At 41.9% G+C, this 72,089-nt stretch overlaps 2 protein-coding genes across 2 annotated transcripts; one reads left to right on the top strand and one right to left on the bottom strand.

The window, feature by feature from the left end:
- Positions 1-39,319: 39,319 nt before the first annotated feature.
- LOC133803135 (FCS-Like Zinc finger 10-like) lies at positions 39,320-42,156 on the top strand. The gene is made up of 3 exons (XM_062241093.1): positions 39,320-39,581; positions 40,319-41,477; positions 41,575-42,156. Exons 2-3 carry the CDS (start codon positions 40,381-40,383, stop codon positions 41,675-41,677), a joined length of 1,200 nt encoding a protein of 399 aa, XP_062097077.1. The 5' UTR covers positions 39,320-39,581; positions 40,319-40,380; the 3' UTR covers positions 41,678-42,156.
- Positions 42,140-44,931, bottom strand: LOC133803134 (pentatricopeptide repeat-containing protein At3g62890-like). The gene has a single exon (XM_062241092.1). It carries the CDS (start codon positions 44,792-44,794, stop codon positions 42,239-42,241), a length of 2,556 nt encoding a protein of 851 aa, XP_062097076.1. The 5' UTR covers positions 44,795-44,931; the 3' UTR covers positions 42,140-42,238.
- Between the last annotated feature and the right edge of the window lie 27,158 nt (positions 44,932-72,089).

The raw sequence follows: 72,089 nt of genomic DNA, 5'->3' as shown, positions 1-72,089 counted from the left end.
AGGTCCCGTGGGCCCCCCCAACAGAAATAACCTTGAAGACTAGCCCCTGGCCCTTCGCGGTGTGGGGGATCGATCTGGTAGGATCGCTTCCAACCGGGAAAGGAGGAGTGAAGTACGCCATTGTGGTCGTGGACTACTACACCAAGTGGGTTGAGGCGGAGCCCATGAACACGATCACTTCGAAGAAGGCCTTGGATTTCGTCGTCAACAACATAGTGTGTCGTATGGCCTCCCCTACAAAATTGTATCTGACAACGGGAAGCAGTTCGACAGCACCCACTTCACGGACTTTTGCGAGAGACATGGCATCATCAAGAGCTTCTCCGCGGTCGCCCGACCCCAAGCAAACGGGCAGGCAGAAGCCGTGAACAAAATCCTGAAAGGGACGCTGAAGAAAAGCTCCAAGCCTGCAATAGCAAATGGCCCGAAGAGCTACCCCGCGTGCTGTTGGCTTACCAGACGACCGAGAGGACATCGACCGGCCACACTCCTTACTCCATGGTCTATGGATACGAAGCCGTCATCCCCATCAAAACGACCATCCCATCTCACCAGAGAGACACGTATGATCCGGCCCAGAACCATGCCTTACTCCAGGAATCACTAGATCTCATCGAGGAGATCTGGGAAGAGTCACAGGTGCAACTGAAGATGTACCAAGGCAAGATCGCACGGCATTTCAACTCGAAAGTAAAAACATGAAAGTTCGAAACCGGCGACCTAGTCTTGCGAAGAGTCTTCCCTGCTACTCAAGATCCGGGAGTGGGGGTTCTGGGCCCGAATTAGGAAGGGTCGTACAAGATCCAACATGAAGTGTGCCCCGGGACATACCGCTTAAAGCGGCTCGATGGCTCGGAAGTCCCGCGAGCTTGGAATGTGGAACATCTCCGTAAATACTATCAGTAGTCAGGAGAGCATGTTCCAATTTTGCATTTTCGTTGTAAATAATGTACGCCTCAAGGCGACCCCCTTGAATAATAAAAATGGCATGTACAAAACGTCATAAAGAAATGTTATCACACAATGAAAATCTTTCTCAAGTGACCCCAAACCAGTCTCCGCTCACTTGCGGGGGGTATCCTGGGTATGAGCAAATACCCGGCGGGGCGCAAGCTCAGGCTAGTCCTGGCCTGGACCAATGATGTCCGGGGGATACAAACCCCGTGGGACCGAGCCTAAGGCTGGTCCCACCTCGGACGAGCAATGTCCGAGGGTATAAATCAAAGTGGACCCAGCCTAAGGCTGGTCCCACCCCGGACGAGCGATGTCCGGGGGTATAAAGTAAAGAGGACCGAGCCTAAGGCTAATCCCACCCCGGACGAGCGATGTCCGGGGGTATAAATTAAAAGGACCGAGTCTAATGTCGGTCCCACTCCGGAGGAACGATGTCCGGGGGGGTATAAATTAAGAGGACCGAGCCCAAGGCTGGTTCCACCCTGGACGAACGATGTCCGGGGGTATAAAGTAAAGAGGACCGAGCCTAAGGTCGGTCCCACCCCGGACGAGCGATGTCCGGGGGTATAAATTAAAAGGACCAAGCCTAAGGCTGGTCCCGCCCCGGACGAACGATGTCTGGGGGTATAAAGTAAAGAGGATCGAGCCTAAGGCCGGTCCCACCCCAGACGAGCGATGTCCAGGGGTATAAATTAAAAGGACTGAGCCTAAGGCCGGTCCCACCCCGGACGAGCGATGTCCGGGGGTATAAACTAAAAGGACCAAGCCCAAGGCTGGTCCCACTCCGGACGAGCGATGCCCGGGAGAGAGAAGCATCCGGTATGCCCCAGGGCAAAGCCGTAGCTTGCAACTGGTAAAGGGAGAACAAGGTTCCGCAATAAACTATTTAAGCCACGTTGGCCCGGGCCGTTGGAGCCGGGATTGGAAACTAGGCAGTTAGGTTTGAAAACTCGACAAGCTAGTCAGCTGGTCTAGTCCAGGCCATTGGAACCGGGACCAAACCCTCATAATCAATCAGGCACGGTAATAAAATGAAATTTCTACTCAAGGAATAACAAAAAATATATATACCGGAGAAAGCAATACAAAGTGTTTTGGACGCGTACGCGTCCGAAAAAGTTGTTACAAAATTACAAAAAAGAAAGAAAAGAGGCAAGGTGAGGATCTGAGCCTAGGCTTCATCCCCCAGGAGCTCCGCGTCTTCCTTCTCCTTGGCCTCGAATTCGGCCTTCTTCGATTCTGGGTCGGGGAAAGACCAGGAGATTCATGCTCTTGTCCTTGCGCCAAGCCATGTAAATGGCCTCCTCGAAGGTGACTTCCAGTATGCCGTCTGCCTCCTCCTTCTCGCGGCGGGCCTCCTCGTGAGCCATCTTCTCCTCGCGGAGAGAGCTGTCCAGTTCGCGGACCCGAGCCGTCAAGGTCTGGATCTCCTCCTTGTCCCAGGCAGACTGAGCCGCAGCCGCCTCCAGAAGGGTTGCCCTCTCATTGGCCTCATTTCCCTTCTGGGAAAAAGCCTCTTCCAGCCCAGCCTTGACGCGGTCGAACTCCTCACGGTCCGCCCGAGCCTGGGCCGTCTCCCTGGCAAGGGCCTCCTTGGAGGCCTCCCTCTGGTTCACAGCTGCCTCCAGCTCCAGCTTAACTGTCTCCATCTTCATGGCCAACTCGGCCACCAGATCAGCACTCCGATGGGACAGCAGATCAACCTGGAACAAAGCAAAGTTAGGAGGAATCCTTATAAACAAATAAGAAGAGGGAAAGAAAAGACACGAAATGAACTTACCGCGGTGGCCTGATGGCGGAGTGCCTGGGAGATAAACAGCACGTCTGGATTGGCTATTGTGGCGTACCGTTTGAGTTGGAGGTTGGACATGGTGTTCCCCACCTGGTCCAACAGGTCCGCCGCCAAGGGGGTCGTGTCCTACCCAATCTTAGGGTGGAAGCCTGTCTCGGCAGCTGGCCGATCCATGATTGGCTGAGGGGTGCTGAATGCCGCCAGACACTCTGCGAACTCGACCTGACAACGGATCGTCAGGGCCTTGTATGTTTCGTCTCTCCAGCCCTGACCATTCTCCCAGGTCCGGGCAATCAGCCGGGGCTGCTCATCCCGCACCACGGCTTCCCTCTCCTCGAGTAGTGCCGGACGTATGGGGAAGACCGGTAGTGCAGGAATCTCTTTCGCGGCGAGCCGACTCTCACCGTGCGACTCGTCGACTGAGCCAGCCCGCCTCGTCTGAGGCCTCTTCTTTCCGGTGTTGGCCTCCTCAGCGCCAGTATCCGGGCCCCTTTTCCCAGAACTTCGGCTGACCGCGGTACCCATCTCCAAGTCAATGACCGGGTGTTGGGCAGAGTATGGGACCTCAGCCGAGTCCACGGCCTAGATGGGGACCACGGCAAGAGCTCCCACACCAGGTCGAAGTTCCGCCCCTGGCGCCTCTTTGCTGAGGTTCGGGTCCGGGCCAGCTGCTTCGTTTGTCTTTCTGGCAGCCTTCCTGGCCGCCCGGTCCTTGAGGAGTTGCCTCAGCTGGCTCGCGGGGGTAGACATGCCGGAGTCACCTGAAAAAGCACAGAAAAAAGAGTTAGTACGGTAAACCAAAAGGATCAACATCAAAACTAATAGTGGCCTGGGACGAACCCTCATCTATGCCCCGGGCGCGACTCAACTCATCTAAAGCGAAGGAGTGGACTCGGTCCCCCATATCGTCCGGGTTCAAGAAATTCTCGTACTGAAGGAACCCGAACGTTCCCGTATTGAAGGAACCTCTGAGCCTACGGGGACGGGAGATGAAGGTCTCATCTCCCCGTCAGCCCCGAACGCGGGACCTCGGAGTGCTAGCCTATCCCTAGCTAAGTCCCCGACTTGGGGAGCATAAGTTAAGATTAAAGGGGAGTTATCTCGCCCCGATACGCTAGCCCCGAGGGTCCCCGTGTTCGGTAAGGCATCCTCAAAGAGCTCTTCCAGCTCCTCCGAAGTGGCCGCCTCCGTCTGGGCCAGGTTCTCTTTTCATTTGGTCGCGTTAGCTCGCGCCGCCTTCTCTTCTTCTGCAATGTGGTCCAGGGCCAGTTGTTCCCGGATGGCGACGTTCTTCTCGCACTGGATTCCCCGAAGGTTGGGGACAATAGTCTGGTGGGCCGCGAGCATCCCGACCAGTCGGAGGTTGTCTGTGTTGATGTAGCCTCCTACGTCCAGGTCCTCCACGCTCAGCCCGGAGTAGAACCTCCTCCGTTCCAGGATGAACTGGGTGAGGGGAGTTTGAGCGAAGGGTCCTGCCACCCGGAATGACATGGTGAGAAACGAAGAAAAAGAAAGAAAAAAATAAATAAAAAGATCGAGGAAGTACTTACCCACTCGCTTGAAGTCCAGCAACAGCGTGGGGTTCTTCTCCACGAGGAACCCGGACGTCATGAACCAGTAATGACAGACGTCCGAGGGATGCTTCCAAGAGCTGGTGGGAGCGGGGTAGCTACCTTGCGGCTTCAGTCTGTAGAAGCCATCCAAGGTCTTGTCCTTGGCGTTGACCTGCGGCTCCATCTTGTAGAAATACAAGATTTCCGAAGGAGTCGGCTCCGCGATCTCCTTCGCGATGCAGAATATTCACCATCCCACGAGCAGCCGGTATGCTTGTGGCAGGAGCTGGAACGGTACGATCCCCACGTAAGTCAGGAACCGCACGAAGTAATCATGAAGCGGGAGTGTGGCTCCTGCACTGATATGGCCGGCGCTCCAGGCCCCGAACCCCTCTACAGACATGTGCGCTCGTTCCTCGATCCTGGCCAAGCGGCTGTGGAAGAGTCCGGGGGTGGACTCTATGCCCAGGCACTTCTCAAGGATGTACATCATCTGGTAGTTCCGGAACAGGTTGGTGAGTACATCCATCTCCCATCGGTTTCCCTTAGGGGTCTGGGACCCGGAGAGGAAGACGGGGGCCCTGTTGACTTCTTCCTCTAAGTGAAGGGTGACGGCCGTTGCCATAGTTGATGATCTGGGAACAAAGAAAAGAAGCCAAGCAGTCAGTACCTAAACCCAAGAAAGTCGGTTAAGGTATGGGGGGTCTCCTAAGGACTGCTTGGAGTCCCCTCCGGATCGGGTCCGGGATCACCAGGGAACCACGAGACCGAGATCAGGAACGGAAAAAGGGCTACTAAGTAAGGCTCCGCCATCTGTCCAGGAAGCATCCGGACCCGGAGCAACCCGAACCAGGCGGCCTTCCTAACAATTCCTAAGTGTAATAAGATTCTAGCAGCCTAAGCATACGAATTAAAAGAACAACCTAAGTTTGTACATTCATCAAGAAAGTCAGAAGGACTCACTGTGAGTTGTTGGCCGTAGAGGATGATGGTTGTCCGACGGCAAGAACGGTAGAACTTTGTTCTTGAACTGGTGAAGCCGGTTTAGCAACTCGTCGATAGGACAGACCCAGGACATGCTCTCAGGCGGATGGGCAGACGCTGGACTGTTGGAAACAGTCGACGGCATAGTGTAAGCAAGCGATGGAGGATGTCGTCGGTGATATCGGACATGCAAAGCTTATCAGTTCTTGAAATGGCTCGAGAGTGTAAAAATGTCAAATGAATGTCTGAGGAGTATTTATAAAGGCCCGAATCCTGGCCTTTGATCCAACGGATAGAAATCTCCCCATCGAATGATCCAAGATTGTGCAGGGGCATTTATGAGCAATCTAAAGCTGGATCCTCGCCATCTCAGATCTAACGTCCTAGGAGAGGCGAATGTCAAAGGTTGCCCCATCCGACGGTCCATATCAGCACAGGAGCATTAATGATGGACCCCTGTGCGGATGGGACACTTTGGAGTCTGTGCTGGCGCACTAGCCTAGGCCTAGCGACCCTTGAGGTGGCTAGGTGACCTTTCGAGGTCGAGATCCATCCATGCAGCAATCGACTGGCGACACGTGTACCCCTGCCGCTAAGCGGGACTTAGGTAAACGTACCCGGACACTGGTAAATGGTCCGAGCCCAGTATGCGGCCAACATCACTGCCCTTTGTCACGGACCCACGATTCTAAGCAGGAACTGGGAAGGCAACCGTGGAGCATCCGGGAACAAGGCAAGCCTCCACCTCGCAGACCCAGGCGAAGGCTTGGGGGGTAAATGTTATCCCTATTTCTTGCCGTGGGCCCGGGAACGATGGTCCAGGGCCATGGTCTGGGCGTTTGGATATGGGCCCGGCCCAGGCCCGCTTGGTACGGGAGAAACCAAGGGCTACGAACCAAGTGTGATTCCGGACCCGGATGGTGTCCGGGAAGGTGATCCAGGACAGTCGCCCAAGAGATGTATGGCCAGCTGGGATTACGGTCGGAGTGTATGCAAAGATGATCCCAGAGCCTGGTAACGGTCCGGGCCCCTGGTAAACGAAGAGGGACAAAGGTAAACGAACCCGGATCAATTCCTCCTGGTTGGAAAGGAAAAGCATCCGTGACCCTGAAGCCACCCCACGACGCGTAGGGGTTGTCCCCACTTTTCACCTGCGGAAAAGGCCACCTCGGGATTGCATGCCGTTGTTTCAGACCTGCGCTGCCAAGTACACTACTGGTTTTATCCCCTGAATCTACCTCGTAACTCAGAGTGCCCAGACCAAAAGCACCATTTTGTCGGGCAAAATATAGTTCTTGGGCCGCCCCTTTGGGCCTTAATTATTCTTGGGCCTATGTATTTTTATCTTTTGTATTGGGCTTCCGCCAGAGAAGCCGAGAGTATCCACATCTTTGATGGGTCCGGGTCATACCCGGCCCAGACCCGGTGTTCCTCTGAGCCTATAAATACAGGCGATAGAGCACTGGGAAAAGACCTCTCTTCGGCTTGTATACAGTTACTCTGTCAAAACATAGAGAGAAACTCCATTGTAAAAGACTTTCCAAGCTCTAATACAACTGACTCGTGGACTAAGGCTCATTAACGCCCCAACCACATAAAAATCCTGTGTCAATCTTCTAAATTCTATATCATTAGTCTTAGCTAATATTCATTAGTGTAGTTTCCAAAAATCTCGGTAAACAAGATCGAAGAGATAATGTCTTCAGCAAAAATCCCAACACTCCCACCAATAGCACTAGAGTTGATAACAATGATGGCAACTAAAGAATCACTCTCAATAATTAATAAGTAAAGCCTTAATGTCAAAGTTAATTTCACTCCTTCTCTCAATGACAATAGTTCAGCATGTAAAGCTCATTTAGCCGTCCCCAAATTGGTAGCATAGAAAATCACTACTTGGCCATGAGAGCCGCGAATAACAGCCAGTGACACTAGAAGCTTGAATAAAGGCAGCATCTGTGTTGAGCTTCAAGCAACCCGTTCTCGACGGGTTCCATCGATTATCAATAGCAGAAGACAGACCATGAGGAACGGGAACAACCTTGAAAGATTGATAGCTAAATAAATTCCTGCTGGCGGAGGCAAGGATATCATCAGGTAAGACAACGAGATTTTAAAAAATGAACCTATTCCAAACCCCCCCAAATACCCCACAAGATGCAAAAGAAAGTCTCCATCTCGTCAACATTGAAAGCTTCAATTACAAATAAACATAGCCCCCTGATCGATACATCTTTGGAGGCATTTAACTTGGACCAAAGAGAACACTCCACCCACACATTCTCAACAAAGGCACAAGATCATAAGGAATGGAAAGAGGATTCATCTTCTGGCCCACACAAAAGGCGCTCAAAGAACAAGGGATGTGTCTTCTCCTCAAATTTACACGAGTGGGAAGCACTTCATGAAACACACGCCACATGTAAATCTCCACCTTACTAGGAATATTCAATTTCCATAAGCTATACCACCAGAGGACAGACCTACATGAAGTGATTATATCAATTGACAAATAGAGATAACTTTGTAAATATAATTCTATAATTAGTAAGAGTGCAATTCCATATTTATAGTGGAGTAATAATGAAATTAAGGAATATGATTATTTAATTAAAGAGTTTAATTAATAATTTAGTTTATTAGAGCTTAGTATTATGGGTCCATACTCGATGGTCCACAAGTCACCTTTATACCACACTATCAAGGGTGTGGATATAATTGACAAATTAAAATGAGAAAAAGACTTAATTGTCATAGAATTAGTTTTCCAGGGCTAAGTAATAATTATGTGCGAATTAATTAAATAAACTAATATGTTTTATTAGAATATATATTAGTTGTATTAATTAACTTTGGGTTAACTAATAATGTGATAGAAATATTAACTTATTATATGATGATAAATTGTTTAAATTATAAGATTAAGTTAATTTTGAATTAACTGATAATCATGCATTTGTGAAATATTATATTATTTTAATGCATAAATATATTGTCTTATTAATTGAACAAATGAATGAGATAAAACTGGGGAGGCACATGTGTGTCACACGCCTAACACTATGCTTGCACAGTGACTGGCGTGTGACACATGTTATAACTCAGTTTGTTCAATTCAAATTTTAATTGTTAAGAATTTGAATTGTTTATTTATTATAAAATTATTTTAATTTGATTAAAATATTTATTAAATAATTTGAATTTTAAAAATCTAAACCCATTTTTGACCGAGTCTAAGTTTGTTATATTAGTTTTAGGTTTATAAAGTTTAAATTATAGAAGAAAAAAAAAGTGTTAGGGTTTGTGCCCTAAAAGCTTATGAAAAGGTATTTTTTATTTAAATAAAAGTACATTTTATTATATTTGAATATTATAATTATTGTTTGAATAATTTATATAAATATCATAAAATTCCATAAACATTTATGAGAGTATGATCTTGTACGAGTACCAGATAATTCAAATCATATATAATGAATAAAATAGTCAGCAACATATTAAAGTATAAAATCTTTAATGAATTGTTGCTAGTACGGTCTACTAAGCATATGGGATGCAAGTAATCTAGATTCGGATTACTGATGTGGATAGACATCTTGGTAAATGTACTTTATATATAATAGTGATTATATATGACATGACCTATGTGAATTAATTTCTTTATAAATTTATCGTATTCCATAAAGATTTAATTTATATCTTAATAGATGATCATTTGTAGATTAGTCTAAATCCTGAGTTATCATGAACTCATGTTCATATTTATTGGATATTATGATTTATTCGTTAAGGTCTCTTAATATAATGAGGTTATTGAGTTTTGTTTTGGAGATTCAATATCATGAATGGCTAGGAACATGATTTTACAATAATGGAATCCATGCTTTCCTAACAGATCGAATATTGATTTCCTTAAGGGTTAATTTTGGGACTGAATAATTATTGAGCTCAAATCTATAATATGATTATAGATTAATTATTCATTGGTGAATTAATGGCACGTAAGGAACAAGAAGTAATTAGAAGGGTAAAATGGTAATTCTTGACAAACTCTAATTAGCAAACCAAAAAATGGAAGACAAACTACATTTATTGATTATATCAATGGACTACAAGAGAAAACTCTGTAAATATAATTCTATAATTACTTAGAGTGCAATTTCATATTTATAGTGGAGTAATAATGGAAATAAGATTATTGAATTAAAGAGTTTAATTAATAAGGATTGCATTGACTACTCGGACCTCAACAAGGCCTGTCCTAAGGATTGCTTTCCTTTACCACGGATTGACCAGCTCGTGGACGCCACGGCAGGGCATGGACTAATGTCATTCATGGATGACTATTCTGGATATAACTAGATTGTCATGCATGCCCCTGACCAGGAACATACGAGCTTCATAACAGATAAAGGGTTATATTGTTATAACGTTATGCCATTCGGGCTCAAAAATGCTGGGGCCACTTACCAGCGGCTTGTGAACATGATGTTCTCTGAGAAAATAGGGAACAACATTGAAGTTTATGTTGATGATATGTTAGTCAAATCTCAATTTAACAATAACCATGTTGATGACCTCAAAGAATGCTTTGCCGTGCTCCGGAAATATAACATGAAGCTTAACCCTCAGAAGTGCTCTTTCGGAGTATCTTCAGGAAAATTCCTGGGTTTTATTGTAGATGCTCGAGGAATAGAAGCTAATCCAGACAAGATCCAGGCCCTGATCGATATGCCTTCACCTCGAAAACACAAAGATGTCCAGAGTCTGATGGGCAGGATGGCGGCACTAAGTAGGTTTATATCAAAATCTACAGACCGTTGTCTTCCGTTTTTCAACCTGTTGAGGGGAGGAAAGAAATTTGAATGGACAGAGGAATGCAATTGGCTTTTCAGGAACTCAAGAAACGCCTCGCAGAACCCCCTATCTTGTCAAAACCTATTACGGGAGAAGTTCTGTACTTGTACCTTGCTACGACCGAGCACGCCATAAGAGCAGTACTCGTACGAGAGGAAGAAAAAGTGCAAAGGCTCGTGTATTACGTCAGTAAAAGGCTACTAGGGGCAGAATCAAGATATCCCTTGATGGAGAAGCTAGCTCTCAACCTAATTCACTTATCTCGAAAACTTCGACCCTATTTTCAAGTGCACCCCATCCATGTACTAACTGATCAACCACTAAGACAAGTCTTGTCCAAGCCAGAAGCTTCAGGTCCACTGCTTAAATGGGCCGTTGAACTCGGGCAATTCGAGATCACTTATCACCCAAGGATGACCATAAGGGGACAAGCCTTGGCAGACCTCATAGTGGAGTGTACTGGCATGACCAACGATGAAGTTATAACCCCGGCCCACGAGCTGTGGAAAATTTACGTTGATGGGTCATCTAATGAAAACGGATCGGGGGCAGGAGTAATTTTGATCACTCTTGCAGGAAGCAGATTTCACTCCGCCTTGAGATTTGACTTCAGCGCGCCAAATAATGAGGCCAAGTACGAGGCTTTACTGGCAAGACTTCGTATAGCCAAGAAGCTCAAAGCTAAAGCAATACGTTGCTACAGCGACTCCCAGCTAGTGGTTAACCAAATTTTGGGAGAGTGCCAGGCTCGTGGTACGAGAATGGCAGCATACTTAGAAAAGGCAAAATCAGCATTAGAACATTTCAAGTTCTATGCGATAGAACAGATCCCCCGAGAACAGAACTCGAATGCGGACGCCTTAGCCAGGCTCGCTACCTCTACCGAGAATGACGAACTGAATTTCGTGCCAATTGAACATCTCTCTGCACCTAGTATTGACGAGCCAGAGTAGGAGGACATGTGTATGATCAATTCCGAGCCTACCTGGATGACTCTGATAGTTGAATATCTCGAGACTGGCATCCTTCCGGAAGAACGGACCAAGGCTCAAAAGTTGATGTATCAAATCCCTCGTTATACCATTATAGATGGAAGGCTGTATAGAAGAGGATATTCCATGCCACTACTCCGGTGTGCGACTCCTCCCGAAGCTAAAAAAATCTTAGAATAAATTCACGAAGGGATCTGTGGAGACCATACTGGGGGGCTTAGCCTGTCCAAGAAAATCATACGCCAATGATACTTCTAGCCTACCATCAAATCAGACTCGTTTGACTACGTAAAAGGGTGTGATAAGTGCCAACGATTCGCCACAATTCCTCGAGCTCCACCATCCGAGCTAACTATGATGACCTTCCCATGGCCATTTGCGGTATGGGGAATTGACCTCATAGGCTCCCTTCCAACTGGCAAGGGCGGAGTAAAGTACGCGGTAGTCGTCGTAGATTACTTCACAAAGTGGACAGAAGCTGAACCTTTGGTGACAATAACCTCCAAAAAAGTCCTTGACTTTGTGGTGAAAAACATCATATGTCGATATGGGATGCCGAGGAAGATTGTGTCTGATAACGGAACCCAGTTCGACAGCTGTACGCCCTAATTTTCCAACAGGCTATTAGCGAGCTGAGATGCGCCCTAAATCATATTAGCCACGTGGATCCCTCATGACCGGAGCTGCTGTCGTCAGGTCCTACCTCGTTAGCTCGGGTATCCAAAAGGTTCACCAAGACTACTCAAGGACCGAGTCAGGTCTGTGAAGGCCACAGGACGAGGGAAGCATCCAGCTCGTGGTACGAGCTAGAGTTGGAGGCTGTGACCTTTTATAAAGTCAACCACGCAAGGTAAACGTGCATATATCAGACATCACATGTATAATATATCCCTGACTTCTCGGACACGCAGCATGAACGTGCGTATTCAGGCGCCCACGACTGGGTTGGGCCGTGCGGCCCATTATCCCCCTTACCGATTGATTAGACTACACTTCATGTGTCAGGTTTTAGGAATTAATCATGAATGTCACAGTAGTGACATGATAGGTAAGAAGGTCATGGGATGACCTTCTTACCAACTCCCAGGTGCCCTCTCCTATAAATATGGAGACCCTGGGAGTTGCAAAGGGTTGGATTCTATTGTGTAAGGACATACCCTGTAAAAGAATACCAGACATATAGCAATAATATTGACTGGTGGAGTAGAAGGATTTTAACCTTTGAACCACCTAAAAAAACGTATTTCGTGTCACCAGTTCATAAGAAGATCATTCATCTATTTCGGTTCATGAAAAAGCACTAATCCTTTCCTCTTATTTTCTTAATTACCTGTTGGCGAAGAACCGCATCAACAGTTTGGTGCTTTCATTGAGAGCTAGTTAGATTGGTGCTATCACAAACATCCAACTATGGTGACCACTCGATCAAGACACGGTAACGAGGCGGAACAACATGATGGGCAGGAGGCTCATCCTGCCGCCATCTCTGGTGAACAAATGCCTGAGGTCCAGTAGCGGCCGGGCAAACAGCCGGTGGGCCAAGATGACACTGGAAGTTCGGCGCCCCGGCCACCTAATCCAAACCCAGATTTTTACACTGCGGTAGAAATGGAAAACGCTCAGCAGAAGAGCCAACTAGCGAAAGCTAGTCAGCAGATTAAGGAGGTGTTGGCCTGACTACCCCCTCTTACAACCGACGCTAACATCGGAAAGAGGCAAGGCGAGACTCATAAGTCCCGCCGGGGTAATTGGTCCAGGCCTAGCCGCTCAGACAGACCGTCGGCATCCAACTCTGTTCCCTCATCGCACCGTCGAGAGGCAAACTTCGAAGGAATGCCTAGAGCCGAGCAACAGTATAGTCGCTCGGTCTGAACTTCAACTCCCAATTCACAGCCCGCCTCGAGCACGCCCAGGAGGGCTCGAAGGAATTCCAGAAGGAGATCCGGGGAGGGCTCACAGCATCAGCCCATCCCCACCTGCCGTCCTGCGCCTCATCCAGATCGCCAGGCGCGGGACCCGCAGGTTGGCAAGGCTGAAAGGCCCCCACCTAACTTGATCCGCCTTGACGGAACCAGGATTGCATCTCCGATCAAGCATCCTCTGTCGCCCATATGATATCTGTCTCCTCCTCGGCCCATCTGAGATATTCTAGCTTACAGAAGCAGCAGGAGAAACCCACCATCCTCAGGACCTTCCCAACGTAGCAGGGCACCCAGAGGGAGCCCGGATCCTCACCCCCAGAGGCGGACTTCGAGCTTTTCTAACGAGAGCTACTGGACCGGCAGTCGCCGGAGCGACCTTTCTGGCGGAGACCTGCGTCAACGCTTGAGCTCAGCGCAAAGTCCTCAAGCCACCCAGAGGGGCAACCTTCGAGATCGCCTTAACTCTCATAGAGGGGAACCAGTAGGAGGTGGCAGCCATGCTCGCTCAGGGGGAGACCTGTCCAAGGTGCGTAACGGCGGGAACGCCCCAAATAACCTATCTCAAGATAGGAGGGGCAATAACCCACCAAACGTATATAATGGATCCGGAGCTGCCGAGCAGCCCCGGAATAACCAAGGAAATCATGACAAAACCCTTGAGCGCCTGGCTCAGATGGAGGAGCTAATGAGGAATCTCCTATCAGAGAAAGAGAAAGACGAGTATGATTTGGGGGACGAGCTTGAACTCTTCGCCCCCAGCATAGCAGCAACGGCTTACCCACCCGGTTTCCGTAGGCCGCACCTGTCCAAATTCAACGAAGATGGAGACCCGTCGGATCTTCTGGGGATGTTCAACACCCTAATGATGGCCCACAACATTGGCCCTGAGCTGAGGTGTCTGATATTTCCCTCTACACTGACTGGAACAACCAGGCAGTGGTTCAAACAAAGCAAAAAACAATCAATCAGCTCCTGGAAAACTTTCTCTGCTGACTTCAAAAGGGCATTCCGAGCCTCCCAGGCTGCCCGCATCAAGGCCGACTCTCTGGCTAACGTGAGGCAGCAGCCCAACGAGCCTTTGAAGGCTTACCTGAGCAGGTTCGCGAACGTCGTTGCTCAGGCCAGAGACGCAGATGACAGCTCCCAGCTCATGGCTTTGAGGACTGGAATCCTCGTCGGAGGGGGACTCTGGAGCGAAATACAAAGGAAAGGAGTCAGCTCAGTAAATGAATTCCTGAATAGGGCCCAAGGATGGATCAACTTGGAGGAAGCCCAAGCCTCAGCTGCATGAACCAGCCAGGTCCCTGAGCAGCCCGCTGGAGTGGGAACGGAGGTCGTGACTGCGACCCAGAACGTTACACAGAATAACCAGTTCGGCGGAGGCAAAAGAAAGGGGAACGGTGAGGGCAGCCAGCACGGCCCAAAGAAGAATAAGTCTGTAGACAAATTCAAACTGGTCTACGCGAATTATACAGAGCTCACCCATTCTAGGGAGAACATCTTCCTAGCGAACTCTGCTCGCCTCCCTTGGAAGAAGCCGGAGCCGTTAAAGCACCAAAAGGGGAAGAGAGACACCTCCAAGTTTTGTCGTTTCCACAACGACGTTGGCCATAATACCGATCATTGTAGGCATTTGAAGGATGAGATCGAAACTCTCATCAGAGCCGGCCCCTTAGCTCAGTACGCGCGGAATAGGGTTCCAGCAAGCCGACCTGCTCCGGAAGCCCCGGCCAGTCAGCCCGGGTCTCGGGTGGATCAAGACGTCCCCCCTCCAGTGGTAGGAGGGAAGATATCCACAATCTCGGGAGGTCTGCATTTAGCTGGCGCGAGCAGGGGTGCCCAAAAGAGGTACGTAAACGAACTCAAGGCGCATAACGGGGTAGAGTTCGTCCCAGAGCAGCGTCTGCCAAAACAACAGCGATTGGAGAAGCAACCAATCATTTTCACAGAAGAAGATGCTGGCCATGTCCAGTTCCCTCATAACGACCCTCTGGTCGTAGCAATGCAGCTCGCTAATTGGAGGGTTAGGAGGGTGTTAATCGATAATGGGAGCTCGGTAAACCTTCTATTCCGGTCCACACTGGAGAAGATGGGTTTGACTGTCGCCGAGCTGAAGGCGGCCTCCATGATGTTGTATGGTTTTTCGGGAGAAGGATCAGCGGCTATAGGGACTATCGAGCTGGTGATCACCTTAGGAGAAGGGCCTCAGACAGTCTCCAAACTCCTTGAGTTCGTGGTCATCGACTGCCCCGCTGCATACAATGCTATTTTGGGCCGACCCACACTCATAGCTTTTGAGGCCATCACCTCTGTTCGCCACCTCGCGCTGAAATTCCCTTCTTCCACGGGGATATGCATGGTCTGTGGTGATCAGCTCGCTGCCAGAGAATGCTACAACATTTCCATGAAGGGAAAATCGAAACCTGGGCAGCTAGCAATGTCCATCCAAAGTGGAGGAGAGGAATCTCAGGAGCCTTCAGCTAACCCTGAGATTGAAAAACCTCAGAGCGCCGAAGGGGAAAATATTGTCTTCAGTGAGGATATTGACCCCCGAATAAGCGAGGATAAGTCCGAGCTCCAGGCTATTGAAGAGCTCGAGGAAGTAAGCATCGATCCACAAAACCCTTCACGGATGGTCAAGCTCGGGAAAAGCCTCTATAACAAGAGGAAAGCGGAGCTGATTAAGTTTCTATAGGATAACCTGGATGTGTTTGCGTGGTCACATGAGGACATGGTGGGAATCAGTCCAAATGTCATCATGCACACCCTTCATTTGGACAAGAGCGTTCCTGCGAAGTCCCAGAAGCAGAGATGCCTGGGAACAACCCGAGCTGAGGCCTTAGAGGAAGAAGTAGCCCGGCTCAAGAAATGCGGCTTTATCCGTGAAGCCAAGTTTCCGATTTGGGTCGCCAACCCCATACTGGTCCCGAAGCCCAACGGGAAGTGGCGGACCTGCATCGACTTCTCCGACCTGAATAAAGCCTACCCCAGAGATTGTTTTCCCTTGCCAAGGATTGACCAATTGGTGGATGCTACAGCGGGACACGAGCTCATGTCGTTTATGGACGCGTACTCAGGCTACAATCAGATCGCCATGAATCCAGCAGACCAGGAGCACACCAGCTTCATGACCCCGACTAATGTCTATTGTTACAAGGTCATGCCATTCGGGCTAAAGAACGTCGGTGCTACGTACCAGAGGTTAGTAAATAGAATGTTCGCCAACCAGATCGGGAAGAACATGGAAGTGTACGTTGATGACATCCTGGTTAAGTCAAAGACTGCCGATAACCATGTTTCCGACCTAGAGGAGTGCTTCAAGATACTACGGGAGTATGGCATGAGGATTAATCCACAGAAGTGCACTTTTGGAGTCGCATCTGGAAAATTCCTGGGTTTCATCGTCAATACCCGAGGAATCGAGGCAAACCTAGACAAGATCAGGTCATTTCTCGAGCCTCCCTCACCTAGGTCGCGCAAAGATGTCCAGGGCCTGACAGGAAGGGTGGTAGCCCTAAATCGGTTTATTTCAAAATCCACCGACAAGTGTCTGCCATTCTACAACCTGCTCCGAGGAAATAAGAAATTCGAATGGACAGAAGAGTGCGAGAGTCCTTTCCTCGCCCTGAAGGCACATCTGGCCGAGCCACCCGTATTATCCAAACCAAAGGCAGGAGAGCCCCTTTTTCTCTACCTAGCTGTCACAAAGGATGCAGCTAGTGCCGTATTGGTCCGAGAAGAAGACCGGGTTCAGAAACCCGTCTATTACATCAGTAAAAGACTTCTCGGGGCTGAATCCCGATACCCATTGATGGAAAAATTGGCGCTCTGCCTTATCACGGCCTCCCGAAAGCTCAGGCCGTACTTCCAGTCCCACTCAATACACGTCATAACCGATCAACCTTTAAGGCAGGTTTTGCAAAAACCTGAAGCATCGGGACGCCTATTAAAGTGGGCTATCGAACTCAGTCAGTTCGAGATTTTGTACACCCCACGAACTGCTATAAAAAGTCAGGCCCTGGCCGATTTTGTAGCAGAGTGCACAGGATTCCAGGAGGATCCTGTAGAAGACTCACCCTAGCTCACCTCGGCCCAGGCGTCATGGAAGATCTTCGTAGATGGCTCATCCAATGAGAACGGCTCCGGGGCTGGAATCATTTTGATATCCCCTGAGGGACATAGATTCCACTCGGTGCTGAGATTCGGATTCAAGGCCTCCAACAACGAGGCCGAATACGAAGCTTTGCTGGCTGGGCTGAGAATAGCCCAAGAGCTAAAGGCGAGCTCCATTCAGTGCTTTAGTGACTCCCAGCTCGTGGTAAACCAGGTGCTGGGCGAATATCAAGCACGAGGACCCAAGATGGCTGCCTACCTGGCAAAGGTAAAAGTCGAGTTGTCCGCGTTTGGGCGAGGCTCAATAGAGCAAGTACCTCGGGAGTAGAACGCCAACGCAGACGCTCTTGCCAAGCTCGCCACCTCTGGGGAGACGGAGGCTTTGGGGTTAGTGCCGGTAGAATTCTTGGAGAAACCAAGTATAGAAGAAGTTAGGGCGGAGGTCGAGATGATCGACGCCAGGCCGACCTGGATGACCCCCATTCTTGAATATCTCGCCGAGGGATAGCTACCTGAAGGGCGTAATGATGCGCGGCGGGTACTGTACCAAGCCCCAAGGTATACGGTGGTAGACGGGGTACTATACTGGCGTGGGCACTCCCTACCTCTCCTACGATGTGTTCTTCCAAGCGAAGCAAAGGCCATCCTGTACGAAGTGCATGAGGGCTTTTGCGGGGATCACACTGGGGGGCAAAGCTTGGCCCTAAAGGTCTTAAGGCAAGGGTATTACTGGCCCACTTTGTCCAAGGACTCGATCTCATATGTCAAGAAATGTGACAAGTGCTAGCGGTTTGCCACAGTTGCCCGAGCTCCCCCAGTCGAGCTAAAGATGATCTCTTCCCCATGGCCATTTGCGGTATGGGGAATCGACTTGGTTGGCGCCCTCCCTACTGGAAAGGGCGGGGTCCGATACGCTGTAGTGGCCATCGACTACTTCACGAAGTGGGCTGAGGCAGAACCTTTGGCGACTATAACTTCCAAAAAAGTCCTCGACTTCGTGGTTAAGAGCATTATCTGCTGATTCGGGCTGCCCAAGAAAATCATTTCCGACAATGGGACTCAGTTCGACAGCGACCTATTCACCGAATTTTGCGAAAGGTACGGGATCGTGAAAATCTTCTCGTCCGTGGCCTATCCTCAGGCAAATGGCCAGGTCGAGGCCGTCAATAAGACCCTAAAGACGAGCCTCAAGAAGAGACTAGACGAAGCCAAGGGGGTCTGGCCAGAACAGCTCCCCCAGGTTCTGTGGGCATACCGGGCCTCGCATCGGACTCCTACGGGTCATACTCCTTTCTCCCTGGCTTTTGGGAGTGAGGCAGTCCTCCCTGTGGAGATTAAGGTACCTTCGCATAGAGTCCAGGCGTATGACCAGGACCGCAACCACGAGCTACTTTGCGCTTCCCTTGACTTGGTTGATGAAAGACGAGAAGATTCGCAACTTCAGCTCGCACATTACCAGCAAAAAATCACTTGTTATTTCAACTCAAAAGTAAAAAAGCGCGCCTTTAGCATTGGTTAGCATTGGCGACCTGGTCCTCAAGAGAGTCTTCTTAGCCGGTAAGGATCTCAAAGATGGAGTATTGGGACCGAAATGGGAAGGGCCATATCAAATCATCGAGATCATTAAAGAAGGAACTTACAAATTAGCTCGGCTCGATGGAAGGGCAGTCCCACGAACTTGGAACGCCATCCATTTGAAGAGATATTACCAATGACACCCTTGTAAGGCCTAAAAGGCCATTTTTTATGTATTAAGCAATAAAAATTAACTTTTCATTTATGATTGTACATGTTTACAATTGTAATCTAAAGTAACCACGAAAGACCCTTTCCCAGTTACTTGGGGGGCATATGGTGCCTGGATATAACCAGGTCGCCTTAAAGACTTAGAAGTTAATTCAAATCAATTGATCGTTGTTTTTCTCAAAAAACGCGAGATATTGATAAAGGATTAACGCGAACTAAGTTTTCAAAATAAGTTCCTGGACATAACCAGGTTTTAAAACTTAGAAGTTAATTTAAATCAATTGATCGTTGTTTTTCTTAAGGAGCACGAGATATTGATAAAAGTTAACGCGAACTAAGTTTTCAAAATAAGTTCCTGGACATAACCAGGTTCTAAAACTTAGAAGTTAATTTAAATCGATTGATCGTTGTTTTTCTTAAAGAGCACGAGATATTGATAAAAGTTAACGCGAACTAAGTTTTCAAACTAAGTTCCTGGACATAACCAGGTCATAAAACTTAGAAGTTAATTTAAATCGATTGATCGTTGTTTTTCTTAAAGAGCACGAGATATTGATAAAAGTTAACGCGAACTAAGTTTTCAAACTAAGTTCCTGGACATAACCAGGTCATAAAACTTGGAAGTTAATTTAAATTAATTGATCGTTGTTTTTCTTAAAGAGCACGAGATATTGATAAAAATTGACGCGAACTAAGTTTTTAAACTAAGTTCCTGGACATAACCAGGTCATAAAACTTAGAAGTTAATTTAAATCGATTGATCGTTGTTTTTCTTAAAGAGCACGAGATATTGATAAAAATTAACGCGAACTAAGTTTTTCAAAGCAGTAACATAAATACGTAGAAGCAAAAGGAAGTAAACCAATCAAAAATAAAATTGATAAAGATTAAGTGTCTCGAGGTGAAAAACCTCATGCAAAGTTACACGAAAAATAATAATAATAAAGGACTGGGTGCGAAAAAGAAAGGCTCTAGGCTCCACCAGGCGGCCCCGTGGAGGTCGCTGTCTCGTCCTCTTGCTCGGCTACCACGGATGCCTCCCCGGTCTCAGAAGGTGCCTCTCGCTGGAGGCGGGCTTTGAATCCTTCCCGAAGGACCTCCCAATCCGCTCCTAAGAAGGAGAAGTCGCCGTCTGAGTTGAAGACCTAGCAATGATAGAGCATGTCCTCCATGGCAGAGCTGGAAGCTGCTTTCTCTGTTTCCAGGGCGACCTTAGCATCCTCGGCCCCAATCTTCGCCGAATTTAGCTCAGCCAGCGCGGCGGCAAGGGCGGCCTCGGTCTCTTGAAGTTTAGGGCGAGCTACCTCTAGCTCAGCCCGCGCATCTGCCAGGGCGTCCGTGGCTTCTTTTTCCTTCTGTTGGGTCGTCTGCAAGGCGGCCAGGGCAGTTTGATGGGCGGCCAGAACTGTCTGATGCTCGCCCCTCATATCCTCGAGCTGGGCCCTGGACCTGGCTATGCTCCGGTGAAGGGCCAAGACACTCTACAAAAACAGAGAAACTACTGCCTTAAAAAAAAAGGAGAGAGGAAAAATAGGGCAAGGCATGATAATCAAAAATCATAAAAGGGTAAAGTCAGCTTACCGTTAGGTCCATGCCCAATGAAGATTCCATCACACCATCCGGGCTCCTTGTTTCGATGGCCCGCAGCTCTCTCTCAGTGAAGCGATAGAAGTGGTCAACGGCGTAGCTCGCCGTCTCATACACCGTCCCCCGGAAGACGTCAGGAATCTTCTCTAGGGTCCGGGGTCCATGGGGATGCGCACCTCCGGGACTACAGCCATCGTAGTCCCGGCCTCCGCCTCCATGTCTCGAGCAGGGGACTGAGCTCGTGGAGGGGGTGGGGGCATCTTCTCCACTGGCGGAGGTGGAGGTACATTGGCCTGGGCAGCGAGGCTCTGATCCTTCCCCTTGGCGGGGGATTTGGATGTTGTCCCGATGGCCTTCTTGGTCATCCGGAGCTTCTTCACCATGGGCCCGGAAGCCCCAGCGGAGGAGTTCCCTCCAGTGAACTTAGCTCGCAGGTTGCCGAGCTGAGACATCTCTTCTGTCAAAACAAAGATATTGTTAGTACACAAGTTAGCATTTATGCAAAAACAACAAAGATAAGGAGGACAAATTCCAAAAGACACACATAGTAAGGGATCCTACCCCCCGAGCTAGGAGAGGAGTCTATGGTCACGACCATCGGCCCCGGAGCTTCTGCTGGGGAATCTAAGTCAATGATTATGCGAGCTGGCTCGGGCTCTGGGTCCAAGTTTGGCTCAGGACTAGACTCTTCTACATATTGCCTAAGACCTCGAGCTACGGTGCCCTCCCGGAGTGATGGCCATGACCGAAGGTTGGTCCCATACTCCTCAAATAGGGCCGACCTAAAAGCTAGGGTGTTGTCTACGACTATGGTACCCCTAGGGCGGCTATCTTCGTAATCCAACACGAGCCGGTCGACACAATGGAGCAAGATTACATCAAGGTCTGGGTCACTTCGATGGCATTGGATGAGCTGTTTGGGATTGAACCTAGCTAGCCGGGGGTCTGCAGTGGCCCTATCTAAGTTCCTAAACAGATATGGGTTACCTTGGCCGGAGGGACCTGCAGCTGCTCCGAACCGGATCCTCTCCTCACCCGTCCTTTGGGCGACCTCCAGCGCCCGCTTCCTCCTCATGAGTGGCACCTCGTCCTCCTCGTCCTCATCCCCCGCGACCTCCTCCTCGGGGATGGCCCTCATCTCGCGAGCTGGGGGAGGCACCCGGGGTCTCCTCAGATTCAAATTCTGGCCTGGGGAAATCAGCTTGCAGGCCAGCATCGTCTCGTTTGTCATGAGCTGGCGATAGTCCTTTTCACTGGGGGCAAGCCTGCCAGTGTCTCGTACTGGCTCCCGAGGATCATAGACTTTTCTGTCCTCGCGAAGATAGCTGCAGAATTATTCTAAGTCATAAATGGATACAGGGGGGAGCTAACTGATACTTAACTTACGAGCTAAGGATGAGAGGTACTTACGAGGACGGTTGAAGTAGTGCAGGTCGCAGTTGCGAAACCCCTTGGACATAAAGAACTGGTCTTTGAAGTCATTCGGGTGGCTGGGCAGCTCGATGACCGCAGCCGTATTTGGAAACCGGGTTAAGTAGTAGAACCTGTCGCCTCGCCCCCGTTGCTCAGGGCTGGCCTTGAGGTAAAAAAAGTATAAGATATTTGCTGGAGTAGGGACCTCCCACTCCTATTTCAAGAACAGATATCTCAACCCCACCAACAAACGATAGGAGTTGGGGGGGAGCTGGAAAGGGGCCAACCTCACATAGTTGAGGAAGTCGGTGAAGTACTGATCTAGCAGGAGGAAAGCCCCGGCTTTGAAGTGTTCGTCACTCCAGGCCGCGAATTCCTCGTCGAGCGGCGCGCAGTTCCACTCACCTTCTAGGGGAGGTCGGGAAATCAAGGCGCCCCTCCCCAGTTCGATGTTGTGGGAAAGGAATATTTTATTCACTTTCCCCTGGTCGGTGATCTTCAAGACGATCCTCTCGGCCTCGAAGAAAGCGTCGGGTGCCACCTCGAGCTCCCGCTCCACGGCCGGCCTGAAGACAGAAATGGGGGAGTCTGTCATCACTTCTTTTCCCTTGGATTGTTGGGAAGACGAATTGTCTGCGATCCTCTTAGAAGCGCTCTTCTTGGGTCCCATATGGTCGCCTAGCAAACAAAAGAAGAAATTTTCAGAAAAGGCGACCTAGGAATAAGGGAGAATCAAAAAAAGGAGTTTCCTTTGCACGAGCTGAGGTAATCTCAGCCCGTGGAGAGTGAGACCACGCGGTTCTATGAACACGCGCCTATGCTCCCAACAGATCCCCGATTGCTCGGGATTCGTGTGTCAGGAGGGTCAGGGGGAAAATTTTCCTTGGAGGGAAAGTTTCAGTAGGCAAGAGATGCAAAACCATCTGTGAGGCGTGTCCCCTAAGCTACCCAGTTTTGCACCCAAAAATACTGGATATTTTAAACAATCATACCGAAAATCCTACCCAGAAAATTTCCCCAAAAAATGCATCCTTTAAACCGTGTCCCTAAATGGTTTTCTACAACAAGCGATACCCTAACCTAAAAGGCTTTCACCCTTCATGCCCACAAAAAACCAACAAAACCTTGCATGCGGCTACAGTAAATATTTACCTAGGCTACAGTAAAAAATCATTTCAAAACATGCACAGTCAGGGGACTTACGGAGTATTCTGGTTGAGAAGAGGATGAAGGGATCGTCTGGGTTGGAGCTTCATCGGAGTAGTTGATTCCAAAGCTTCAAGGGAGCCCTTACACCTGAACTTCTTGAGTGCTGGGAATGGCGGCCGGAAAGAAGAGGGTTTTTCTTTTGAAGATGAAGAAGAGAGAAGAAGAAGGAAAATTCTTAAAAATTTCAAATGAACGGGTGGCCCATGCGTAAGGTGGCCACCCCTTTTATATATGTGAAAGGCCACGTGAGGAGGGTCGTTGGATTGCCCTGATGTGGGATCCAAGGCTCTCCACTCGGAAGGCGAAACGACGGCTGAGTGTAGGCTAGGCCATTTAATGCGGTTCTCGGAAGACGTACCGTCACCAACCACGATGTTCCACGTATTCGGCGTCTGCATAAAATGTGGAATATGAAGAGTTTATGGGGAAGCCTAAAAGCCCCTATTGTGGCCATACACGACGTCGTGTACCACGAGCAGGGGCTTGGGGGGCAAATGTACGCCCTAATTTTCCAACGAGCTATTAGCGAGCTGAGATGCGGCCTAAATCATATTAGCCACGTGGATCCCCCATGACCGGAGCTGCTGTCGTCAGGTCCTACCTCGTTAGCTCGGGTATCCAAAAGGTTCACCAAGACTACTCAAGGACCGAGTCAGGTCTGTGAAGGCCATAGGTCGAGGGAAGCATCCAGCTCGTGGTACGAGCTAGAGTTGGAAGCTGTGACATTTTATAAAGTCAACCACACAAGGTAAACGTGCATATATCAGACATCACGTGTCTGATATATCCCTGACTTCTCGGACACGCAGCATGAACGTGCGTATTCAAGCGCCCACGACTGGGTTGGGCCGTGCGGCCCATTATCCCCCTTACCGATTGATTAGACCACACTTCATGTGTCAGGTTTTAGGAATTATCATGAATGTCACAGTAGTGACATGATAGGTAAGAAGGTCACGGAATGACCTTCTTACCAACTCCCAGGTGCCCTCTCCTATAAATATGGAGACCTTGGGAGTTGCAAAGGGTTGGATTCTATTGTGTAAGGACATACCCTGTAAAAGAATACCAGACATATAGCAATAATGTTGACTGGTGGAGTAGAAGGATTTTAACCTTTGAACCACCTAAAAAAACGTATTTCGTGTCACCAGTCCATAAGAAGATCATTCATCTATTTCGGTTCATTAAAAAGCACTAATCCTTTCCTCTTATTTTCTTAATTACCTGTTGGCGAAGAACCGCGTCAACAACCACGATCTGTTTACCAACTTTTGCGAAAAAAAATGGAATAATAAAGAGCTTCTCGTCAGTGGCCCATCCCCAGGCGAATGGGCAGGTCGAAGTTGTAAACAAGACTCTAAAAAGTTCGCTGAAGAAAAAGTTGGAAGAAGCTAAAGGAAGATGGCCCAAAGAATTGCCCCAAGTCCTATGGGGATATAGGACCACGACCCGTACATCGACAGGACATACCCCGTTCTCTCTGGCGTACGATTGCGAGGCTATGTTGTCGGTCGAGGTCGAAATTCTCACAATTCGAGCCCTCGCTTATGATCAAGCCTTGAACCATTCTCAACTCAAAGAAACTCTTGACCTGATCGAAGAAAGAAGGAACGAAGCTCAATTAAAAAATGTTGCATACCAACAGCGAGCTACCCGGTACTTCAACAAAAGAGTTCGAGATCGAAGATTCGGCATGGGAGATTTGGTGCTAAGGCGTGTATTCTTGGCAACACGGGATCTAGCAGCTGGTGTGCTCGGGCCAAATTGGGAAGGACCCTACCAGATAGACTCAGTCATCCGACCCGGTGTTTACAAGTTGGCGAGATTGGATGGAAGTCTAGTACCACGAGCATGGAATGGCGAACACCTACGACCTTACTATCAATAGTATAGGAAGGATGTTGCCTATAACCATGCTTGTTTATCTGTACTGTTTTTCTATTTGTGGATTTTTTTCAAATAAAGTTTGATTTCGTTTAATATGCTGTATTTTTTGCAATCTCTTTTAATTTAATAACCTATGGTCTCACTCATAGGATATTAAGGGGGCATCGGTGGCACATATACCACCAGCTTGAAAAAATAAAATAGCATATACGAAACGCGTATAACTGTTTGGATATAACCAAAGTGTCAAAAGTACACAAGTATTTGGAAATAACCAAAATGCGCGAAATGAGTTAAGTTTGGATATAACCAAACTGGCAAAAAGATAAAAACGTTTGGATGTAACCAAATATGCAAACTAGATTAAAATATAAGTGTATGGATTACAAACCTAACACGACCTTAATAGGTTTGGAACAAAGCTAAAACTAATCGGCAGTAAGTTGGAGCATAACCCACTTCGTGTTAAGCCGAGATCGAGGCTGAAGTATCTTGCAAAACAATAGTTTCAACCTCATAACCTCGGAGAGCTAACCGAGGATGAGAAAAAGTAACTAAAAAGTAAGATATAACTAAACCATTTGCATTACACACCATACAAGTACTTTCGGGTGCATGGTAAAAGTAATATCCGACCTTGACAAATAACGAGATCGAAAGTGGATAATTCGAGCAAACTGTGCATGAATGCATTGAACCTCGAGTTTAAATCCAAACTATGTTTGTGTGATTAAACAGGCATTTATGACACTTTAATATAAAATGTGCAAAATATTTCAACACGAGAAATGTAAAGCATATATATTAAAATGAAGTAAAAAAAAATTGTATCAACCCCATGGGCATAAGTTAAAAAAAAATAATTACAAAAAATAAGGGGACGCAGCCCCGAGGTATCATCTAAAGAGAAGGAGCAATCTCCTTGGCCAACATCAGCGTCCTCCCCGGCTCCCTCTGCGTCATCCTGAGCAGCCTCCTCCTCCTTAAGCTAAGCCTGCCATTTGGCCACGAGTTTCGCTTCAAGATGGCCTAAGAAACTGGTATCGAGGTCGACGTTGTTAGCCCAGATTCTGTACATGGCCAGGTCGACTGCCCGATCCTTTTTCTCCTTAAACTCTTCAAGAAGACGAGCCTTTTCACTCTCAATGATCTCAAAAGTGACGGCCTTCTCTTCTTCAAGCTTGGCATTGACCTCCTTGACCCGATCATTCTCCTTCTCAAGCTCTGCGAGCCTAGCATTCTGCTTTTCAAGCTCGGATATCTTGACCTTAAGCTCCCCAGCTCCTGCCTCTACCTTTGCTTTTGTGGACTTAAGCTCGTCACTCAATTTAAGATGAAGGTCCTTTGCCTTCTGAGCAAGAGTCATGCTCAAGTGGACTTCGTTGTTCAGCCTATAATTAAGCTGAGCATCGACAGCAAGAGCCTGACATACAAAAAAAAAAGAAGCACAAAATTAGTATATGGACTAAGTGTAAATGCTACTAACTAGCGGGAGAAGAAAGATTACCGCAGCGTGGAGCTCAACACTCTTCTCGTAAAGAGTGTTGCAGTCTTTGGCGTTGTTCAGAAACTGCAAGTGAGGAGCGTCAAAGCTCCCAAAGCTTTGGCCCACCCGAGACAGGATGTCCAAGCCTAGTGTTGCCCAGTGGGATCCAACAGCATTGTCGATCACATACTCATCAACATGAGTAGAGATCGAGAGCAGTGGTGTCTTTGAGGACGAGGGTTTCTTCGGAGGCGGGCCAACTGGGGGATTGACTTGGGATGCAGGAGGAGCAGGAGGTAGGGTCGACGAGGAAGTCTCGACCTGGGTAGGTGGACTTAGGGCCGAGCTCGGAGCAACCGGAGCTGGGGGAGGTGGTGTTTTTTCGGTCCTCTTAAGGACCTTGGCGGGCTGGTCGGTTTTTCGTGACCCCCTGGGACGCTTACTCCTCTTGGCTCCGCCACTGATCAGGATGTTGTCAAGGTTGGAGTCCATCTCGCCTGCACAGTTACACCATATTATGAGTTGTCGTGAAATAAAATAATTCAACATAGTGCATACATTCAAAGGATAAAAAGACAAGAGGAGAAAAACCTAACTGGAACTCTTCCCCGAGCTTGTGCTCGGCGACCACGAAACTCCCCCATCTTCAGAAGAGGCGGGGGGAGTACCTTCCCTATAGGTGGATGTCAACCTCGAAAGGTCCCTATACTCATTAGTCCCGTATTGGACGGCTATTTCGTTCCATACCTCGTTCAGGCTATACATGGTGTCGTATTTCCCGAGCCAACTATCAAACCTATGTACCCTATCATCTACCCAAGACCATACATAGAAATGGTCCCTATCATCCTTACATAATACTAACCTATCAGGTCTATGTTTGAGCAGTGAGGGAGACCACATATTCGAGCTAAGGATGACTGTACCTTGCTCATCCGAGCCCGAGCTCAATGCCTCATCGTTGGCCTCATTCCCCGATTGTGGACTCCTATGACGAGTTGGAGATGGAGGCCTCGCATCTCTCCTCGGGGAGAGGTTGCTGGTTGGCAGAGGTACGAGATCCCACCGGTCGTATTTCTTATTGGACCAGTCCGATGTAGACTGATCCTCCCCTAAGAGCCCACACGCCCGGAGCTTGTCTTCATGCAGGAGATATGGAAGGGATCTCCTGCCATAAGGAATTTGGAGCAGAGTCTCTCTTTGCTCCCTCATCTCCTTGGTAGGGGTAGGGCGATGATAGTTGGCTGAAAAATCAAACGCATTTCAACTAAGTACGGGCCTAAAAACAAAGTTCGAGAACAGAAAAGAAGGAGGTTGAGATACTTACGAATCCGTCTGAACGAGTAGAATCGAGACGGGGCTAGGCCATCTATCTAGAAGAAGGCCTTCTTGAAGTTAGGAGGATGATTGGGAAGATCCTCGAACACCTTCTTCTCCTTCGAATAGCTCGAGAGATAGTAGAAGCCGTCTCCTCCCCGAGCTCGGGAGGGATTGCTTTTCAAATAGAAGAGATATAAAATTTCTCTTGGTGAAGGTCCTGCCCACTTCAACTAGTGATACAGTGACCTCAGGGCAGACAGTACCCTGTAAGAATTGGTGTTGAGCTAGAAAGGGGCCAGCCCAACGAAATTTGTGAAGTCCTTGAAAAAATATTTCAAGGGCAGTACCGCCCCTGCCTTCATGTGCTCCTGGCTCCAAGCTGCGTATCTCAGCTTGCTGTCAGGATTTCCATCTCCTGGAGCGCGGCAGCTTCGCTCGTGGGAGGTTGGGGCTCGACACCTTAGCGAGCCTGATAATCCTCTACCGTGAAAGGCCAGGATATCAGTTATCTGGCCTAGTGATGTAACCGAGCTCCAATAATGCTCGGCCTCGAAAAATTCCCTCCTCAGCTGCGAGGTAGAAGGTTCCCCCATCAGTGAAAACTGAAGATCACCTGGCTTGAAGGCAATTGTCACTTTAAGCGAAGGGTCGAGTGGAATCGGCCTAGGCTCGGTATTCGGATCTGGATGAAGAGCGACCCTTAGTCTTTTCCTTTTCCCTTCTTCAACCTCATTTACCTGACGTCGGAAGTGATCTCGAGTCTCCTCTTGCTCACGCCTCATTTCGTGTTCCCGAATTAGACGTTGATTCCGGGTGAAAGGAGATTCCGGGCTCGGAGTTACTGGTGAGTAGGGAATTACGAGCTTTGACCCCCACCACTTTCCCGAATTCTGCGGCATCTAACAAGAAAGTAAAAGGGTGAGGGCCAAGAGAACAAGAAGTATAGAGATAAATAATACCTAAGCTCGAATGATCGAGGCTACAAGGCAAGCTCGATCCAAAGGACGAGACCAGTCCCAGAGCGTGTGTTCCACCGAAGAGAAGGAAGGTGGATATGTCATGGGAAATCCTGAAATATTAGGGAAGAAAGGTGGCGATTATTAAAAATGTGATATTTTTGGGAATCGTGCATTCCTTAAAGACACACCCTAATTTTGTACCCGATATCTTGGTGTGCAAGATACGGTTCCTGAAATTTGAAAACCCAAAAAAGGAACCATTTTTTTACCCTTTTTCGCAGAAAATGGGTTTGAACCTAATGTCCATCAGTCGAAGCACCCTAATCCTAGTACGTTAAACTAGTGAATGGACAAATGGGATGAGAGTAAATCCTAATGCCTACAGTGTAACAGAAGTATAAGCATGCATATATATAAAAAAATGTGTATATATATAATGCAAAGTGTTATATTATTTTATAATATAATTTAATGTTATATTATTTTATAATATAATGTTTTAGATTAAATAAATGTGACATAGAGTGTCACATATTGTAACATATAATAGAGAGTTACATTATTTGGATATATGTGAAATATCCAAACATGTAACATATTTTGTGTTACAAATTCATCACAAATTTGTAACTCCTAAATACACCCATTATTGTGTAGATTTGTTGTTACACAATATTGAGATGAATTTTTTAAAGCCATATGAGAAATGGCTGATAGAGATGTGATTTTAACTCCCATATTGTGTATGGAAGTTACAAAATCAAGTGGGAATATATTGGAACGTTTTGGAAAAAACTAAAAAATTGGTTGCTGAAAATGACCAAGGGCCGCGACGCTTGTTGGCTGACAGCTTCATACAAATTCGATTTTTATCCAATTTTGAACGTTTCCAACAGCCAAGTAACTCCTAAATCTCTATTTTAATTCCATAAAATATCCAATTAATCATTGGTAACAGCCATGGCGTTGGTGGAATTTAAAATTCAAAGGGTGTCTCAAAACTCTATAAATATGAGTCTAATGCTCACTTGTAAGACACAACATTTCTATCTATTAGAGAACTTGGCTAGAAACACCTTGAGGCTTGATTATTCCAGAAAGCATTTCTAATATCTGTGAGAGATCCCTTAGTGCTTGAGTTAGGGGGAAATAAGCTTTTGGGCAAAGGTTTCAAACCTTGTTCAAGTTGGTGATCCCCAACACTCTTCACTTTAGTTGTGTAAGTGAGAGTTCTTAATTCATTGTTCTTATTCTTGTTCTTTTATTCTATTGCTTTTCATTTCTTCTATTATTCTATATTTACTCTTTTATATGTATCTTTTGTTTTAGAGTTGTAATCTCATCTATATCTTTCATTCTACTACTTCTAGTTTATTTGTATCTTTTTGTCTTAGAGTTGTATCTTCTATTTCTATCATCTTCTACCTCTTTCTCTATATTTACATGTAATTTTTGTCATAGAGTTGTAACACTTTTTAATCAATAATATTTATTTGTAATATTTAGTTTAGAGTTGTAATTATCTTACATATTTCCATTGAGGCAAATACATATTTTCCTAACACAAAGAAACCATAAACCGAAAACTTACACAATGTACTCGGTGGAAACAGAGAAATTGATGATTGAACGAGTGGTTGCAAGTACGATCTCACTGATTCAAAAAGTCCAACCGTGTTTTGTCTTCTTGGCTTGGAGAACATGCAAGAATCGGACAAGAATGATTCTGGTTTTTTCTCTCTAAAAGTTTGAATGTAAAGGAAAAATGAAGAAGACAACCAGAAACTTTTTTATAGGCCCGCGAGGACGAAAAGAGAACTAATCTAGGCCATTGGCCAGATTCTGTATCAAATCTGACGGTTAGGGAACAGTGAAGTGATGGTACCCAAAAGGAGGGTAGGCGGATGGACATGGGCAGAGTTTCAAGGCACTCAAGTACCTTGAATAAGCAATACCCAACTGACGTGTGTCCATACTCGAGTGTGTGATGGAACGGTTCCCGAAGAAAGTAGTTCAAAAGTTTCCTTCTCATGGGATTCGAACCAATACTTTTGAGGGGGCAAAATATTACACCCAGATTTCGAAACCTGAGATTGTGACCTCGAAAGCTGGTGTAACGCTCTGGTTACCCCAGAACAGTTACGGTGAACCGGAAATTTGACCCGCTACCCGGGTCCTTTGGTTAAAAACGTGTTCTAAGTATTATTAACAGGCTAAGGTGGAAATCAATAAAAAGGAAATGATATATTATATTAAGTATATAAACTGTTCATGAGCTCATCAAAAACATTTACAAGTTGTTGGTAACACAAAATGGTCACTACTGTTTCAAATTTACAAACCCGCCGACCTAAGCGGCAAAAATAGGGTAAACCCCCTAGTTCCTCTGAGAACTCCTTGGCCATGATGGTCAAGCGGCCGCATATGTACACATCACCATCTAAGTTCTCCACTCAGGGCTGGGTGAGCTTTTCTTTCCCTTTACCTGCACCACATAGCACCCCATGAACCAAAGCCCAGCAAGAAAACACAGTATTGCATATAAACATTATCAAATGATTATCATTATAATCACATAGAGCTTATAGCTCTTAAACAGATGAGTGAATATCACTTGAGGTTCTATAAGATCGGAATGTAGCGGCCTCGGTGGTATTTTCCCGCTCCGAGCTGGTCTTGGGGTAAGGTGGCTAGCTCATAATTTATCTAAAGACCTGGTCCAACATGATACTGATTACAGATCTCGAACGACGTAATGGGTCATTTGATGAGACGCGTTCCGTGCGTTTAAAGATATTTATTGTTGCAACTTCCCTACATTAAAGGGATATTAACTAGTCTGTTATATGCCTCCTGGTCTTCAGGGGACGTTTCCTTGTATTTAGGAGTTACAGAATTTAAATGTCATTATTCCCATTAATGAAGAGGAGTATATTCCCGAAATATGTTGGAACGAACTCTGAGAACCCTCTATAAATAGATAGATCATGGACACTTAGAGGGGATAGATTTTTGATATCTTGAGAGAATTTCTGGAGAATTCATCCCTGAAGAATTTCTTGAAATATCCAAAGTCTTAATAAAATTGACTCGTGGACTATGCAGAGTTAACTGCTGAACCACGTAAAATTCTTGTTGTTATTCTGTATTATTTATCTGTGCCATAGTTCTTGTTGTTTAATTGCTCTATGTTTTAAGTTGACGAAAAACGGCGTTAACCGGACTAGAGAAGAGTTATTTATCATAAATCATATAATTAAGTAATAATAGACAAAGTAATTATTACTGAATTCTCCCAAGTTGTAACGCCGTGCTAATTAGGGTCCATTACCAGGTGTGTTTTGAAACCAGTGCTGGACTTACAAACAAGTCATTTGGACTAAACATGTGATTAAGCCACTAAGGGTTTAGATATTAAAAATTTTGATCAACTAAAAAACATTTCCATTAAGTTAAAAACATGTTCTTTACATGGGATCCCAAAAACGTTAGTTTAAAAGCTTATTACAAAACTCAGATTACACAACAAGCCGACCTAAGCGGCAAAAGCTGGGTTTAACCCTAGTTCCTCTGAGCATCTCGGCCGTGGTGGTCGAGCGAACTGCATATGTACATACCACTAATAATGCCCTCCGACTCATGTCTGGTTGAGCTTCTCTTTACCTTTACCTGCACCACAAAGCACCTGTGAGCCAAAAGACTTAGCAAGAAAACATAATCAACAATTCAGTGAATAAAACAACCATCAAACAGTAATAATTGAATCCAGTGTATTCATTAAACCCAATTGGAGACCATAGAGTCACACAAGTGCATGTCGCTCTTTCTTTCAAGTTGTTGGCATCCGAGCCAGTCAAGTGCGTGTTGCACTGCCAGGGTGGCCCAGCCATGGTGACCTACACTCCATGTGCATTATGCCAATCTTAGCTTATAAACTAAGTTCCTTATGCCCTTGACTTATAAGTTAAGCCACCACGTGCCTCCAACTTATGAGTTGAAGCCTTGGGATTCTCAACTAATAAGGATCTCCTAGAGTCCATCATATTCTCAACTAATAAGTTGATCCCCACTTAACACCCCAATAATACCCTAGTTTATAAACTAAGCTTCACAGCCATAACAGACAGTCACATGTTTCATATAACATACTTATCAAATAGTCACACAATGCATTATAATACATTCACTCAACAATCATAAGCATAATCATAATTATGCACGTTACAGCGTACCTAATCAGACATTCGCAACAAAATAATAATCATGTTCATTACCTTAACTAAGCTCTAATCATGCATTCACATAACAGGTGCAGTTTTCTTACTTGTGGTCCGTATGCGGGTTATTAGCGACAACCCTTTGAGTATGAACCTCGATTCAAGCCCTTAGCGAAAAACCTAGTCACAACCGCAATAAAGAAGTTCCCATCAATAACAGGTAAATAACAACTTCCAGACCAACTCTTAGCCTCCGGGACATCGAATTCCACTTAGCAAGGAAGTAAAATCGATCTCGAGCCCAAATGGTTAAGTTCCCAATCTAAAAATCCCATTTAAGCCAAAATTCACCTTAAGAGCCGCAGCCCCTCACACCCGAGCCGTGGCCCGCCTCTAATTCCAGAGGCTCGGCCTCCCTGGAAACCAACACGCGTCGCGGCCCGCCCCTGCTGGCTCAAAAATCCCTTCGCAGGCCACGGCTCACCACCACGAACCCAGAAATTTCTGGGTTTTTCTTCAATCGAACCCACCTAAAACCCATCTAATTCTACCCTGACCTCCCAATTCAGTTCCCATAATTATCACAACCCTTCCAAAAACAAAACCCAGCCATATACCTTAATAAAACTTATCAAAACCCATAAACTCAACCTTCCAACTATCTAACATGCATAAACCTTAAACTTCAACCAACAATCACAGAATCACCAAGAGCAACTGAGTTAAAATCTTACCTCAGAGATGAAGAACGCCCTTGAACTAATCCCCAAGCCTAACACCTTCATTTCCCAAGCTTTGATCCTCTTCAATTTTCCAAAAACTCCTCAAGCTTCCATGGCACCTAGAATAAACGAGGGAGAGAGAAAGGGAGCTGCTGAATTCCTTTCTTTTTAATTCCCAAACCTTCTGATAATTTCCCAGCCATCTAGGTCCTAAACTGAAGTGGAAATGACTGAATTGCCCCCTTGCCCTTAGCTTATTCCTCAAATGCTCACAAGGGCAATTTTGTCCTTTGCTTTAAATCCTGCTATCCACAATTTGCATCCTATAATTCCCGCTACTTCCAATATTCTCACACGGTTACCAATAAATTCCCATTACCCACTAAGTCCCGGTAATGTACTAAATTACTATAATACCCCTAAGTTCACCCCGAACCGGGTATTAAGACCCCGTTGTGACTTTTCTGCTAACTTGCTCATCGGGATCGCCTCTCGTCAAGTAACCCAAATATATCCACATAATAATGTGGTCTCAATCACACAAGCACATATTCGCATTTATACCCCCAAACGGGTCAAATTACTAAAATATCCTTCTTATAAGAAAGAGACCCAGATACACATATTTAGTATCTTTAAAAATACAAGCATAATTATATTGTAATATAATTTACATATTTACTCAATTATTGCCTCCCGATCCCCTAATCTAGGCACTAAGTCATATTAGGAAATTTAGGATGTTACACAAGTAATCTCTCAGCCATTAAATAGTTATATTTTTTTTTTCTAAGTAAAAGCATAGTGTAAGATGGTCTCAATGTTTGGTAACAGCTCAATATTGAATTTGTAATTGATTTGGCAAAGTCTGATCAGTGTCAAATTTTGGTTTTAATGCATATAATAATCAAGAAAAATGCAAATAATGCCAAGTAGTTGTCTAATTTGCTTTTTTTTTTTTTTTTTAAATGAAAAAATCCGAATAAACTCATCTTTAATATATGTTAAAAAAATGAAAATAAACATCCCAACGTATCACAAATAATAAACAACCTAAATTAATTTTAGAAACACAATGCTTATTGTATTGTATACAATATTAGTTAGGTCACACATTTTTATAAGATTGTATAAAACCCTTGACACACTATAGTCAGGGGCGGTAGCCCACTAATTTTTCATTTTTTATAAAAACTTTATTTTATTTTATTCTTATTCAAAACTAATTATTTCAATTATATCTTTATCATTACTTGTATTTTGTCCTCACTAGTTTTTTTATTCAATTTTCATTCAACTACAGTAAATATAAAAACGTTTATATATATAAATATATTAGGGTAAATATACATTTGGTATCTTGTGTTTTATTATAATATAAATTTGACATTATCTGTTTTCTTATAATTATCAATCGGTACTCTCTATTTGCAAAAATTACATAATTTGGTACCCTCCGTGCGTTTTAATTTTTAATATTCATATATTGCCCCTTATTTATTGATTTATTTGATTTTCAATTGTTTTATATTTTTTTAAATATATTTTTAGATTTCATATAATAAAATAAATATTTAATTAAAACTATAAAATAAATTTAATGAATAAAATTATTTTTAAAATAAATTTGACTAATTAAAAAAAATAAAAAACCTAATTAAAATCTTATTAATTAACTTTAAATAAACCTAAAATATTAATTTAATCAACAAATAAATCCAACTTTAAAACAAAAAAATATTGGTGAGAATGGGAGGGTGGGGAATTGAAATGATGAGGGTGAGATTGAGTGAAATATGAGTTTTTTTTATTAATTAAATTAAAATTCAGATTTATTTAAAATTAACTAATAAGATTTTAATTATTTTTTTAATTTTTATTCCATTTTTTAATTAATTAAATTTCTTTTAAAATTATTTTAAGTTCCAATTAAAGATTTGTTTTATTTTATGAATTCTTAAAATATATTTAAATCATTTAAAAATAATAAACACAATTAAAAATCAAATAAATCACTAAAATAAGGGTGAGATTGGGAGGGTGTGGAATTGAGATTGTGATGGTGAGATTAGGTGAAATATAAGTATTTTTTTCATTAATTAAATTAAAATTTCAGTTTATTTAAAGTTAATTAATAAGATTTTAATTAGTTTTTAATTTTTATTCATTAAATTTATTTTAAAAATAATTTTTCTTATTAAAATTATTTTAAGGTCTTAATTAAACATTATTTTATTTCATGAATTTTGAAAATATATTTAAATAGTTTAAAAATAATAAAACAATTAAAAATTAAATAAATTATTAAAACGAGGAGTAATATGATAATATTAAAAATTTAAACACGGATAGTACCAAACTATGTAGTTTTTACCAAATGAACATTTACTCAGTATATGTATATTACAGTAGGATTTTGTGAATTAGATGATGAGAAATGAGAAAGAAAGTAAACTTTAATTAATTTTTGTGAAGATTAATTATGGAATTTTAGAACATGAGAGAAATAAAACATGAGCTTGTGCTATTGAAGTTTTGATAAACAAATCCATCGCTTAGTGGTCAGGTCAGTAGCCCTTCAAAAAATAAAAAAATCAGGTTATTAGTATTTACAATTTCATACACGGTACACAATTTTTTACCATCAAAATCTCAACAGTGTATATGTGATCAAATGTATTTAAAACATATTTATAAAATGATATCAATAAAAATGATTGAAAATGTATAATTTTTAATTTATCTACAATATATAAAGTATTAAAATGATATTAATTAAATAAAAATAAAATGTACTAAGTTGGTTCTCAAACCAACAATAAGATATTAAAATAATATGAATCTTAAAATATAATATTTAAATAATATAAAAAATAAAAATGATAAATATTGTGATATAAAAATTAGATATAAAATAATCAAAAGTAGAATTTTAGTGATTTATTATTATTATTTTTTAAAAAATTTTGTTGTAGGATACGTGCCCAATATTATACCACATATGATGATTAGTGTATTTTACCTTTTGTTTAGTAAGAAAATGATAAAAAGAATTAATGATAGATTGTACGTGAGGTATAGAAAAATAAGAGGAGATAAATTGGGTATCCACCTAAAAGTTATTTTGTAAAATGGAAGAAAGAAAAAAACCCGAAAACCTGATGGACCCACCCGACCCACACACGAAGAACTCGAGAAAATACCGAAAGTTGCATGCTCGGGTCGGGTCGGGCTCAACCCAACTAAGTGATCGGGTTGAGTTTGGGTGACCTAATATACATGCTTCGAGTACCCGATCGAGATTTATTTATTTTTTCAATTTTTTTATTTTTACTTTTTAGATTAAAAATTAAAAAAAAAAAACCCTAAAATTTAAAATTAGAATCCTTAACCCCCAAAATCAACCCCACCCGTCCAATCCTCCTCTTCTTCTTCTTCTCTCCCTCGTTGGTTCTCCCTCATCGACGACACCTACCCCACCCACCTACTAGACCACCAGCCACCACCCCTTCTTCTCTTCTCCGAGACCGAGGCACACCCACCACTGCCACCACAACCCTCTCGCTCTCTTCCTCTCGACATCAGGTCGTCCTCGCTCCTCTTGCTCCTAGGTCGATGGCTCGGCGTCATGGGTGGCGGCAACATCTCTAGCAAATGACGACAAAGGAAGGAAAGGAAGGAGGCACTGAGTCGTTAGCTTCGGCAGGGGCAAGCAGAGACATTCAGACAAACACATACACATTACACAAGAGGTAAGCCCGCGCGGACCCGAAGCTGACCCCACCCTAAACCATTTCGGCCAGGTTCGGTATTAGTTCTCCCCCACCCGAATCCGACCACACCCGAACCCGGCAACACTCAATGCTATTTTGGGCGGGTTCGGTATTAATTTTCCTCACCAAAACCCAAAAAACCCGAATCCGACAAACTCGTCCGATGTGGAACCCTAATACTACATAAAAGTATAATGATTGACATGCTTATTTTATACACTAAAAATACACTTTATAATGTAGTATATATTTTTAACTACATGATAATTTAGTAGGTCCCATCTTACTAAAGAGTAATAATATGTGCACTAAAATTATGCACTAAAATATTACACCAACTGACGTGGCAGTTTCTTTTAGCCAATTATATTTAGGGTATATACTCATTTGGTAACTTATGTTTTATCGAAATACAGACTTAGTTTCCTATATTTTCAATAATGTTAATTTGATACCATGTAATTTGAAATTGTATATACTTAGTACCCTAGACTCAAATTTGATCAATACGATCAAACTATCTTCAATTATATGTAATCAAGTAATTAAATTTGAATTTAAAACTTATATAATTGATGGTAGTTTAGTTTTATTGATAAAATTTTATTAACCAAATTTAGCTCAAGGTACTAATTATGTATGATTTTAAATTATAAAGTACGAGATGAGAATTATTGAATATATAAAATAATAAGTTTGTATTTCGATAAAATATAAAATAATAAATAAATATTTAACTTTATATTTATTTAAGATGAGACCTCTTATCATTATTGTTTTGCTAAATTTTAATGCTTGAAAATATATGTAGGAACATCAGCATTTAAATTTTAAGTGTAATATAATTGTGTACCCAACATCACTCCCTCATGAAACCATAACCATTGTGAGGTGCTTTAGTAGGTAGTAGTCCTACTACTGCCATGTCACACCATATGAGTGAAAAGGGCATATGAGTAATTTCAAATTCCCACTAACGTATGAGCTAAGAAAAGAACTCGGCGAGGGCGAGTAATATAGATGAGTCGGTGGGATGAAATGGGCGTGGTGGTGTCAGTAAAAGAAAAGCCGGTTTTAAAGAGCCGTGACCGTTTGTCAGTTATAATAAAATCCTAACATTACGTGTCATTTTCTGATGACACACCTAAAAATAAGGTAAAAAATAAATTAAATATATTATTATTTTTTAAATAAAAATAATAATTTGTTCCTTGTCGTTTATGTTTAATTACTTCACCTTTTATTTTTCCCTCCAGTCTTCGCTTCGATTGGCTCCCTAAACTTTACCACGTCATCCTCACAAATACACCTGCTTAAAAAAGAAAAAGAAAAGAACACCCATTTCATAGATTTCATCGAGATTTGAAAAGAAAATGAAATATTTATGGATGGATATATTTTTTTTGTAATTAAAATGAAAGTTGCTTTATTAACTTTTCAGGAGGAATTAATATAACTTATTTGTTGTCGGTTCATTTGGGTTCAGAAATGTATTTGGTAATTTTATTTGATACTTTAACTCTAATGGGTAGCGATAATCAAATATTTATTTATGTAGAATTTTATATTGAGTTGCACTAAAATAACAGTGTCACACTTCTTAATTATATTGGACACCAATGATATCCTTAGCAATTTGAACAACATTGAACCGGTAATATTCCAATATAATATTATCAAAACTAAAAGAAAAAAAAAGAGGGAAAATGTGTAATTATGGAAATAGAAAAGAAAGTTATAGTGGTAAAAATAGATACAAAAACGTTTCTGTGGGCAAAAATACATAATTCCAATCAGTCATTGTCTATATGAGAAGAGAAGAGAGTGAGAGAGGGATTTGTGAAGTATTTCAGAAGCTCACTGTTTCGCTGATTTTGAGGCATGAAATAGAGAGAGAGAGAGAGTAGTGCTTCACAAGTTTTGGTCTCTCACACATACATATAACACTACTTGTTTCTCTCTTTCTTTCAAATTTTAGGCCAGAGAAAATAACATATAATTTTACTATTCTTGCTTCATTACATCCTATAGTCTATAACGCCATCTTTCTGAAGTTTCCAGAGCTGAGAAACAAAGAAAGAAAGAAACCCAGGTGCCCATTTCCTTTTTCTTCTATTTCCTCTTCTTCACTCATATTAGCTTAGCTCTCTTTCATCGTTTTTGTATCTCAAACTGCATTCTCGAGGCTTTTCTTTAACCTTGCTTTCTTTATTATTTCTGGGTTTTCCTTTTGCGGTTGAACTTTACCTTCAAGTTTTTTTTATTATTATTTATATATATTTTATTATCTTCAAGTTTTTTCTACCTGGGTTTCTCTCTCAACAGTTAATTAAAAGAAAAGGAAACCCCCCCCCCCCCCCCCCCCCCCCCGATAATCAAGCCATTTTGTTTTGGCCTTTTTTGACACCATTTTGTTTTGGTTTTTCAATGCTATTCTTTTATTCTTCTTATGAGTAATAATATTTAGATGATCTCTCCGGATTCATATCCATTCCCCATACGTATTTTGTGCATTTTGATTTACATAAATATTTATACATATGTATGTACATTCACACAAAAAAGTGAATACATGCATAGCGTTATTTTACCTGACCATTCATTAATGAAGTAATAATGAAACAAAATTCTCATTTTTATTATCTTGATGGGGGCATATTGATCTTTGATACATGTGAGGTTTTAGCCATGTCTCGTGTGTTTCTTCTTTTGGTCTCAAGCCAATGTATCTTGTTTTCTTGGTCATCTACTCTTCTCTTTCGTTTTAAATAAAATATTTAATCGATGTTTGGTCACTGAACTGAAATCTTGCTGTGTTTTTTCCTACAGAAAGGGGGCAAGTGCTGGTTCCGAAGAGGGTTTTTTTGGTTTGTTGAGAGGTTTTTGAGACAATGCTGAGGAAGAGGACCAGGTCAATTCAGAAGGATCAACACCAAATGGGTCCTCAACCACTGTCTGATTCTGGGTCTGAGTCCTTTTCCAAATCTGACATTGGGAATAATATGAAAGGCAACTCTTTTTACAGTGTTCCTGGTCTGCTTGTGGGTTTGAGCCCCAATGTTTTAACAGATTGTGATTCAGTCAGGAGTCCAACATCTCCTCTAGATTTTAGGCTGTTTTCAAGTCTAGGTAACCCATTTAGGTCAACTAAATCGTCCCAAGATGGGCAACATAGAAGCTGGGGGGGAGGTACTAGCAATAAAGTAGGCCTAAGCATTGTAGATTCTCTTGCTGATGATACGAAAAATTCCGGTAAAGTTCTCCGGTCATCCGAGAGTAAGAACATTCTTTTTGGACTAAGATTGAGGATCAAAATCCCAAATGGTCAAACAAATACCAATTATTTCGAGTCACCAAAGTCTCTGCCTAAAAACTATCCAAGTTTCCATTTTTCAAAAACCAAGTCTCCTCTCCAGAAGGGCAGTTCTGATGTTTTTTTTGAAATTGGTGATAGCCCTTTAGAGCCTGGCTCACTTGGAAAAATCCGGTCTTGTTCACTAGATTCCTGTAGGACAATTTCCAATCTTTCTGGTTTGAACAACTTTAACAGACCCTACTCTACCTCTATGAATTTTTGTTTGGAGAGAGACGTCACCAAGGGAGTTGGTTCTTCCCAGATTATTGACGGTAGTCCTAAGTCAAACCTATTTTCTGGTACGAAGCTGAGTACAATCCCTGGATCCATAGGTTCTGTCAATGAGTTTGGCTCTCTTTCAGCCAGTGAAATTGAGCTTTCTGAGGATTACACATGTGTAATCACCCATGGTCCCAACCCCAAGACAACTCGGATCTATGGTGATTGCATTTTGGATACTCATTCTAATGACTTGAGTAACTCTTGTAAGAATGAGTATAACAAAGATATTGGACGTCCTGAGCTCACAAAAGATTCCAAGATTTCTGTTCCTTTCCCATCTGATAATTTTCTGAGCTTTTGTTACCATTGCAAGAAGAAATTGGCAGCAGACAAGGACATCTACATATACAGGTTAGGATCCATTTAACTTGCCTATTGTGTGTTTATCCAAAGATACTATTGGTCACTGGATTTGTACTAAAACTTTGCTTAATATGATCTCCTGCAGGGGTGAGAAAGCGTTTTGCAGTTTGGATTGCCGTTCATTGGAGATTTTGATTGATGAGGAATTGGAAAAATCCAATGATAAAAGCTCTGAAATCCCAGGATGATTATGGTGGCAAGGAGCTGTTTTGAAAAAAGCCTCATTGGTGCTTCATAGAGAGGACTTTTCTTTTATTAGCCTTCCACATTCCCCAAGCCCGTGATTGATAAAATTGACAGGAAAAAACAAAGAATAGACGTCACTGATCATTTGTCTATATAAGAGCTGTTTATGTGCATCTTTTGGCAGCCATGGATGATCGTTTTGTACATTGTTGCGTTTGCTAATTACGTTTCAGCTACCATGGTCTTGGTGGGTGATGGGTGAACTCAGCTACTTTTATTTTTATTTTTTATAATTAGACATTTTCCTATATTACAACTTTGTATAAGGGTGAAAAGGCCTATTTTTTTGGCTTTCCCACTTTTACTATCAAGCTTTTGATCTATCATCATGAATAGAGCTCTACTATGTAAGCCTGGCCATGTATTGAGTACTATTACATATTTCAGAAAAGAAAAAGAAACGATTATAGTAAGTATGCTATCTTTTTGTTCTTTTCAATTTCTGCATTTATACAAATTTTTGAGCAATGTTGATCTTACAGCTAATACTATCCAGTGTGGATTTACCAATTGTCTTTACAAGAACAATTCCCATCGACAAAACGGTGAAATCTATAGTTATCCCTAATGACAATTTCTCTGTTGAAGGCCTGAGATAAAAGTTTCATGGCCGAGTGACAATCTTCACACATCCTCAAATTATTCACAACACGAATAAGGGTTCTTCCAGAGCTGTTTATTAAACCAAAAGCCACAGCTAACCTTTCGCTATGATGCGCTGATGTTTCTTGCAGTCCTATTTTTTCAAACCTGCCTTTCATCTCATCCAGAAAGGAGTAGATTTTTGATGAGTGGGGGCTTGAGAAATCTGCAGCTATAAATTCATGCACAACTCCCTCTTCTTCTATCAGACTACATCCCGGTGTCTTCCTTACTCCTAAATCGAAAAGCTTCTTTCTCGTATGGCTCACATCATCCCATCTACCAGCTTTTGCATAAGTATTGGAAAGAAGAGCATAGGCTGCGTCATTTACAGGGTCCAATTCTATGAGTTGTTGAAATGCATACTCTGCTAACTCGACATTTTGATGGCTTTTGCACGCTCTCAGCAAAGAGCTCCACATGGAGATGTCTGGTTTAACAGGCATCGTTTTGATAAATTTCAGAGCCCGGTCTAATTGCCCTACTCGACCTAGGAGATCAGCCATGCACCCGAAATGCTGTAAATTAGGAGTAATGTTGTAAGCAGTACTCATTTCGTTGAAATATGAGAACCCTTCATTGACTAAGCCTCCATGACTACAAGCAGATAAAAGGGCTATGAAAGTGATATGGTCTGGCTTTATCCCTGTAACTTCCATTTCCATGTAAAGATCAAAAGCCTTACTGGTTTGCCCCTCCATGGCATGTGCTGCTATCATGGCGGTCCACACGTGTACATTTTTGTCAGTCAAATCAGAGAATAATTCTTGAGCTTTTTTAACGCTCCCACATTTTCCGTACATGTCAATGAGAGCAGTTCCCAACCTGTTATCTATCTGGATATGATTCTTCTCAATGTAGACATGGACCCAAATGCCATGTTTCAGGGCTCCAACACTAGCACAGGAAGATAGCACGCTGATCAAAGTAAGCTTGTTTGGTCTGATAGCTGAACTCTGCATTTCCCGAAAGAGCTTGAACACTTCTCCAGGTTGATTGTATTTAGAGGAGGAGTTGATCATGGTGTTCCATGAAATGATATCCTTATTGGGAATCTTTTCAAAGAAGAGCTTTGCATTTTCGAGCTCTCCATTTCTGCAAAACGCGTCCAACATCGAATTCCAGGAGGCATTACTTTTGTTAGGCAACTGCTCAAAGATCAACTGAGCCTCTTTTGGTTTACCACATTTTGCATAAAAGTGAATCAGAGCATTTCCAAGAAGCCCTTCAGCCATTATCCCACACCTCACGGCCAAGCTTTGGATAGATTTTCCTAATTTGCAATCTTCCACGTGTGTACATGCCGAAAGTGCTGTCCCGAGAAGAACTTCATCTGCCATCACATTTTCAAGCCTCATTTCTCTGAATAACTCTAGACTTTCATTGTAGTAACCTCCCTGGACGTAACCCGAAATCATGGTCATCCATGAAATTAAGCTCTTCTCAGTAATATGGTCAAACACACACCTAGCTGCATGTATTTTCTTGGACTTCATATACCCTCCAACTAAACTAGTCCACAAAGCAACATCATTACCAGTCTTGCTTCTAGTCACAATCTCATGTGCTTTCTCCATTCTCCCACATTCGATATACATATTCACCAGGCAGTTCAGCAAATTTCCACCAATCTCCAAATCATTTCTCTTGATATAGAGGTGCAGCTTCTCTCCCGTTTCCAAATCTCTCAGTTTCGAACAAGCTGAAAGTAAGCTGATCATGGTTATATCGTCGGCAGCAACTCCATCAACCTGCATTTCTCGAAACAGATTCAAAGCTTTTCCTGGAATTCCCATCTGTACATAACACGAAATCATGGTATTCCAACTGATCATGTCTCTATGGGGCATTTTCTTGAACACCTGTTGGACTTCATCAAGTTTTCCACATTTTGAATACAAAGCCATCAAATTGTTATTCAAAGACTTATTCCTTCCCATCCCAGATTTCAGAACTCTGCCATGTACTTCAGTTCCTCTTTGAAAGGCCAAAGTTTTACAGCAAGCATGGATTAAGAAGTGAAAAGTGGATATATCTAATGGCACCCCCTGAGTAACCATGTGAGAGTAAGTCGAGAAAACTTGTTTTGGAAAATTATTTTTGAGGTAATTCTGGATAAGGGTATTCCAAATGATGGTCTCTGGCTCTTGGGTTTGACTGAAGACACGATGAGCATAACATAAATTTTCAATTGAGACGAAGAAACGTAAGACATGGCTGGCCGTGATAGGATCATGAATGAGGTTTGTGGTGATCAAGTGTGCATGAAGTGGAGTGAACTCTCTGATATTAGAGCAAGATTTTAACAAGGAAACGACACAGCTTGCTCCTGGAGCTGGATTGGAGATGTGGTTTTTGGTCGGTTCTTGAGTAGGTAGAGAAAAAGATGAGAGAACAGTGGGAATTGCTGCAGCCATTTTCGAATACTAGCCGTTAGTTTCCTCCATTAAGAATGTGTTGTGGATAGTGTTATGGATAAGAACACGAACAATATTTGGCCTGAAAATGAAGGAGAGAACATCAAATCAAATTTAATCAATCTTCTAAGTCTTAAGAGGCTAATTTTTTTTGATTGCTGAATTAAGTTGGGGACACAACAAAAAATTATAGCAACAATAATTTCTACTATTTCATTTTGGATAAAATGTCATTGAAAAGCATATCAAGTAAGATTTTTTTTTGGTCTTAAAAAAATTAGTATGTATAACACTTTATCCCCAACTTAATATATGAGTGATGTTGGTACATTTACAAGTTATATATATGTATATAATAGATATCTTATTAATTTCAAATAAATAATTTAAAATAATGTCATCTTGCTTAACAATATTAGTGAATTGACACCTCAAATTTTTATAAGAACATGTATATCGTTGCACAAATTAAGTACACTATTTGTCCTTTTTTTTAATTAAAAAAATACATACAAGTAATATATGAGGTTTAAAATTTTTATTGAGATCAGTAGAAAAAGAAAGGATAAAAAATTATAAAAGAAAAAGATGTTTTTTTTTGTTTTTTTGAGGAATATAGAGATCCGAGGATAAAAAAAATTAGAATAAAATTAATAAAATAAATTTGAGGTACATTATAGAAAAAGTTGAAAAATGATTTAAACTTATCTATTTGTTATTTATAAATAGTGTATATCTCTTCTATATAATAGATAACGGAAATTTTTGGTTTTAACGGTTTTTTATTTTTTAATATTAACGTTAACGAAATATTCTTATATTTAACTGTAGTTTGTAATTACTTAAACTAAACTAAAATAAAATAAATAATTAAAAAAACTAAAATATGATATTTTTGTGATATTTTACAATGATAATTATTTAAAAATAATAAATAATTAAACAAATTAAAATAAGATATTTTACTATGATAATTATTTTAAAATAATAAATAATTAAATAAATTAAAATATGATATTTTTGAGATATTTTACAATGATAATTATTTTAAAATAATAAAATCATACGTTTTATAACTTAAATAAAATTTAATTAAACTTAAACTCACTTATTAGAATAATATCATACTAAACATATAATATAATCTACTTTGAATTAGCAACAAATTGCTTTTTTAAAAAAACTAGCAAGAAACTTAAATTTAAAATCTACGTATAATATTTAATATTACATTAAATATATAATGTATAATCTCTTGTTGTCACTCTCAAATTCAAAAACTAGAACAAACATAGACTTAAACACAAATAAATAAATTATTTAATTAAAATAAGATATTTATTTTAAAATTTATATGACATTAATATAAATTTAATAAAAATAATTAACAAATTCTATAAATAAAACTAAGCAAACGTGTATATTGCATGTTGCTTGTATCTAGTATGTATATTTTGAAATACAAATATCACCGCCGCTTTTAAAATTAATGGCATAAAGTGTGGGGGAAATTTGAGCATAAGATGCCATAATTAAAAAGTATGTCATTAATAAACATTACAAAGTTGTTGAGTGTCTTTTTCTCTATCAACTAATTAAACAAGAACTTAAAGAAATGTAGATGGAAGACGCAGATTTTACGTGGTTCAGGTTATAAAACAACCTTAGTTCACGAGACTTTAGTATTAGTGTTTTTGAAACTTGAGATGGCAATCTTCAATAGAGATTTTCTCAAGCAGCGTATATATTGCTCTGAGTACAAAAGTGGAATCAAAAGTCCAAAAATGCAAAAGTCTCTTACAATGGAAGCCTTAGCCTTATTTATAGTGGCTGAGGACAATTAATTCCCTTAATGAGGATTTATTACAAATATTCTCAATCATTTGGGAGTTTAATGCTAATTAATACCTTCAGGTGCCCTAATTAAGGTGGTGGGCTCATGCGTATCACATGGGGCCCAAATTGTAGGTTGTAGCCCAATATTTTATAGAAGACATGTCCCTTGACATTGTCAGAACGCAGCTGCATGTTTCCCATGTCAGGCGGCGGATTGGGACATGCCAATTGTCGAGTGTACAGGCTCGACACCACTACTCGAGGCACAAAAAGATGTCAGACGGCCGCTTGTGATACAAAGCTGTTGCGACTGACATCTAGCGTTCCCTCCAGACCTCGATGACAAACTCCTAGGCCTGGAGGACCAAATACTCAAGAAGACGGGAGGACCATAACGGATGTCCTCGAAACGTGGCCTAACTTGAAGACATCCATGTCTGGAAACGGATAATAATGCGTTGGGAGGAGTCTTTGCTCCGAGGAGCTCCAGGCGAGCTCTATAAAACTTCATTAGCTCCCAAGGAGGTTAATCACTTCTCTAATGACTTCCATGTGTCCAATGATGAAATCACAGACAACATTTTCCCCCTAAGTCTTCACTTGTCCTCGGACAGTGGAGACTTAGTCTAAGAGGAGTAATTTCAAGGGTCTTCAGGAGGTGACGCTTGGAATCTTCATCATGTCACACTCGAAAAAGGTAAAGACACGTGTTGACTCCTCATTGTTGGGCCCATCAATTGGTGCAATTAATGAGGAGTTAGTTCCATGCCCAAGACGTCCAATCTGTACCCAAAGCGTCCTTTTGACCTGTACCAGAGGCTTCCTTTTTCCATGCTATGGTCGTGATCCGTGCCTTGATAATCGTGACCGTTGGATCACGCTCGAGTGTCTACCCTTAGGTGATCAACATTCGGGGTGGAGTTGCTTCCCCCCCAAGTCCTTCATGTATAAAACGGGAGAGTTGTCTCTCTCCTATTCACTTTTGCCATTTGAAAATTTCAGAATTTCCAGAGCTCTCCAAACTCTCTCAAGGCCCTCAATTACTCACAACCCCAATTTTCATTAAATCTTGACCTCTGGCGACCTAGATGGCTGAAGAGAATCTTCGTACTTCTGGGTAAACGAGATGAAATATTTTCGTGTCCACACGCGAATAGCACTTACAAGTGCTACATCTCGAGTAAGTGTGCTATTTCCTTTTCCGTTTTGAGTTTTTGGGTTGTGATTAGTTGCATGTTTAGGTGCTGGTGATTCTTGGTATTCAGAGGTCATTTTGACCTTCTTTTAGTCTTTTTGGGTCCATTTTAACGTTACAAATGGTCCAAATGGACCACCTTAGGCCTTTTTACATTTTTTTTGCATTTCTCGATGTAGAGTCCCAGAATTTACTTAGCTAGTTAGATAGTAGTAGTAGTAGTAGTAGTAGTAGTAGTAGTAGTAGTAGTAATAGCTAGTATTAGTTGTAGTATGTTTATAACTGTGGATTTTGGTTCAGACCGAGATTTAATTGGACATTTATAGTAACACTTGTAGATTTTCTAAGTTTAACCTATAGTTTAAGAATATTAATTTTAACCTAAGGTTTGATTAATATGACTGATATTGATAGTGATATTTATTATATTATAAGGTTTATATAGACCCAATAAGATAGTAACACTTATCATATGTATGATTATTAAGAAATTATTATTTTAATGATAAAATAAGAGAAATATAAGACTTAGTCTTCACCAAAATCTGATAGGAGCATGACATTTATCACAATTTTATTTATTTGTGGATTAGGTTGATATTTAGATAATTAAATAGATTTTTCTTAACTTTAGGGTACTGTAACATCCGACCTGTTTTTGACCCAGTTATATTAGGAATTTCAAAAAATAGTATTTCTTAAAAGTTGTAGATAATTTAATGAGCTTTCTAACGGTATAAAGAGAGTCCAAATCGGAGTTCTAAAACTCCAGATATATTTATTTTACTGAAGGGGAGTTTAGAGTTACGAGATTTAGGGAGTTAGAAGTTAGGATTCTATTTGTTTTTATTATTTTGAAAATCAAGCTTTGAATCCTTAAATCTCTCTGAAAAATTTGAACAATTCCTAAGCCTTTGGCTGAAGGATAATCAAATATTTTCAATTAAATTTATTATTTTTATTCAAAGCCAAAAAGAAGATTTTTATTCCTAGAACTCTATAAATAGGACCTAGCACCAAGCACTTTCATTCATTCATCAAGCTAAGTTCAGAGGCTGCAAGTTGCTAGGTTATTATGAGAGTGTAAACACTTGGGTTGGGAATTATAAGCTTAATAAACACTTGGGAAGTAAGGTTATAGTGTATTTCGGTTTCGAGGTATAGTTCGGTCATAGAAGCATTCAAGGTATTCCTAATTCTAGTTCCTTTCTGTATTGATTCTTATAGTTCTTCTCTACTCAAATCCTAACTCAGTCTTTTCTATTCTTAGGCATCTAAGTTCTTCGAACTTAAGGTTTTCATTGGTAAGTATCGTTTCGATGGTGTAGTTTATTCTTTCCATCTCTTTTCTTTAGTATACTCACCTCTATATTATGGTTTTTAGGAGTGTTCCAAAATCCTGACTTTGTTCTCATCATCCCGGTATATTGGTAAGGAAAATAGGATAGGATTTATGTGCTATATGTTTTATATGTTATCTTATGGTTTTTATGTTATGAAATATGTTATGATATGTATGTTTGTAGACTTGGGCATATGACCCATATGACTAACAAGCCCCAAATAGATTATGGGCATATGACCTGCTTAGCTAGTAGGACCCCACTAATCTAATGGGCATATGACTTGTTTAGTCTATGGGACCCCAAGTAATAATGGCCATTATAGTATGTATGTGATATATGTGTTATGGTATTTTTTTTTTTATATTGCACTATGAATTTTTATGTATATGGCTATATGTTAGATTTTCCTTGCTGGGCATTAGGCTCATTCCTTTTTGTTTATATGTGCAGGAAAATAGGTCTTAGTGGCGGGGAAGGTTCTTGGAAGCTTAGAGAATGTGTATTGAGGCGGAATGGATTCAAGAGCCGAGCGTTTCGATTCGAGGATGTAGTTTTGTTTCTTATGGTTTTTACATGTATCTTTCCGCATTTTGTTATGTAAATCTCTTTTTAATTATGTCATGTTTTGATTTTAAAACAATGGGATCCCATATCCTAACTTGAATTTTATGTAAGTTTAAATTTTATTTTTACAAGTTTCTTAAATAAAGTTATGGTCTTTTCACTTATAAGTTTTATTAAGGATTAGTGTTTATGTATAGTTTTCGTTAATGGTCCAAAAGTCTAGAGTAGTTGGGTCATTACACTCGACCTTCAACTAGAATCTAGAAATTTCCTAGATTTTGGCGAGGTCCGTGAACTCCAGTGGTGCCCTCTGGCACCAATTATTTGGTTCCGAGGCCACCCCAGTCCTTTAGAAGTCCATCTCCTCCACTTCCCAAGCAATTGTCTTAGGGATTCCCATTTTGACCTATCCTTCTTCTGGTCAATGCGTTAACTTCTTGGTTTTGTTGTTTCAGATGTCTAAAGAGTTACACCATCTCCACCAGCAAGGATTCTACTACTTCGACTAGGAGATACTAGAAATGGCTCAAGATGCCGAACGAATACCCGAGGGGAGGAGTTGAGGGGCCTCGGAGCAGAGCAGGGCCCTCGTGGTTAAGGAAGAACCAATGAAGGCGGAGAAGCCCCGACCGATTGGTGCCTCGGAGGAAGAGGTGAACATGGGTCCCACTTATGGGACCAACATATATGCGGCAGATGGCTTCAAAGCCGAGCATCTCCCCAGCAAGATGAAACATCGAGGAGCCTTCAATAGAATACACGCCTTCTACAGAGTGGAGGATCAGGACATCTTAACGCGCCTGTCCTGAGAGAACGAAAGGGTGCATGAGAGCATCCATGACCTTGGGGCCTGGAGTGCATCTCACCTCCAGGTGGGAGTGGCCCTGACCCTACACCAATACTATGTCGACTTCATGAAGTTCATCAACATAGCCCCCTTCCAGCTATCCCAGCTATCCCCAAATGGGTATCGGGTGCTAGCCAGGCTACACGTTCTGTAAAAGAGGCAGAACTGGCTCGTCCTCTCTCCGACCAAAATCATGTATTTGTACAGCTTTCGGGCCCTTAAGAAGGGGAAGCTCGATGGGTACTATACTTTGATGAAGTATACGTACCCGGGGATGTCTTACAAGGCTCCGTGCATGAACGAGAGCACGCGCGGGATTATAAAGACCACTTCTTCTAGAAAAGTGGCTTTCCCACGCAGACCAACCCATTCTACTCCTGGACTTCGCCAGGGTTGGTAAGTGTTCTCAAACCTTTCGTTTGGTTGTCCTCTGCATGTCATTGGTTTTTAGGAAATTCCTTTTGCAAGTCCTTACAACCGTACTCTATTCGTTGTGTCCTACGATGAAAAAATTCAGAGGATGAAAGCCTTTCCTGATGAGGAGTTGAATCTCGGCCACATCATGGCGGAGGAGAACTTGCGGTAGTACGGCCTCCTCCGGGCGGACCAACACTTGAGTTCGGTGGACCTCTCCTTATTCAGAAACTCCAAGAAGTCCCTGGTGAAGGCCCAACTTATGTGGCTGAGTGATAACTCTACAAAATAGAGTTATTTTACCATATTTTATATGCTAATTATTGCTTAGTTCTTGAGTTTTTAATTAACTTATTAAGTTTTTATATAATTTTTAATTTATTAGTCTTTTTGTAGTTTTCTAGATTTTTATATGTTTTTATAGATATTTTATTGTGTTATGTTGTAATTGAATTAGTCAAAATTAGTATTGTTAGTTTGAATGTTAAAAATTTGATTTTATTGAAAAGTGAATGTTATGTAAATTAAATTTTAATTAATGTTTTCATGGGAGTTATATGGTATATTTTATTAATGAAAATATTTAATTTTAATTTAGTTTATAATTTATTTTGTAGGAGAATTATTTCATTTGTGGTATTTTTGTGGAAAAAACAAAGAGATTCTGGCATTTTTGAAAAGCCATCAGCCTGCCAGGCCCAAGCCCACGTGCCTCCAAGAGCTTCCCTTCTCTCCAGCATTCACAAAATCCTCACCATTCAGCCTCCCTCTGCCTTCAACGTTCCAGCCAATGAAGCCAAGTCAATGAAGCATCAATGAAACCAAGCATCAATGTAGCCAACCATTCAACGTGGGCCTTTCTCCTTCAGCAAGCCCAACGTGGGCCTTTCTCCTTCAGCAGCCCAACCGGCCCAGGTTCCCAACTCGCCCAGCAGGCCCCAAACCTCCTAGCCGCCTGTCACTGCCGTACAAACACCTCTTGAGCCCATAAATTTGCTTATTGTCCCCTTGTCTAAAATGCCACATTTTTACCCATTTTCTACACATTTTTTACCCCAAAATCATCATCACTCCTACAATTTACCCCTATTTACCATATTATTATTAATTTAATCAATTTACTTAATTTAAATTGATTATTTTAATAATCTCATTTTGGCTATAAATAAGGGTTTTGAGGACCATTTTGGTGTGCTTAATTTTGGTTACCATCTTTTTTCTCCCATTTTCTCTCTACCATTCTCTCTTCCATTTGGGTTTTTCAAGAGCATTTTGCAAGTATGTATGTCTTTTATTTTGTAATTTCTACTCTAGTTATGTGCTTCTAATCTTTTTCATAAGATTATTAAGATCATGATGAAGCAACTTGTAACTAGGTAATATTTATGTTGTATGTTGATTTCCCTTGTAATACAACAAAGTTTATGGATTTTTCTTCTACATATATTTCTTTCATCTTAAATATCTTGTATTTTAGATTGTTAGAACATATTTACACTTTGTTCTTCATTAGTGCATAAACATAATATTCTTTGTGTAAGATGTGTCATTAAATTGTACACATCCATGCTTAGAACAAAAATATTATGTTTTGCCTTATAAATAATGTTCATTGATTTATTTGTTATTTCATTAGATTGATTTACACTAAATGCTTTGAAATTATAATTTTGAAAAGTGAAGAAAAATCCTATATTTTTATAAGAAATTTGTGCTTAAAATTATAAATCTTTTTGGAAAATGATAGTTTAAATTATTTTAACTATCACTAAAACTTGGGAATCAATATACTAATAAATATTATTAAACTTACGTTTTGTGGATTCTAGTATCTTAATAATCTTTTCTTTTAACACTTATTTTCAACTCATTATTGCTTTATTTTTATTCTCTTAAATAGCTTTATTTTTCAATCTTTTATTTTATGTTCATTAAAACTCATCAATCTTTGGAGCTAGGTTAGAATTTATTATTTTTGATTTAAAATAGTTTCATTTTCGATTTTAGACAACTCCTTTGGGTTCGACATCCTTGCTTACACGATCACTATTCTATATGGACGATTCGTGCGCTTGCGATATATAAATTTTTAAACATACTCGTTTTGGGTCTATCACTGAGCAGGCCCTCCTGCAGTTTACTCAACAGATGCGGGAGGAGCACATGGAGACCGTGCTCACCGTTCAGGTCGCTGCCAAGGCCTAGAAGGACTAGGAGCTTAAGGAGGAGCTCCAGGCGGGGATAGAATTCTCGTCTATAGACCAAGGTAAATCCCCTATCATCCTATATCATGCTAAGCATGTAGGATATGGAGTTAGTCCCAAACATGTGTGGGTCTCGCCATTACTCCTCAAGTGTAGAAAGATCTTGGGACATCCTTGGACTGAGGAGGAGTTCCAAGACTACCAAGAACTTATTGACGATTTCCTCCTCCACTCGAAGAGAAGGGTCAACCCCCAGGGGTTCATACCATTGGACGATGCATGCGAGGTGGTTCTGCCAGTACGAGAGAACACCACCCAAGAGATGCCCAGACAACTGCGAGAGTTTTCCCATTCTATTCTTCACCTGGATGAGCCATCTAATGGTGCGGCTCTAGAGGAGTTTTCATGCATATTTAGAATATTCTTCATGCATTTTTATTCTTTGTTTCTTTTCCTATGGAGGCTAACCATTTTTCATTGCTTTGTAGGCCACATGGTTTGTCCGATTCTATTTGGGCCGAACGCCAGAGGGTGTTGGGACCCTTTCAAATATAAATCCCAACCACATCAGCCGTGGTGCCTCCAACCTCGGCGGTCGTTCCTCCAGCTCCAAGAATCCCTACAACTTCGGTAGCTGTTCCACTGACATCCCTCCAAAGGTTGGTGACGTCTGGAGTGGTCATAGACCTTTGTGGGGGATCTCTGGTCCGTGATGAGGGGACTTCAGGGATGGGAAAGGACTTCCCATCCTTTGAGGTGCATGGCAGTCTGCCAGCCACAATGCCTCGGTTTGTCACTTTCCCGGAGCACTTCGAAGGGGAGGATCTGGAAAGGCACCGACGGGTGGTTGAGTACTTCAACTCCCGCTTGGAGGAGGGGAATGAAGACTTCAAGGCCCTTGCAGAATTCCTTCACGAGGACAGGCCGAAGACCCCGATGCCACTTCCCAGCCGCCTTGCCCGCGAGGAGGTGACCAAGCATGTGAGGGAGGTGTCGCATCATGTCGAGGATGCTGCCCAAGCTTGAGGAGATGCCACCCGAGCTCGGGCAGAAGCTGTGCGGGTGGTTTTGATGGCTCAAACTGCTGCCACGGAGTTTGAGGGCTTGAAACTTAAAGTCCAGGAGCCAGAGAAGGAGCTCGATGTGTTGGCAGATGACACCCTCTATGTAGCTTGGCAGAGAAACATGGAGATGGACTTGGCCTTCACGGATGACCCCAACAACATGATGTTGTTTGAAGAGCGCTTTCAGGCGGATGAGGCAGCAACTTCTTAGGCCCAGGCTACAACTGAGGCGGGTCATGCTCTTGAGGTCGATCCTGTAATAGACATCATCGTGGAGTTCCCCTGGGCGAGTAGGCCCTTGTAATTTTGTTTTATTTCTCTTTTAAATAGGCATATGTGCCATTGCTCTACTTGGGGTACAAACAAGCTAATGCTCGAACCCCCGAGCGTGGTTGTAAATACTTTTTACTTTACCGGATGACTTTTTCTTGCACTATTTATCTGCCTTCATTGCATTGTCACTCAAGAAATTTTTAGCATTTAGTAATTGTGCAATTTGGTCTTAAGTTTGGTAGGGTTTTAATTTTAACTCAACGTAATTTGATGCCACGAGAATTTTAAACCTTAAACTGTCCACCACGCATGAGCCTTAGTCTTTGAGACTTAGGTCTTAATTGCCCTAGTCAGTCCAACTAGGGAATTGTGCTCAAATCCTGGTGATTCGAGACTTGTTGAGTCACCTAGTATTTTAACGCTTTTAATAACATAGTGTTGCTTCACAGGTTCGCATTCCTCGGAAGTAACTTTAGTGCGCTGTCAAGTGGGAGCACTCGACGTGTCCTTACGTCCACGAGTCCCAACAACTCAGGTCTTTGGAGGTCTATTTTCTTAGGGTTTGAAGATGGAGTGTTACTCAGGCGCGTAGTCCTCAGGAGGTTGCATTGGGTCATTTTCATGGATTTTTTCCCCCGATTATGAGTTACTCGGGTTTTGGAAATTGGAAATTCGCTGCTAGTCCCCGGGCTCCAAGTCCTCGGTACATGAATTGAGATCTCCGCCCCTTCAGGCCAGGACTTGTGATTAAGCTTTTGCCAGTCCTCGGGTGGTAAGTGATGTCGAACTGGCTCAGTTCGACCACCCACTTAAGGAATCTCCCAGAGGAATCCGGCGTCTGGAGGACTTGGCGTAAGAGATGGTTGGAGTGGACCCTGATGGAATGTACTTGGAAGTAGGGTCGTAGCTTTCGAGAAGCTACCATCAGGCGGATTGTTAGCTTCTCCATGAGGGGATATCTAGACTTCGCTCCGAGGAGTCTTTTACTCACGTAGTAGACAGAATGTTGGACCCGACCTTCTTTGTGGACCAAGGCAACACTAATGGAGTTCTCGGAGACAACCATGTAAAGGAGCAGGGGTGTAACGACCCAAATTTCCTAATATGGCTTAGGGCCTTGATTAGGGGGCCAGGATGGCAAATCTTGGAATTTTATGATTATGTGATATTTATGTGTATCATTATGTGAATAAGTGAGTTATATTATAATATGACTAGATATGCATGTTTAGGTGTATTAAATATGCATGTAGGCCCATTTCTGTTTAATTGGGAAATTTTCATATTTTGGCCATTTCGGGTATATTTGGCATATATGTGGTATGTGTGTGGTGCTTCATTATTATTTGGTTATGCTAGGGTTATTCAGCACAAGACAATCCTAGGAGGTAAGCTAGTGGGAAAGTCACAACGGGATTCATACTTGATTCAGAGTGAGTCAAGGGGTATTTAGTACATTACCGGGTTATTGGGTAATGAGAATAAATATTTGATGATAAATTGGGAGTTAGTAAGATCAGGCGGAAATTTTGGGAATTTTGACTATTTTACCCCCGGAGGCGTTTTCGGGACCCTGAGCATTAGGATTTGTTTGAGGTTACTTAAGCTTGAAGTAACCTGTCAGAAACATAAAAAGAACATTTATAACGTTCTCTCTTCCTCCCGTTTCCTTTTCGTCACCCGATTGCATTTTCAAAGGAAACTTGAGTTCTAGGACTCGGATTCAAGCGAGGATCGAGGCACATCGATTCTAGGGAAGATTAGAAGCTTATTAGCTGGAGGATTTAGCGAGAAATGACATATTCGAAGGTAATCCAAGTTTTAAGTTCTTAATTTTTAAATTTTTTAAGCTTTGATTGGATTTTATGTTTTGATGAGTTTTTGGATGAATTGAAGCTTGGGTTTTATTGGTTTTGGGAGATTAGGATGTTTGGGAACTTTAATTTTGAGATTTTGATAGGTTGGGGTTGGATTTGGAGCTTTGAAGTTCGAAGAAAACGAAGAGAGAAGCCCAGAAATTTGAAGCTCTGGTTTGGGCGCTGTAGTGCTAGGTTGGTAGCACTACAACGCTAGATGCTCTGTTTTGGGGGTTTTGATTCTGCTTGTAGCGCTGTAGCGCCCATAGGTAGTGCTGTAGCACTACATAGTCTTCAGAATGGCATTTTTTGGTACTTTTTGGGGTTTTGACCCGAGGGCTTGGGGGATGATTTCACCACCCTATTTGGTGGGATTAGAGGTCCCGAGAGCGCAGAATCGGTCCTGGGATTTGGGTTTTGGAACTTGAACTTATTGAAACACCATTTATGGTTGTGACTAGGTTATCGCTAGGGGCTTGGAATCAGGATCATGCTTCTGGCTCGTTTATTGGTAACCTGTGCTTGGACCAAAGGTAAGAAAACTGCACCCGGTATGTGATGCATAAGATACATGTGATTAGGGCATGGCATGAATGTTGAATATGAGATTGATCAGAGCTCGAGTCTCTGTAAATGTGCATGATCCTAATTATGCTAGTGAATGTTGAGTAAGCATGTTGAATGCCCTGTATTTGGATATTTGACATATGATATATGCTTGGCTGCATTGCTTACTTGTGAGTGGAACTGACTCCATGGTTAGAATCGGCAATGGTGTTAGTATTGACTGTGAAGCTGTGACTCATTAGTCAAGTTCGACAGTAGTACTGAGCACTGGTCGTATGGAATTGACCTATGAGTCAAGAATAGCATTGATGTGTTCAACAAAAGCCGAAATGATTAGATCTAATCAACATAAGCATTGAATGAATCATTATGAGAATTAATGCTTGACCATCCTCAATTTTGATGAAAACTAAAAGCGCTTGTCTAGTCTAAAGGCTAGTTACTTAGAGCCAGGGCCATGGGTGCTGAGCCCAAGTTCGTGACTCACTCATTAGTCACTTATCTGATTAGGGTGCAGAGCCCAAAGTGTGACTCTTTAGTCACCAATATGATTAGACTGTGGAGCCCAAAGTGTGACTCACTCATCTGATTTGGGCTACAAGCCCAAGTATGATTACCAAAATCATAAAGTGTTATTCACTCATATGATTAGGGTACAGAGCCCAAGTGCGTGACTTAATTGTCACTTATCTAAATCACTTATTCTAAGATAGACACATTAGCCATCTATTCTCAATATGACTTGATAATCATCTATACAAAGAGCATGGCCCATAAGTCATCTATACAAAGGGCAAAGCCCACAATCATTATTTGGACTTATTTGCATGCATGAATAGGGCTATTATTGCTAGGCATGCCTTTTACGATTTGGTAACATGTTATTACCTGTTCATGAGCATATTGAATTTTCTTGCTGATCTTCAGCTGACGGGTGCTATGTGGTGCAGGTAAAGGCAAAAGAAAGCTGGACCATCCTTGAGTTGGAGAGCTTAGGTGACGATGTGTACATATGCGGCTGCTCGACCACCACGGCCGAGGGTTTAAAGAGGAACTAGGATTAAACCCTATTTTTTCGCTTAGGTCGGCTGGTTGTAAATATTTTATTGTAATTAACCTTTAAATTATATTTTGGGATCCCAATGTATATAGTAAATGTTTTAGTGAAACATTGAATCTTTGACCAAAATTTTTAACCCTAAATCGTTAATCACACTTAGTTACACGATTATGACCAAATGGCTCAGTTAGTGAGTTTAGCACTGTTTAAAATGCACAACGTAACGGTCCCTGGGTAGTAAGGTGTTACAAGGGGCTCTCCTTCCATGGGCTTGGATAAAATTGGAGGATTATCCATGTGCTCCATTAGCTGCTGGAATGCATGCTCACATTCTGCAATCCACTCAAACCTTTGACCTCCTCGGAGGGACTTGAAGAAGGGGATGCACTTATCAGTCGCCCAGGAGACAAAACGGCTCAAGGGTACTCTAACGTCCCAAATTTTCTAATAAGGCTTAGTGCCTTGATTAGTGTGCCGAGAGAGCATAATTGGATTTATATGTGAAATTAATTGAATAAATTTGTGATCATGTGGCATACATGATTTATATGGTGATATGAATATATATATGCATGTTTATGTGTATTAAATATTCATGTGGGCTTATTTTTGTTAATAATGGCATATTTTTAATTATGACCCATCGAGGGTATAAATATAATTATATGTGTTATATGATTGAGACCACATTATTATGTGGATATATTAGCAATATTTGACTCGAGGCGATCTTACAGAGTGAGATAGCGAAAAAGTCACAACGGGGTCTAATACCTGGCTCGAGGTGAGCCTAGGGGTATTTGTGGTACTTAGTGCATAGTCGGGATTTATCGGGTGATGGGTAGTTATTTGGTGATTATTTGGGTATGTGAGGATTAATCGGGGATTTATAGTGCAATTTGAGGATTAGCGGGAAATGTGGCTATTGAGTGTTTTGCCCTTGAGGGCTATTAAGGGAAACTCTTGGATGAGAAGGGTTATGGTCCTTTTCTAGCCTTGGCTGGACTTGATTAGACTAGAGGACCTTAGAAACTGAGGGAAGTAGAACCAAAAACACTCTCAGCTCATCTTTCTCTCTTTTTCGTTCATCTCTCTCTCTCTTGATGTTTTGGGAAGCCTTAGGATTTTTGAGGAGGAAGGTTTGAAAACTGAAGCTGTGAATTGAGGAATCTAAGCTAAGAATGGGATTAGAGGCAGCTAGAGGTCGTGATCTCAGTAAAGAAAGATTTATGCCCTAGTTTTGAGATAATTTTTGTTATAGATTAAGTGTTTTCATCAGGTTTAAACATTAGTTCTGATTTTGAGTTTTGGTGAGGATATGGATTAGTTTCTGGGGTAATTGTGATGCTATGCTGTGTAATTGAGAGTTCTAGACTCAATTTTTTGGTTTAGTTATATTTAGGGTGAATTTTGGTGAGTTTAGCTTGGGGAAAACATAGAAAAAGTGCTAGGAATTCTGAGTTCGCGGGGTCGCGCCATGACCCGCATGAACTCAGAGACCTAAGGGGGTTCTCTAAACCGCCTTAGCGCTGTGGCAGTGAGTCAGTTGCACCGCGGCGCGTGTCTAGGAAATTTAGGAGTTTTGCTCTCTAAATCACACACCGCAACTCAAATAGAGAATTTTGTCCAATTAGGGTTTTTAAGCTTGGGAACTTAAACCCAAAGACTTGGGAAGGATTCTACGACCCAGTTTAGTAGAATTCGAGATCCTGAAGGCTAGAAATTTACCTTGAAGCTCTTAAATAGTATAAATGATTGATGGTTATATTGCATTGTGACTAGGTTATACTGCTAGGGCTCAGAAGTAGGGATCGTGCTCAGGATCGCCATACACTATTTGCTCGGGACTCAAGGTAAGAAAACTGGACCCTGGTTGTGGTCGGAGCTCGGACCCCCGTCATTGGATTATGACAGTGATTATAAATGTGATTCCTCGTCTGGGCATGCTTGTATATGCTGCATTTGATTGTGTGTTATGCAATCTATATGTTTGATTATGTCCAATCTGAAAGCTTGACCTACAGGAGCTGTAACACCCTACTACCCAATGACTGTTACACTGTGTATTACAAATAGTGCTAAACTCGCTAAACGAGTCATTTGGCCATAATCGTGTAGCTAAATGTGATTAACAGTTTAGGGTTAAAATTGGTCAAGGATACAAATGTTTTGCTAAAATGTATACTGTATACATGGGATCCTAAAATACATTTAGAAGGTTAATTACAATAAAAGAGTTACAACCTGCTGACCTAAGCGGCAAAATAGGGTTTGATCCTAGTTCCTCTTTAAACCATCGGCCGTGGTGGTCGAGCAGCCGTATATGTACACATCATCACCTAAGCTCTCCAACTCAAGGATGATCCAACTTTCTTTTACCTTTACTTGCACCACATAGCACCCGTGAGCTGAGGCTCAACAAGAAAACTCAAACATGCTCATAAGCAGTTAATAACATGTCATCAAATCATAATAAGCATGCTAGCAGTAATAACCCTATTCATGCATGCAGGCAAGAACAAATAAATGATTTTGGAATCTTTCTGGCTCGATGCCCTAGGATATGGAACTAATAAGTCACCGTGGGGCCCTGTGCCTTGTCCTTTGTATAACCAGCTTTCGAGTTGTTCTAGCGTACTCGGCACTAGGTTGTCTTCGACCAATAGATCGGTCAAGCGTATGATGCCAATCTTGACTAATAAGTCAATGCCTTTCGACTAGCGCTCAATGCTATTGCTGCTCTTGACTAATAAGTCCATGCTAGGATATGTGACTATTAAGTAACCCAGGTCTCTTAGCCATATCCTCTGTATAAGCGTACATGGCACTAACCAGCACTCAACGTGCTAGGGCCATTCTTGACTAGTAAGCCAATGCTAGGATATGTGACTATTAAGTCACCTCAGGTCTCTTAGCCATATCCTCTGTATAAGCTTACCTGACGCTGACCAACACTTAACGTGCTAAGGCCATTCTTGACTAATAAGCCAATGCTAGGATATGTGACTATTAAGTCACCTTAGGCCTCTTAGCCATATCCTCTGTATAAGCGTACTTGACGCTTCTGGTTAGCCTAACCAATACGACCAGCGCACAACGCTATTGCCGCTCTTGACTAATAAGTCAATTCTCTTCGACTAACACTCAGTACCATTGCCACTCATGACTGATAAGTCAGAGCTTTACGACCAGCACTCAACACTATTGCCGCTCTTGATTGATAAGTAATTGCTCTTCGACCAGCACTCAACACTATTGCCGCTCATGATTAATAAGTCAGAGCTTTACGACCAGCACTCAGCACTATTGCCACTCTTGACTGATAAGTCAGTGGTTTCTCAATGAGGTAATGCAAACATGCATATATCATATGTCAAATATCCAGATATAAGGCATTCAATATGCTTAATCGATAATCACAAGCATAATCATAATCATGCATATTTACAGAGACTCAAGCTCTGATCAATTCCATATTCAACATTCATGCCATGCCATAATCACACATATCACATGCATCACATAATAAGTGTAGTTTTCTTACCTTTGGTCCATGCATAGGTTACCAATAAACAACTGTAACGACCCCAAATTCGGTGTTAAGGCTTAGGGCCTGAGATAGCGTGCCTGGAGGGCATAATGGAATTCTGTGTGGGTCTTTAATGGGTTTTATGCATGATTATGATTTAGTGCACGTTTTATGATTATGTGATTAATTGTGGTGCATGATTATGTGAATTAATATGCATGTAGACCTGATTGAGCATATTTGTAATTTGGCCATGTTGGGCATGACTATGTTGATACCTGTGATCTATGACTCGAGACGATCCTAGAACGAGCGGGTTAGCGGGAAGTCAAAGCGGGAACCTGTAACAGGCTTGGGTTAAGCCTGGGGAGTTAATCGAGAATTTGGGAATGTATTTGGTGATTTATTAGGCTTTGGGTAGCGAACGGGAATTATTAGGAACACTTGAGGAATTAGTGGGAATTTGGGTATTATGACTAAAATGCCCTTTATGGACATAAAGGCTTAGAATTGATAAGAGAGGGTATTTTGGTCATTAGGCTTGCAAGAGATAAAATAAAGGAGGCCTTTATACTTAGTGGATTTAGTAGAGAAAATTTTAGGCTGAAAAGAAGGAAAGAAAGAAGAGAAAAGAAGAGAGGGAAAGCTGAAGGGTTGGCTTTGAAGGTTTGGTTTGTGGTTCTCCCACCCTTTTTCTTTGATTTTTCTTGAGGTGAAGCTCAGTGGTAAGCTAGGTTTGTGGATTTGCAAGAGATTAGCAAGATCAAATCAGAGATTTGAGGTAAGTTCTTGAGGTTTTCGGTTTTAGGGTTTTGCTGGTTTTGAACTGTGTTTTTGAGCTAAATGGATGGGGTTTTTGGGGAAAATAGGTCAAGGTTGTAAAGGTGCAAGCCAAGGAGGTCTAGGGTGTAGTTCAAGGTCGAAATTCCACCCACGGTATGATTTCTAAGACCCTATCCTTGTTGTTTGATTGATTTTTCTGGTTTTGGGGTTCATTGGGTTAGATTTTGAGTTGTAGGTTGCTTGAGCTTGGGATTGAGTTCTTGGGGTGCTTGGGATGAGTGTGTGGTGTATATATGTTTGTTTTTGGGCATGGGAAAGAGTTGGACAAGTTTGGGTTCGAAATGGGGGAAGAAAATCGCAAGATGCGATTTTTGGTTTTGCTGTGCTGCAACTAGCGCTAGGCAGGGGGCGCTGTAGCGCTAGCCCCTGTCTGGTGAGGGTGGTTCTGCTTGTAGCGCTACAGCGCTACCTTTTGAGCGCTGTAGCGCTGCACTGTTCACAGAAGGGATTTTTGGGCTTTTGTGAAGGGATTTTGACCTAGGGTTCGGGGCTCGATTCCGCCACTTTGTTTTGGGGATTTAGGACTTCCCGGGGGCTCGGGATTAGTCCCGAGGCTAGGTTTTGGACTTGAGGATTGGTGATGACTTTGACTTGTGGATTTTGCTTAGGTAAGCGCTAGGGCTCGGGTAAGACCGTGCTCAAGGAGTCAGGTTGATCAAGGCTACTTAATCTAAAGGTAAGAAAACCGTAACACCCGAGTTTAGGGCATGGCCCCACTGTGTGATTGTAGGGCGTGGCCCCGGATTGTATTACGTGCAAATGCTTAACCTTAAATGAACCATGATGTGTGTGAATGTTTATTTTGAATATACTATATGTGTTATTATGATGAAACGAGCGGCAGAGGCCGGGTACGGCATAGGCCGGGGCGGCCGTGGGCCGAAAGTAACACAGCACATGGGATGCTTATATTCAGGGTGGGACCCAAGGGATACATGAGTTATCCTCGCGGTGAGAACCGAAACTCCAGGCTTTGGTAAGGCCTTGGGAGCGGCATGGCCGTACTTGTTTATTATGGTGGTTTTCCTATGTATCAGTGAATTATTGCCAGTTATTTGCTTTGCATATGTTATGTGTTATTTGGGTTTTCTTGCTGGGCTTCGGCTCACGGGTGCTCCGTGTGGCAGGTAAAACCAAGGAGTCAGTCAACCGGCCATGAGTATGGAGAGCGTGGGGGCGGCGCGTACATGTTCGGCCTGCCCGACTGCTTTGGTTGGGGGCATTTTGTATATGGCTGTATTTAACCATTCTTTTGATAGATGATCAAGTGTAAATCTATTTTGGTGTTGTAAAAATTTTGTAAACCTTATTTTGGGATCCCAGATGTTTTATATTTAACGTTTTCAATGAAGTTGACCATTTTAAAAGAATACAGCCTTAAACTCTGGTTTAATCACACTTTTGGTTTTAGAAACCACTTTGAGTCAATTAAACGCACAATTTCTGTTTTAAACTCACTTAGTAACGGCTCTAAGGTAGTAGGGCGTTACAACAACCCTCGAGCACGATCCTGATTCTGAACTCCTAGCGATAACCTAGTCACAACCATAATATAGAATCCCGTAAAAAACGAGTAAATAAAGACTTATGGACCGAGTCCTAGCCTCCGGGACATTGAATCCTACCAAATCGGGTGGTAGGATCGATCCTGAGCCCTTAGGTTTAAGTTCCCACGACTAAACCACAACCTGGCCAAAAATACTTAGGCGAGCCGCGACTTGGCCTTGGGGGTCGCGGCGTACCTCCCAGACAGACAGCCCTCTATCCGGGCTTCAGGGCATGGGCCGCGACTTGACCCCTAGAGTCCCAGCACGCCCCACAGGCAGAACCCCTCCTGGTTCTGGGTTCACACAGGTCGCAACTTCCAAGAACAAGGTCGCGACCCAATCTCGAACCCAGCCATTTTCTCTATTTTCTTCATTTAAAAACCTTCCAAAAACCTATCCAAACATATCCAAATCCCAAAATCAAAGTTCCCAAACATCTCAATTCCCCAAAACCATTAAAACCCAAGTCCCAATCAAATCAAATAAAAAACTCCTCAAAACGCAAAATTCAATCAAAGCTTAAAAGCTCGAAAACTCAAAACTTAAAACTTGGATTACCTCTCATTGATTCGTTCCCCAATTAAATCCTCCAGCTAATAAGCTTCTAATCTTCCCTAGAATCGTTATGACTTTAACCTTGCTTGAATCCCAGTCCTAAAACTTGAGTTTCCTTCGAAAATGCTAACGACGTCAAAAAGAGAACGAGACAGAGAGAGAATGTACTGAACGTTCTTTTATGTTTCTGACAGGTTACTTCGAGCTTAAGTAACCTCAAGCAAATCCTAATGCTCGGGGTCCCAAAAACGCTCCCCGGGGTAAAATAGTCAAAATTCCCATAATTTCCTCCCGATCTTACTAACTCCCAATATATTATCAAATAATCATTCCCATTGCCTAATATCTTGGTAATGTGCTAAATACCCAATATACCCCTTGACTCACTCCGAGTCAATATGGGTCCTGTTGTGACTTTCCCACTAGCTTGCTCCCTAGGATCGTCTCGTGCAGAGTAACCCAAACATATCCACATAATAATGTGGTTTCACACATATATCATATATATGTCAAATATACCTATAATGAGCCAAATTACAACAAATTTTCAATTAATCAGAAATGGGCCCACATGCATATTTAATACATCAAAACATGCATATCAAGTCATATTATAATATAGATCGCATAATCACATAATGATACACATAAATATCATATAATCACATAATTTTCCATCCTGGCCCCTTAATCAAGGCCTTAAGCCTTATTAGGAAATTTGGGACGTTATAGGAGTCGGGGTCGACAGCAAGCATGCAAAATGCAGCTCAGCCTAAGAGAGTCGGGCCTGAACGTCACTTAAATTGCACTTGTCTCACTCATTGATTGTTAAATTGGATTATGTGTTTGATTGAGAAGATTTTTACTACTAAGCTTATTGTTTATATTCTGTTGCTTATTGAATCTGTCGATTAAGTTTTCTTGTTGAGCCTTGCCTCACGAGTGCTATGTGGTGCAGGTAAGGGAAACGGGAAGCTGGACCAGTCGTGAGTTGGAGAGCTTTAGGGACGGCGTGTACATTTGCAGTTGCTCGACCGCCACGACCAAGGGATCAACAGAGACTAGAGCCAAAACTTTGATTTTTCTGCTTAGGCCATCTTATGTTGTAATTATTTTGGGGAGTTGTAAATGCCTTGCAAACACTTATTTTTGGGATCCCATGTACAGACTCAAACTTTTCAATGAAAACACTATTCCTATGATCAAAATCTTTAAACCTTAATCCATTAATTATCCTTAGTTACACGTTTAAATCCAAATGACTTGATTAGCGAGTCCAACACTATTTAAAATACACAGTGTAATGGTATTGGCTATCCAGGGCGTTAGAGCTGCTATCATTCTCGTCAGGCTTTGCACATCCTTATGCTTCCTCAGGGATGGTATTTCTATCAGGGCTCTGATCTTCTCAGGGTTTTCCTTTATTCCTCGAGCATTGATTATGAGGCATAGGAACTTCCCAAAGGCAACTTCAAAGGTGCACTTCTGGGGATTCAACTTCATCTCAAATCGGTGGAGGACCAAGAATACTTCCTCTAGATCTTTCACATGGTCGGAGGTTGTCCTAGACTTCACCAACATGCCGTTCACGTATACTTCCATGTTCATACCGAGCTAGTTTTTGAAAATCTGATTCACTAGTCTTTGATATGTGGCATCGGCATTCTTGAGACCAAAGGGCATCACTTTATAGTAGTAGACACATTTGTCTGTTTAGAAACTGGTGTGTTCTTGGTCAGCGAAATGCATCAAAATCTCGTTGTACACCGAGTACTCATCCATAAGGGATAGGAGCTCGTACCCAGAGGTGGCGTCGACCATTTGATCGATCTTGGGCAACGGAAAGCAATCCTTTGGGCAGGCCTTGCTATGGTTGGAGAAGTCTATACATGTCCTCTAGGTGTCATTTGTCTTAGGCACCAAGATTGGGTTTGACAACCATTTTGAGTATTAAGCTTCTCGAATGAAATCGTTGGTAAGAAGCTTGTCAACTTCTTCTTTTAAAGCCTCCGCCCGAGTTAGGTCAATTGTCCTTCGCTTCTGCTATATGGAGGCAACGTTAGGATCAATATTCAAGGCGTGGCACATGATGTTTGGGTAAATGCCCGTCATGTCGAAGTGCGACCAGGAGAAGACATCCTGGTTCTTCTTGAGAAAACCCACCAGGGCTTCTCAGACTTCCGCCTAGAGATTTTTTCCAACCTTGGTTTTCCTGTCAGGATTGGAGGAGTCAAGGGTGACCTCCTCGGCCTCCTCCATGGGTTCGATAGCCCTTTCTTCCTGAAATCTGGGGTCCAATGTTAGGAACGAGTTTCCTAATACGCAGCGGAATGGTGATGGGTTGGCCCAGTGTACAACAAAATTTTTTGTAACATATTTAAACTACCTTTAAATATGCGGATCCATTAATATACATACATTAATCATAAGCAAGAAAAGAATAGAAAACATACATCTTGATGCCTATCAAGTATCCTTGCTATCTTTTCATAATTTGAACAAACTTCCTATCCAAGCTGCTCCCAGGTACTCATACCAAGATCTTCCACAACGCTCTCTACTCCTCAAGAAGTGTGTGGGCACTTAGAGAATAAAGGATGGTAAATTTCTGATTAACCTTGATGTACTCAACACATGAGATCAAGAGAATATGCCTGAGATTGGTTATTTATCTTTTTCAGGGAGAGATAGAAATTTATCGTTTTTTTCTTTAGAGTGATTAAAAGAGTGTCTTTTTATTTTCTGATAAGTCTAACTTAAATAGAAAATATTTAAATTTAAAAAATAAATTTGTAACCAATTTACAATTTATCTTTTAATTAATTAATTATATCATTAATGAAAATATCAAAAAACTAACTTTTGAATTTTCCATCAATTAATTAATTAAATACATAAAAGTGAAAAATCTATCCTTAAAAAAATATACCACCCTATATTTTAGGGATATTTGATTTTTCCACAATTATTTAATTATTTATTCAAACTATCTTATCAGATAAAATCCAACAACCTGATAATTAATTCAATTCTGAATTAATTATCTTTTTAACTAATTATTAAATATAATTAATTATTTGAATAAATATCAATATTTTAAATTCAAATCCAATTTGAACTTATCAGAATATTATCTCCCATTCAAATAAAGATATTTAATTAATTCTACCAATTAATTAAAACCAATTTTAATTAATACTAATTTTAAAAAATAAATATTAATTTTATTATAATTTTTAAAATTATAATTAATTAATTATTTAATATAATTTCGAAAATTATATATTAATTAATTTTTTTAATTACAACTAATTTGTAATTAATTAAGTAATCACTATTATCACATAATTGCATATTTGACCCGAAGAACAAATTTCTTCTTAAATATGTATTTTCATCATTTTCCCTTTTATATCAATTCTTGTCTTGACCAGTGTTGATAGAGCCGCTGTGGGAACCTATGGGCCTATAATTCCAAGCTCCAATAAATTTGAGATTATTAATTAAATAATCTTAATTTAATAATCTCATGATTACTCAACTATAAATATGATACTGCACTTTGTAATTATAGACATTTCATTTACTAAGTACTTTATAATAATAAAACGCCCATTGATATAATCATTACATACAAATTAACCCTCTAATAATGGTTTATAATTAATCGGGAATAAAATTACCATTTTACTCTTTTGATTATATCTTGTTTCCTTAAGTACCATTGACTTTACTAGTGAAGGTTAATTCATAACTAAATTATGAATTTGAGCTCAATAACCTTTTCAGTCCCAAAAGTCAACCCTTAAGAGAACCATTATTCAATCTCTTATGAGAAGGTATAGATTCCATATATGTATACTATGTCCCCAACCATTTACATTAATGAGTCCCCAAAACAAAAGTTTCTAGCATGATCATTCTGACAGACCCTAACGAGTGAATCAAAGAACTCATATAACATAAACAGGAGTTCATAGTAACTTCAGGATTAAGATCTATTTGTATATGATCATCAGTTGATATATTTAATTAATACTTCGAAACAGTATTTAACTAAGTATTAATAAACATATCTGGTCCAGTTGTATATATTTTCTAATATATAAAGTACCTCCACTAAAATGTTCTACTACACTAGTAATCCTAATCTAGATCACATGTATTCATAATACTAGTGGACCGTACTTGCAGTAATTAATCTAATGATTCCATAACTTTATTTTACTGCAAACTATTCAAGTTCATTTATCTCAAACACAATTCTCCTATACCAATACATGGTTGAGATCACATACATGAACTTAGGAGTTTTTATGATATTTACTTAATATTATCACAGAATAATATAATCCATAAAATATATGCATAACAAATTCAATTTATTTATTTATTTCTTAAAACAATGTCTACTACATATGCTTTCAGGGCACAATTTCTAACAATCTCCCACTTGCCCTAAAGAAAATGAGGCATCTCTCTCATTCCCATGTGTTATCCCCAAAAATTGGAGATCAATGACGTGGCAATAAAGGTGACAAGTGGCAGTGCATGGTCAGTAAAAGACAGATTAATAGTTAATAAATACATTGACTCCTCAGAGTTGTGAAAAAGTGACCCGGTAGACTGGTGAAGAGTTTGGACTGCTTGAAAGATGTCATAACCAAGCCAAGTGCATCCTAGGAGATCCCAAGGGTGTGGTCCGAGGAGACCCCAAGGGGGTGGTCCTAGGAGAGCTAAGGAGAGTGCATCCTAGGAGAACTAAGGAGAGTGCATCCTAGGAGATCCCAAGGATGTGGTCCTAGGAGAGCTAAGGAGAGTGCATCCTAGGAGAACTAAGGAGAGTGCATCCTAGGAGATCCCAAGGATGTGGTTCGAGGAGAGCCCAAGGGACTTTGGTCCGAGGAGACCCCAAGAGAGCGGTCCGAGGAGAGCCCAAGAATTTGGTCTTTATACATATGTCCAACAAGTGCATGGTTGCCCAAATAAAAGAGTGCCATGTTAGAGGAGAGATATGGCATGCTAGAGGAGAGTGCCATGTTAGAGGAGAGGAGTGCATGTCCTACCACCATGCACTTGTCCGACCCACAAAAACATGTCCTACCACCATGCACATGTCCGACCAGCACTTGCATGGGTGGTCAGTAGGAGGTGGATCAACTAGCTAGATGAGGACTAAGTCAAGATTCCCAGAAACAACTTCAACAAGATACGCGGGAATCTCTCATTCTTCCCACAAATGGGGGGTTTTGTTACATTTTGAATGTCTTTTGTAATTTAAATGTAATAAATATAATAAAATATCCCGATTATAGGGGATATCAAATGTATGACCCTAAGCCTATAAATAGAGGGTTTATGGGATTAGAGGGGGGCTTCTGCTTCTTCTTTCTAGAGAGAGAAAATTTGGGTCTGAGTATTCTAGAGAGAGAAAGTGCTGATATTTGAAAGAATTCTTGTATTTTTGCAATCTGTACTGAAGAAACTCAGTTGGCTCAGTCCATCTGATCTTGAGTACAGATCTATAATCACAACTCTAAGTGGATTAGGCTATTACCGACTGATCGGGGCTGAACCACTATAAAAATCTTGTGTGTTATTTACTTTTCTTGTTTGAACTGTTTGTGTTATTTAAATTCTCTTGAAGGTTTGTCGTATTTGACGTTCTCACGTCGTTGGCTAAAAACACAGTCAACACCATGTTTCTTACATGCTCCTTAAAAGATTTCATGGTGTTGACTGTGTTTTTAGCCAACGACGTGAGAACGTCAAAAATGATAAACCTTCAAGAGAATTTAAACGACACAGACGGTTTAATCAGGAAAAGTAAATAACACACATGATTTTTATAGTGGTTCAACCCCGATCAGTCGGTAATAGCCTAATCCACTTAGAGATTTTATTATCTTATCCACACTCAAGATCAAATGAACCAGTGTCAACTGAGTTTCTTCAGTGTAAATAGGAATACAAAAAGGGTTCTCTCTAAGGAAAAATGCACTTTCTCTCTCTAGAACTCAGACCAAATCTCAAAATTCCAAAAGTCCTTTTCTGATCCCATTAACCCTCTATTTATAGGCTTGGGATCCTAAACTGATATCCCTCTAGAATTGGGATATTCTTTTATTTATATTATATGTAAATTACACAAAATATTCTAAATACAACAGATTCCTCAATTTGAGTGAGGAATGAGAGATTCCCGCGATGCCCAGACTGATTCTTGCTGAAGCCGTTTCTGGGAATTTGACGTAGTCTGGTCCATTTGTTTGATGAATATCGTCTTCTGGTCGGACATATGCATGTTGGACACCTGCATACGGACCATACCCCTTACTCTCCTCTGACCAAGATCTGACCACACCCTCCTTGGCTTTCCTCGGACTAGGGTTCGAGCCACACCTTCCTTGGCTCTCCTCGGACTAATGTCCGAGCCACATGCATTGGCTCTCCTTGGACCAAGGTCCGAGCCACTCTCCTTGGCTTCTCCTCGGACCATGGTCTGAGCCACACTTCAAAAAACTTCTCTTCGGATCATAGTCCGACCAGACTACATGAGGCTTCTTCCTCGGACCAAGGTCCGAGCCACACTTCAAAAAACTTCTCTTCGGATCATAGTCCGACCGGACTACATGAGGCTTCTTCCTCGGACCAAGGTCCGAGCACATCAGTTGTGCCTCTCCTCGGACTAGGGTCCGAGCCCACCTCTTGAGGTGCCAAGGACCAAGGTCCGACCGGACCTAACGTGGCCTCTCCTTGGACTAGTGTCCGAGCCAAACACTTGGGCTCCTCGGACTAGGGTCCGAGCCAAGCATTTGGGCTCCTCGGACTAGGGTCCGAGCCAAGCACTTGGGCTCCCCGGACTTTGGTCCGAGCCAAGCACACCTTAGCCCAAGTATTCTCCTCGGGTGCATTTGGCTTGGTTATGATATCTTTTAAGCAGTCCAAACTCTTTACTGATGTATTGGGCTACTACTAAGCTAGATCGCCTAACTATTCCATGCCACTTGTCACCTCTATTACCACATCATTGATTTCCAATTTTTGGGGATAACACATGGATAAAGTCTTTGTGAAAGGATCGCAAGATTATGCTCTGAAGCTGTCTTCATAACTGCAACATCTTCTTGATGAACTATCTCTCTTACCAAGTGATACTTCCTCTCGATGTGCTTTCCCCTCTTGTGACTCTGTGGTTCCTTTGAGTTAGCTACTGCCCCACTGTTGTCACATTATAGGACTAATGGCTTATTCACATCTGGCACTACTTCCAGATCGGAATATAACTTCTTGAGCCACACAGCCTCCTTAGCTGCTTCACAAGCTGCTATATACTCGACTTCCGTGGTAGAGTCTGCAATGCTGGTTTGTTTAATACTTCGTCAGACTATTGCTGCTCCTCCAGCAGTAAGCACTGATCCAGAAGTCAATTTCTGACTATCTCTGACTAATTGAAAATTAGAATCAGTGTAACCAGTGGGGTTCAGGTCTCCACCTGAATATACAAGTATATAATCTCTAGTATTTCTAGGATACTTGATAATATTCTTCACTGCAATCCAATGACTCAATCCAGGATTAGATTGATAACGGCT

Source organism: Humulus lupulus, chromosome X (genome assembly GCF_963169125.1).
Source record: "Humulus lupulus chromosome X, drHumLupu1.1, whole genome shotgun sequence".
In the NCBI taxonomy this organism is placed as follows: domain Eukaryota; kingdom Viridiplantae; phylum Streptophyta; class Magnoliopsida; order Rosales; family Cannabaceae; genus Humulus; species Humulus lupulus.
The sequence above is the reverse complement of the archived record's forward strand: the minus strand, read 5'-3'. Positions and strand labels throughout refer to the sequence as shown.

Excerpts from the sequence above, each read along its gene's own strand:
- LOC133803135 (XM_062241093.1), top strand. The coding sequence starts at position 40,381 with ATGCTGAGGAAGAGGACCAGGTCAATTCAGAAGGATCAACACCAAATG. Across the intron at positions 41,478-41,574 it reads AAGGACATCTACATATACAG|GGGTGAGAAAGCGTTTTGCA; the intron begins GTTAGGATCCAT and ends GATCTCCTGCAG.
- LOC133803134 (XM_062241092.1), bottom strand. The coding sequence starts at position 44,794 with ATGGCTGCAGCAATTCCCACTGTTCTCTCATCTTTTTCTCTACCTACT.